The 61,615-nt window shown below is 42.8% G+C and overlaps 5 protein-coding genes across 5 annotated transcripts; 2 read left to right on the forward strand and 3 right to left on the reverse strand.

Annotated features, from left to right (window-relative positions):
• Positions 1–5,798: 5,798 nt before the first annotated feature.
• On the forward strand, positions 5,799–6,369 carry LOC128467054 (uncharacterized protein C11orf96 homolog). The gene has a single exon (XM_053448561.1). It carries the CDS (start codon positions 5,943–5,945, stop codon positions 6,315–6,317), a length of 375 nt encoding a protein of 124 aa, XP_053304536.1. The 5' UTR covers positions 5,799–5,942; the 3' UTR covers positions 6,318–6,369.
• A 4,821-nt stretch (positions 6,370–11,190) lies between these two features.
• LOC128467056 (uncharacterized protein C11orf96 homolog) lies at positions 11,191–12,138 on the forward strand. Its single transcript, XM_053448563.1, has one exon. It carries the CDS (start codon positions 11,298–11,300, stop codon positions 11,634–11,636), a length of 339 nt encoding a protein of 112 aa, XP_053304538.1. The 5' UTR covers positions 11,191–11,297; the 3' UTR covers positions 11,637–12,138.
• Positions 12,139–14,293: 2,155 nt separating this feature from the next.
• On the reverse strand, positions 14,294–15,146 carry LOC128467055 (uncharacterized protein C11orf96 homolog). Its single transcript, XM_053448562.1, has one exon. The coding sequence runs from the start codon at positions 14,853–14,855 to the stop codon at positions 14,517–14,519; it is 339 nt and encodes a 112-aa protein (XP_053304537.1). The 5' UTR covers positions 14,856–15,146; the 3' UTR covers positions 14,294–14,516.
• A 1,927-nt stretch (positions 15,147–17,073) lies between these two features.
• ALKBH3 (alkB homolog 3, alpha-ketoglutarate dependent dioxygenase) lies at positions 17,074–22,831 on the reverse strand. The gene is made up of 10 exons (XM_053448551.1): positions 22,750–22,831; positions 22,015–22,127; positions 20,851–20,942; positions 20,736–20,770; positions 20,569–20,616; positions 19,891–19,994; positions 19,435–19,523; positions 19,086–19,295; positions 17,302–17,400; positions 17,074–17,215 (listed from the first exon to the last, which is right to left on the reverse strand). Exons 2-10 carry the CDS (start codon positions 22,085–22,087, stop codon positions 17,126–17,128), a joined length of 840 nt encoding a protein of 279 aa, XP_053304526.1. The 5' UTR covers positions 22,088–22,127; positions 22,750–22,831; the 3' UTR covers positions 17,074–17,125.
• Positions 22,832–25,085: 2,254 nt separating this feature from the next.
• HSD17B12 (hydroxysteroid 17-beta dehydrogenase 12) lies at positions 25,086–53,203 on the reverse strand. The gene is made up of 11 exons (XM_053448818.1): positions 52,919–53,203; positions 39,858–39,904; positions 39,182–39,257; positions 34,884–34,994; positions 32,915–32,979; positions 31,762–31,806; positions 28,782–28,816; positions 27,761–27,842; positions 27,448–27,513; positions 26,056–26,205; positions 25,086–25,972 (listed from the first exon to the last, which is right to left on the reverse strand). The coding sequence occupies exons 1-11, from the start codon at positions 53,094–53,096 to the stop codon at positions 25,865–25,867; spliced, it is 963 nt and encodes a 320-aa protein (XP_053304793.1). The 5' UTR covers positions 53,097–53,203; the 3' UTR covers positions 25,086–25,864.
• Between the last annotated feature and the right edge of the window lie 8,412 nt (positions 53,204–61,615).

Raw genomic sequence — 61,615 nt, forward strand, 5'->3', positions numbered from 1 at the left:
GCTTCTCCAACGCACGCTTCTCCTTCTCCAACGCACGCTTCTCCTTCTCCAACGCACGCTTCTCCAACGCACGCTTCTCCTTCTCCAACGCACGCTTCTCCAACGCACGCTTCTCCTTCTCCAACGCACGCTTCTCCAACGCACGCTTCTCCAACGCACGCTTCTCCTTCTCCAACGCACGCTTCTCCAACGCACGCTTCTCCTTCTCCAACGCACGCTTCTCCAACGCACGCTTCTCCAACGCACGCTTCTCCTTCTCCAACGCACGCTTCTCCAATGCACGCTTCTCCAATGCACGCTTCTCCAATGCACGCTTCTCCAACGCACGCTTCTCCTTCTCCAACGCACGCTTCTCCAACGCACGCTTCTCCAACGCACGCTTCTCCAACGCACGCTTCTCCAACGCACGCTTCTCCAACGCACGCTTCTCCAACGCACGCTTCTTCAACGCACGCTTCTCCTTCTCCAACGCACGCTTCTCCAACACACGCTTCTCCAACGCACGCTTCTCCAACACACGCTTCTCTGGTATCCTAACCCAGAGGAGAAAAGAAACGAGGATCTCCTGACAGCCGATCCTCGTAACGTTGTGATTACCAGACTGCTCTTTTCAACGCATGGAAGAAATAACAAACATGGTGTCCGCTGTTAGGAACACGCTTCTGGTTTATTGGGTAGAGTAGAGCGGAGAGGACTAACCAGAAGACGTCTGACGGCCAAAATGATGGCTTGGACGTAAAGGTTTTACTCTACGGAGAGGGTAGTAGATGAGTGGAACAGCCTACCAGCAGAAGAGGTAGAGGGTAATACAGTGAGGGTATTAAACATGCATGGGGTAGGCATATGGCTCGTGAAGACGAGGCCAATGACGGGCGACTATGAGTTCATTTGTGTATAGATTGCAGGCCCACGCGTTCTGCTCTGGCACACCGAGGGTTAATCCGATGCACATCCAAGCTGGAACGCGAGACATTAGAACAAAAGGTTCCCTCTCTATAACGTACGCGCTCCCAGCCAGGGTTTTAATTGCTCTCCTTTATAAGTGCGTATTGTGTTGTCTCGGTGAGAGTCCGTCTTACGTCAGAGACGGCGCGCACTCCACCAAGCCATGAGAGAGGGCGCAGGTTTAACCCTTTGAGTGGCGAGGGAGCGAACCGCTGCAAGCAGCTGTCTGCTCTGCGCTCAGATCTTTAAGGGGTTAAGTTACCTCCTCTTACCGGAATACTCAATTTTTTTCGATGGTCTGATATTCTGATTTATTCCTCTGTTCTTTATCCTCCGGCTCCAACTTCCCCGTTCCTCCAAGAAGAATAATATTCTCTGTTGCAATGGAGCGTTAGAAGCTGCCAAAGACGTCACGACCTGACGCTGTAAGAACATAAGCCAAGAGACTCGCATCACAGCGCTGTACACAGTAATACCCCCCAGCGCTGTATACAGTAATATAACCCCCAGCGCTGTATACAGTAATATAACCCCCAGCACTGTATACAGTAATATAACCCCCAGCGCTGTATACAGTAATATAACCCCCAGTGCTGTATACAGTAATATAACCCCCAGCGCTGTATACAGTAATATAACCCCCAGCACTGTATACAGTAATATAACCCCCAGCGCTGTATACAGTAATATAACCCCCAGCACTGTATACAGTAATATAACCCCCAGCGCTGTATACAGTAATATAACCCCCCAGCGCTGTATACAGTAATATAACCCCCAGCGCTGTATACAGTAATATAACCCCCAGCACTGTATACAGTAATATAACCCCCAGCGCTGTATACAGTAATATAACCCCCCAGCGCTGTATACAGTAATATAACCCCCAGCGCTGTATACAGTAATATAACCCCCAGCACTGTATACAGTAATATAACCCCCAGCGCTGTATACAGTAATATAACCCCCCAGCGCTGTATACAGTAATATAACCCCCAGCACTGTATACAGTAATATAACCCACAGCGCTGTATACAGTAATATAACCCCCAGCGCTGTATACAGTAATATAACCCCCCAGCGCTGTATACAGTAATATAACCCCCAGCGCTGTATACAGTAATATAACCCCCAGCGCTGTATACAGTAATATAACCCCCAGCGCTGTATACAGTAATATAACCCCCAGCGCTGTATACAGTGATATAACCCCCAGAGCTGTATACAGTAATATAACCCCCCAGCGCTGTATACAGTAATATAACCCCCCAGCGCTGTATACAGTAATATAACCCCCAGCACTGTATACAGTAATATAACCCCCAGAGCTGTATACAGTAATATAACCCCCCAGTGCTGTATACAGTAATATAACCCCCCCAGCGCTGTATACAGTAATAACCCCCAGTGCTGTATACAGTAATATAACCCCCAGCACTGTATACAGTAATATAACCCCCAGCGCTGTATACAGTAATATAACCCCCAGCGCTGTATACAGTAATAACCCCCAGCGCTGTATACAGTAATATAACCCCCCAGCGCTGTATACAGTAATATAACCCCCAGTGCTGTATACAGTAATATAACCCCCAGCGCTGTATACAGTAATATAACCCCCAGCGCTGTATACAGTAATAACCCCCAGTGCTGTATACAGTAATATAACCCCCAGCACTGTATACAGTAATATAACCCCCAGCACTGTATACAGTAATATAACCCCAGCACTGTATACAGTAATATAACCCCCCAGCGCTGTATACAGTAATATAACCCCCCCAGCGCTGTATACAGTAATAACCCCCAGTGCTGTATACAGTAATATAACCCCCAGCGCTGTATACAGTAATATAACCCCCAGCGCTGTATACAGTAATATAACCCCCAGCACTGTATACAGTAATATAACCCCCAGAGCTGTATACAGTAATATAACCCCCCAGCGCTGTATACAGTAATATAACCCCCCCAGCGCTGTATACAGTAATAACCCCCAGTGCTGTATACAGTAATATAACCCCCAGCACTGTATACAGTAATATAACCCCCAGCGCTGTATACAGTAATATAACCCCCAGCGCTGTATACAGTAATAACCCCCAGCGCTGTATACAGTAATATAACCCCCCAGCGCTGTATACAGTAATATAACCCCCAGCACTGTATACAGTAATATAACCCCCAGCGCTGTATACAGTAATAACCCCCCCAGCGCTGTATACAGTAATATAACCCCCAGCGCTGTATACAGTAATAACCCCCAGCGCTGTATACAGTAATATAACCCCCCAGCGCTGTATACAGTAATATAACCCCCAGCGCTGTATACAGTAATATAACCCCCCAGCACTGTATACAGTAATATAACCCCCAGCACTGTATACAGTAATATAACCCCCCAGCGCTGTATACAGTAATATAACCCCCAGCACTGTATACAGTAATATAACCCCAGCACTGTATACAGTAATATAACCCCCCAGCGCTGTATACAATAATATAACCCCCAGCTCTGTATACAGTAATAACCCCCAGCACTGTATACAGCAATATAACCCCAGCACTGTATACAGTAATATAAACCCCCAGTGCTGTATACAGTAATATAACCCCCCAGCGCTGTATACAGTAATATAACCCCCAGCGCTGTATACAGTAATATAACACCCAGCGCTGTATACAGTAATATAACCCCCAGCGCTGTATACAGTAATATAACCCCCAGCGCTGTATACAGTAATATAACCCCCAGCGCTGTATACAGTAATATAACCCCCAGCGCTGTATACAGTAATATAACCCAATTCTGTTATTATGATTTATTGGTTTATATAGCGCCATCATACTCTGCGGCGCAGTACAACGGGATTTTACAGGCTGGCTTTTCGTGCATCTCTGCAGTTTGCTCCGAATGGCAACATTTGTTTTATTTTTTCTTTGCATTTAATAAACATTTCGTATTTGTCGGAATCATTTTACCGTCTCAGTCGCCGAGGCAGTTAGTTTATCAGCGAGGCTCCGGCGTTTCCCAAAAAGAATTCGAATCCCCAAATAAGCCGCTTCCCGGCAGTAAGATCCGTTCCTTTATTTAGTCCATCAGATAAGGATCGTGCGATCGGCTCTTGGCCGAGCCGCGTGGCAGACGTTGGATCTTTCTTGTTGAGAATTTTTTATCCTGGCAAGAGCGGAGAGGGAGCGTCTTGACTTTAACCCCTCGATTCCAACCTGTCTGCACGGGGCATTTTCAATGAATACCCCCTCTCGCTGGTGCCATCCCCCGCCGTGGCATACTCTATAATGGTGCTGGGTACCGGTTTGTAGGGATTTTGAGTCGCTGGCTTCATAGGAGTCTATTTACTAAAGGGAGCGCTGATAGGAGAGCTGTGTTTTAGTTCCTATACATTATGAAGGCCTATACTTAATGAGCTTCTGCTGTAGCAAGAGGTTGGATGGCCCCTCCCATTAAAGTATGCATTATGCAGGGCCAGCTCACCCATCCTAGCTGGAGAAACCAGTAATGCTGCTGGCCCTTCATAATGCATAGTGAAGTGAGAGCGTTAAACCGCAACTCTCCTGACGACTCTCCCTTTAGTGAACGGACCTCGTTAGCATACCCGGGAACCCCCCCCGAGTCTCAGGCTTTTTGCCCCATTCTCGTGTTAAAGGGCCACACAGTCTGACTCCTTCCTATTCTCTCCCCGCTGGGATCAGATATAAGGCTCCCAGTTGGTGCTTTTGCCCCCAGTATGTTATGGTTAATATCACTGCTTGAATGCAGGTGACTCATTAAGTGTATCTTTAAATAATGACAAGTCAAGGTTTCCAAGAGAGCCATTTGGGTCACACGTCCGACGAGTCGCTTCATAGAATCGTCACGATTAAAGGGTTAATGTTGCTTCTTGTGGAGGAAGCGCATAGGATCGGATGTTACATTGTTACATGTTAATACGGGGGGGCAGCAGCTCGTAGACCCAACCAAAACCCCGTCTCAGTGAACCGGCCGATGACCTGGTGGGACTCGAGACGCCTCCGAACCCCATCGCACGGCGCCTGAACACACTAGTCTTAAATTAGACAGTTACCCCTCTCTGGGGTGATATTGGGCTATAAACAGGCTCTTTTTATAAATGTGACCCCCCGGCTCGCTCTCGCTTACCTGGGAGTTTTTATCATCAGCGTCACATGCTAAGACCTGCTCCCCGGTGGGAATTATCCGAACGCTCCGAGAGAGGAACTCCTCCATGAACCGAGGTGCTTCCTAAGAGATCCCTGCACTGATTATTTCATTAACCCCCTTCCCTTTTAGCAACAAATGACACCCCTTTAGAGGGTATCGCAGGCCAAAGCTCACCTTTAGAGAAGGGTTTGGGGCAAAATCCACCCTCCTGGGTGCTTTCAATCTTTCACCGGTAAAAGGACAGAGAGAGAGAGAGACCACGACACAGACTGCTTGCGCTCAGGTGAGAGTGGGAAGGGGGGGAAGCAGGCAGTGCTTGATGGAGACATTGCATTATAATCCATGGCAAGCAACGGGTTGATCTCCAGCTCACCGGCTGGAGGAAGGCCAGAAAATCACCGTGATTTCTACCGGCACTGAAAGAGTTAAAAGCTGGGGGGGTTTTCGCTCTATGGAGGCTGCGAAGCCCCGGCCTCTGCATGGAGGTTGTTGTCATCGGAGCAGCTGGGTGTTGGTGTGGGAGGGAGCTCGGATATAAGGCAGGGGCCGGGGCAGACACGAGTCAGGAGGAGGCAGCACCAGCCCGAGTCAGCAGCAGCAGCAGCAGCAGAGAGAGGCGAGCAACCTCTGGAGCGCTGAAGTCTCCTGGGCATCGGGGCGTTTGGGCTCAGAGGGGCAACTCTATAACACCCTCTGTCCCAGAGAGACGCAATATCTACTGAAAGAACCCAACCCTCCTCCAAGACCTGAAGGCAGGAGAGGTTCTGAACACACACCGGTGATTACAGAAGTCTCATCCGGGAGGCCGGTGCCTGCAATGACTACTATGTCAGCCAAACAGGCGGAATCCCTGGGCATCTGCTCCAGTTACCAGGCAGTCATGCCGCACTTCAGCGGCGCCACCGAGGAGTTCCCTCAGCCCATCCAAGCCCGGCCGCTGAAGGGCAAAGGCAAGCTGAGGAGACCGAGACAGAGCAGGTTCAAGACCCAACCGGTCACCTTCGATGAGATTCAGGAGGTGGAGGAGGAAGGAGCGTCGCCCAGCGAGGAGGAGAAAGCCAGGAAGTCTTTCTTGCAGTCTCTGGAGTCCCTGAGGAGAAGCTCCCACACCACGAGCTTCCAGAAGGACAAACTCAACAGCTGCAAGTTAAGACACAGCTTGGACTCCAGCGACTCGGACTCGGCATTATGACTGGCCGAGGGCCGTCCCTCTGACCCCTGAGACGTCCAAAGGGTTAATGGCCTCTCTCCTGCTGACGGCAACCCCTGACCTGTGGTGGGACCAGTGGGACCGGTGCGGGGTTCAGAAGACCTCTTGTGGCAACATTGGGTTAACGAGCGATTGATAAAATGTTTGACAGGAAGGGACAGCATAACCCAACGAGGGTCACCGTTGGCAGAAGAGCTTGCAATTTTGTGCACCGCGCAGAAAGGGTTTAACCTGCCAGCCACTCAAAGTCTGAGATCTAAAGAGGTGACCAGATGAACTTCAAAGGGTTAAAAGCAAGTTCGTGGACCGCCATAACCTGAGGCAACCCCCGCATCCGGATTTTGCTCAAAGGACTGGACTCGCAGAATATTTCATTTTCATTTATTTTTTTATTTTTATTTTTTTTTGCTTAGTAGGAAAAAAAAAACCAATGGCAGATTAATCCAGCAAGGGAAGGGTTAAATTTATTTAGCAGGAAATCAGCGTACGATGAAACAGAGATATATTTATTTTTGCACTTTTCACTATTATCTGCATTTTTCTCTCGAATGCTCATTTGTATAAAGATTTTTTTTTTCCATTTAAAATATTTTAAATAAAACACATTTTCAAAGCTTTCTGTGACGGCAACGGGTGGTTTTTTTTAATGTTTTTTTTATGTCTGCGAGAACCAAGGGGGAGAAATGTTAGAAAAAGAGAGGCCGTGATCCAAAACTAGAGGGTCGGAGGCTTCAATGTGTTCTGAAGAAGTTTTACTTTACTGATAGGGTAGTACATAAGTGGAACAGCCTCCCAGCAGAAGTGGTAGAGGGTAATACAGCGAGGGGATTAAAGATGCATGGGATAGACATACGGCTCCTGAATCTAAGACGAGACCAACGACTGATTAAGGTTTGAGTCTTTACAGCAGGAGAAACGGGCAGACTAGACGGGTCTCGAGTTCTTTGATGGATCAAAAGATTTGTTATTTTAAGATTAAAAATTAGGAGTCGTTTTAAGGCATAAAATCCAATTTTATACACTAACGACACAAACGCGTTTTACCCGTAAACCACCGCTGTCCACCTTTGGGGTGATTTTGTAGACTTCAGGGCTCTTCTCCAGAGGGATCAAGAAGGGGCATCCTCCGGGTGCTCCATCCCTGTCTACACTACCACCACCACCTCTGGTCCTGAGCGCCCTCAACCACTGGTTTCTCCTGCTGTAAAGTCGTTGGTCTCGTCTTAGATTCAGGAGCCGTATGTCTATCCCATGCATGTTTAATACCCTCACTGTATTACCCTCTACCACTTCCTCTGGGAGGCTGCTCCACTTATCTACCACCTTACATTGCGTTTTAGAATAAATACCATGATTTAAGGCGGATTGGTAATTCGGAACACTTATGAATTAGGTTTTACCCTAAAACAATGTGTAACAACTCAAAATGTTACCGGGGCAATTAATGCACCAGCAGGAATGAGGTCATCATTATGACCTAAAGCCACTGGATACAATGTTACTGAATTTATTCCGCCCCGGACTGTATTCTCAACCTAACGCATTTTACTGGTTTGGTGTAAAAACAGGTCACATGATTATCCGACGACTCCAGACGGTCCGGGATTAGTCTAATTATCCCGGGGTCAGACGCTCGTTATCAGCGGGGGGACCCAATGAGAACATCCCGTGCCCATTAGCTGTGCTGTTCTTCTGGTGGACCTGGGGAGGGGGGCTACGTTCGGTACATAAGCCCTTTCGTGACCCCCGGAGCCCTCCGGAGATGATGCCTGCGTTATAGATGGATATTATTACATCTCAAGTTAAAATTAACCCTTTCCTTAGGCTCGGGGCGACATTCTGCAAGGCAGGGGAAGCCACCAACCCTGGCACAGAGACTTTATCTACCCCTGCAGCAAGGGCAAGTTAGAAGAGGGGCAACTCTGTATACAATATACACGATGTAGAGGATGTGTAATAAGGTATACTGAATACACGCTACTATATCACATTTTATTTATAGAGCTCCATACAAGGAGAAGAGGGCCCTGATCCTGTGAGCTTACAATCTACTTCTGTATTTCCCAATACCGGAATGTTCCCCCCCCCCCCCGGTAGAATACCTGTCTCTGGTCTATTTACTATTCTGTATTAAACATGTCTGAGGCTCCTTAGTTGCCCCATGACCGGTAGTGAAAATATTTACGTCTCTGACTAATCACAAGACGAAGTATAAACTCCGCTTCTTGGCACAGAAACCGAGAGGCATCTGAGAGGTGGACCTCTGAGTCCTGTCTTCAGTACGCTACTAGGTAAGAGGCATCTGAGAGGTGGACCTCAGAGTCCTGTCTTCAGTACGCTACTAGGTAAGAGGCGTCTGAGAGGTGGACCTCTGAGTCCTGTATTCAGTACAGTACTAGGTAAGAGGCGTCTGAGAAGTGGACCTCTGTGTCCTGTCTTCAATACTTCACTAGGTACTGGAACATCTCAAGGTGATGCGTTCTCACCACCTGCTTGGCCTCCAGTCAAAAGTCAACTCTCCAAGTTCATCTAGAATCCCAATGGCACCTGAACCCCTCGCTCCCCAAAGCTTCGGAGGACAGATCTCAAGATCCCGAATTACTGAACACAGAGGCGCCGAGATCCATAGATGAAGTGTCCCAGGGGCCACATGCCAAAAAAAACGACCTTCACCCGGGATGTGCATCACTTAAAGCACCCCTGCTTTTGGAGGGGCCATAAAGTGTCGCTCTCCGCATGCTGTCAAACTCCAACTCCCATGGGTCCTTCCCTGATTAATCTTTTACCCCACAACACCGGTTACCCCCTATATTTATCCCACAAAGTTTATGGTCTTTAATTTAAAAAATCCCAGTTTTATTTCTACATGTAAATTATCATTATTATTATTATTGTTACTATTATTATTATTATTATTATTATTGTTATTATTATTATTATTATTATTACTATTATTATTATTACTATTGATATTATTTTATTATTATTATTATTATTGTTATTATTATTATTTATTATTATTATTATTGTTATTATTATTATTATTTATTATTACCATGAATTATTATTATTATTTTATTATTATTATCATTTATTATTTTTATATTAGAGGCTGAATATGTTTGGTGTTCTTTGGACAAATTATTATCCAATTAGTAAAATCAACATGAGAAGCAAATCCCGTGGACGGGGCTCCCTCTGCAGGCTTTAAGCCCCACTTTCCCAAAGAAACTTCCGTTTTCCTTCCAGATTTATCCAACGAGTACAACCCCCCCAAAACACAACAGAAACATTGTGTCTGTCCACGAGTCGCGTTAGATACTCCAAATAATACATAATGATCCCCCCCCCCCGTCCGGTTCCGGTTCAAGATGAGGACCAGATACCAGACCGAGAAGAAAAACATAGTATCTGCCGGCAGGTCGGCCCCATTCGGCCCTCGTCTATTCGCCCGTTTCTCCTGCTGTAAAGACTTAAACCTTAATCAGTCGTTGGTCTTGTCTTTTGATTTAGGAGCCATATGCCTAACCCATGCATGTTTAATCCCCTCACTGTATTACCCTCTACCACCTCTGCTGGGAGGCTGTTCCATTTATCTACCTCTCTACCAGTAAAGTAAAAATCCCTTCCATTCCATCTCAGTGTCCGACCCTATGGTGTTAGATTCCGGGCTCTCGTTGTAACTTTTCTCCTCCTTTGAAATAAACTCCCCTCCTGTTCTTTGTCAAATCTCTTTGTGTATTTAAATGTCTCCCACCCCTTCTCTCTCTTCTCTCCCCCAAGCTGGATATATTGAGATCTCTCAGTCTTTCCTGGTATTTTTTATGCTTTTTATGGAGTGAATTCGAATTTTCTAGAAGGAGAAGAGGGTTATCAGGGTCACGGGTTCTATGACTACTCTAGAACCTCTTATTAATCTCAATCAAAGGGCAGAACTCTGAATACTGTCCTGAAAAGCAAAAGAGAAGCTCACCTGAGCCTTATTTTGATAACTTTTCAAAGATGAATCAAAATAATTAAGTTATTTTAAGAATATATATTATATTTTATACGGGTTACTTGGTTGGCTGAGGGTCATGGGAGTTCTGCAATGCATGCTACCTGGTTCTGTTCACATGTAGAGTTAATGAGGAAGCAGAGGGCTGAGTGGTTTGGGTATCTAGAAGAGACAGATGGCCATCCTGAGGCTGCCTACTCCTGATTGGGGGGGGGTGATAAAACCCCAATAATAAAATCTCCTTATGTGTTTGGCAGGATGCCCCTACCCCCACCTCCTGTGTGTCACAGCACAACGTCACCGGATGGCTGCCTTTACAAGGAGCTGAGAGTCATCAAAGCTCCTGGTAGGGGGGGGGGGCATGAAGATATAAAGCTGAGAGCAGGAGTAGCTTCAGACCTGACAGCACCTGACTCCCGGAGAAGCTGGTTCTGGACTTCAAGGGAGAGAAAATAAACTCTGAGCATCAGAGAGCAGAATTATCTCCAGCTTCCTCCAGCACCTCCAAAGACTTCAACATAAAGGGATCCAGCCTCCAAAGCCTGCAATATAAAGGGATCCAGCCTCCAAAGCCTGCAATATAAAGGGATCCAGCCTCCAAAGCCTGCAATATAAAGGGATCCAGCCTCCAAAGCCTGCAATATAAAGGGATCCAGCCTCCAAAGCCTGCAATATAAAGGGATCCAGCCTCCAAAGACTTCAATATAAAGGGATCCAGCCTCCAAAGCCTGCAATATAAAGGGATCCAGCCTCCAAAGCCTGCAATATAAAGGGATCCAGCCTCCAAATACTTCAATATAAAGGGATCCAGCCTCCAAACACTGATCTCTAAAGGGACTCTGTTTTATCCACTTCATCCAGACTCCAAAGCCAGCACTTACCTTTACCTTCCACCACCAACCTGCCCCTAGTACCAGTCTCATCTTCTCCAGCCAGCACAGCATCTTCTTCATTAACTCCTCGCTATGTCAGGAAACCAGGGTGAGGACCATCTGTGCAGCTATGAGGAAGCCATGAGCCAGGGAGCCTTCTTCTATGAAGGAATGTCTCAACCCTCTGCTACCAGTGGACCCCAAAAGAGGACCAGGCTGAACAGACTCAGGATCCAGCCCCTCTCCTTTGAGGAGATCAGAGAGGTGGAGGAGGAAGGGGTTTCTCCCAGTGAAGAGGAGAAGGCAAGAAAAAACTATCTCAGGTCTCTGGAGTCACTCAGGAGAGGGTCCCACCATCTCCACAGCCGTAGGGACAGGCTGAACAGCTACAGACTCAGCCTGGACTCCAGTGACTCAGATACATCCCTGTGAGGTCTTGGAAACATCAACTCACTGCATATTGTGAGGTCTTGGAAGCATGTAAGTTTTTGAGAGCTGGAGAAACAGTGCTGAACACCTATAATAAAGACTGTAATATTGTTTCAAGCCTTTTTCCTGTATTCTTCTGGATAATCTGGGTGAGGAACATGTCCACAGATGACACATTGACCTGTCTCAGTATAGGACAGGAGTGTTTAAGTATCATCACAATTTTTCTCCAAGATTCCCAAGAAATATCTTCATGAATCAGATGGCCCCATAGATCAAATCCACATAGAAACTGCAGATTCCTTTAAATGGTTATTCTGTTTGTTTTATTTTTTCAGTGGTTATTGTCTAATTTTTGGTTCTTTTTTAGATTTTGTATGTTTCTATGATCTGTGATTGTATAAAGTTTAGATATCTCGCTATTTTTACACGAAGTCCTTTTTATATCATTTGTAACAAGATCATTGTATATAAGACATGAATGTGTCCAAATAAATCGATTTCTAGAGCTTACTTGAGTGTTCTAGTCTTCTTTGAAGGTCCCTTAACAAAAAGAAGGTCTGGTGCATCTAGAATAGTGAACATATAGAAGAAACTGCCTACGTCCTATACATATCTAGGAATAGCCCTGTAGGAAAGGAGATCCACATCATACATGGTCTTTAAGCACCAAAGTAAGAGCGCTTACCCTAAACAAGATGTATCAAGGGAGACCCTATGAACATGTAGTTTTCTACAAATCCTGAAGACAATGAAAGCTGAATTTATGGAAGCCTCGGAATATATATTTTAATAAAAAAAATATGAAAATCAGACACTAAAAAAGCATTCTAGAGGTTCCTCAAAACCTGGAACCGTACCCTGTGGTGTCCTTTCAAAACATGAGCATCACTAAACACAACCAAATGTATGAAAGAAAGATTTTTTTTCAAGTTTCAAACTTTCAGGTTTTTTTGGGGAAAAGTGAGCTTTATCAGATGGGTCTGGTCTTATTTTTAGTGGATACCACAAGTTGAAACCCATATTTGTCCCAATACCGCCTTTTACATTTAAGGTTTTTAAGCCTTTTGAAAGAGAGTGGCTGAAAACTTAAAATATAAATCAAAAGTGTGTAAACCAACCCAAAACAAGCCTTTGATGGCCTATAGACCTGGCCTTCTTGGATTAAACAATCATATTAAGTGTATAGACTGTTCGGGATGTATCTTAGTCAGCGACTAATTGGATTTCAGACTTATGGAGCTTTGTTATAAACCTGATCCCACCGTCTACACTCCCACAGCTCGGAATATTCCAGAATTACCAGATCTGCCATCTAAGAACTCTTGTTTTTATAGGTGATAGAATGACGCAGAATGGCTGAAAAAATTCTAACATCAACTCAACAACCTGATCCGCATGATTTACTGACTGGTAATATAATGACATATAGCTATTCTATTTGCTAAAATACCCACAAGAGTGGACTATAGTGCCCCTCATGCCCACCAGGCCACGGGTTTAGCCATCTAGATATTGTTAATGCTGGACATCTGACGATCCAATCAGTTGATCTTGGAACACTCAGCAATATTTTAAGCTTTCAGGATCTCCTCAAGTGATCATAGGATCTGTTGCAAGAATGGAGACCCCCATGGATCTGTATTTATATGATGAGAGCATGAGGGTTTATGGGGGACATTAAACTATGCAGAGAATTAAGGATGTACCCCTTTAATCAGATGATAAAAGGCTTATTGAGCTCTCCATGGTGCTGAACTATACCATGAGCAGTCTATGTATCAGCATCAAGAACCAATGCATACATGTCTTAGAATCAGTGGAGGTCCATAACACACAAACTTTTATTTATAAAACAAATAATAATAATTAACAATAATAATAATAATAATAATATATGTGTGATGAATGTAGAAAGAACTGATCGAATTATATACAAAGACACAGCATTTGATAAAATTCAAGTTCTTTTAAGTTGCCTTCCCAGCATCATTGGGGGAGATTAAGAGAATATTATTAAAAATATTATGAAAATATTATTAAAAATAAATAGTTTTTATTATTAAAAAAAATGATTGATAATAACTGTAAACGTGTGTATTGCTGGCCCAAAATCTCTTTTTGTGAAGAGGCTAGTTTTTGTCTGTTCTCAGCAAGTTGGAGACAAAAGAGGCTGAATGATGTTTTAAGAATATATTTCCCCCCCCCCACCGGAAGGCAATAGTCACAGTGTGGCCAGGAAGCAGGGGTAACAAGACTCAGTGTTATGATAATTGCCCTAATACATGGTCTACCCTGTTTAAATCCTAATCCCACTATGATGCTATTAAGAATGCTTGCTGACAAGGCTTAAACCAGCGATCTGATGGCTCAGAGTCTAAAGCAGCTTCCAACTGGCATGTTATGCAACTCAAGTTATGAAAAACTTACTTTCAATCCATGTCAACCACACAGAAAGTACCATTTTAAGAAACAGACACATGGGGTGTTATTTAATCAGATAGTTTTATTATAAAAACAAAAGTACATTGTATATAGCTTGTGATCTGCACAATATCATTCCTAAAATATATTCATTAATATGGCTTTCATCACATCAACAAAGTAAAACACTAAGTACCCGGTTCACCCCAGAATATGCAAAAATATAATATTTTGTTTCTAGAAAATGTATTTTTTGCTGTAAACATTCCACCTTGTAAGTTGGATCCAGACTGATCCCAGAGTTGAATAAATCCACACACCGTTCTTCAGAGCCAATGTCCTCTACTGGAGGTGCTTGCAGGTGTTGGGTGTTCAAGTAGTACCCATCACTAGATCCTTTAGTTCTTTCAGGGTATGGATGTGGTGACCACAGCTGACCCCAGGCCACCTCAGGTGGTGTTACAATGATGTATCTGAGTCACTGGAGTCCAGGCTGAGTCTGTAGCTGTTCAGACTGTCCCTACGGCTGTGCAGATGGTGGGATCCTCTCCTGAGTGACTCCAGAGACTGGAGATAGGTTTTCCTTGCCTTCTCTTCTTCACTGGGAGAAACCCCTTCCTCCTCCACCTCTCTGATCTCCTCAAATGAGAGGGGCTGGATCCTGAGTCTGTTCAGCCTGGTCCTCTTTTGGGGTCCACTGGTAGCAGAGGGTTGAGACATTCCTTCATAGAAGAAGGCTCCCTGGCTCATGGCTTCCTCATAGCTGCACAGATGGTCCTCACCCTGGTTTCCAGACATAATGAGAGCAAAAATGATGCTTTCCAAAGAAAAGAAAATGAAGATAATTCTGGGTGGGGGGCAGAAGATTGCTTTCTGATCCAGACACTGGAGAGTGGGGTGTCTGTTCTCTTCTTCTGCCTCTCTGAAGCTGGCAATGCCTGTGTCTACCTCTGCTTTATAGCAATTCCTCCTCCCACACTCCAGCAGCTCTGATGACACTCAGCTCCTTGTAAAGACTGCCATCCGGTGACGTCGTGCTGTGACACATATCTGGAGGTGGCTGGGAATTGGGGGGGATCCTGCAGAGGGGTTTGGGGGCTTCCTGGACTGAGATGCATGGGGTCCTCCTGATCCTGTTGCAGAACTAAGAGCTATTCCAGTAAAGATGCTCATGAAAATTCTAAAATAAGATCCTATTAACCTGATTGATGGATCTCACTGTAAAGATCCAATGTTTCCACTCCTGACAGCTGCTGATGTCTCTCCAATGGCTTTACTGACAGATGAGGCTTATTATTCAGGAGATACATTAACAATGACACAACCAGTGTATGGATACAATTGGTTCTTTGTAACTCCTCTTGAGGATCAACTGTAAGAGGGACATGTAAAATTGTTTCAAAATTGTGCTTTTTATTATTATTATTATTATTATTATTATTATTATTATGTCTAGGTTTAACAAATTCATGTTTATTGTATGCTCATTTTTTTTTAGAAGGACAATAGTGGAGAAACTCCATTGGTTTGATTTAAAGTTGCATATTTGTCCTAAATGTACTAATCATGGAACTAAATGGGCCGTGTAAAAGCAAAACTTCACAAACCCCAGATACATCATTGGAATATTGATATTTAACCAAAATTACTAGGTTCAAATCCCTTTTCAGTCCAGCCAGTCGTTGCAGCTCTCCACGCACTTAAATGTGAACACAATAAGGTTGGGGGTACCAAGGAATTCTACCAAATTCACATTTGCCAGTACTGGGACTGATAACACTGGGGTCATAGACTGATATATACAAAACGGGGGCTTAATGGATAGATTCACACAGACTCCTGATCATAGACTAGGTCTTAGTTCCATTGCCACATCCACTGGGACATCAACCAGTCAAGGCACCTGGAGAGATCACAGAATGTTGCAACCGGAGTCACGAGGCTTGCGCTTTATCCCGGCTCCTTGCGCCCACCTTGCAAGCCTTTATTCACACCGGGTAACACAGCGTGCCCCTAACACATGGCGAGCTCTTCAGCTAATCAAATTCTTGTCCCACTTGCTCACATTTGCCCAAGAAGGAAAGCGAGAATGAACGGTCCCTGCTGGGGGGGCGACTCCTGTTCTTCTTTACACCTGTGCAGGGCAGCTGCCTTGTAAACACTGGCCGCAGACCGAAGCCCTAACTGATCGCTCGTTATTTTAAGATACGGTATTAGTTTTCACAACACACAGTATCTGCGGAGCAATGCCAGGAAGCCACCCCCAATATATACAATATAATATATATATCTTTACTAAGAGTAGCCTTTCTCTGTACAGAAGTCTTCCCTTTGGTTATTAAGGAGTAAAAAAAAATGCGTAACATGTTGCTTTTCAACGTGTTATAAAAAAACTAGGACGAGTTCCATCTGATTTAAGCCGCTCCGGTCTATTCCTGTAATAAGCAGGCTGTTAGCGGTGACGGTAAAACGATTTTTCGAGACACCCTGTAATCTGCCTCTATATACAGAGCGGTCTTCCAGGCAGGTTGCTATGGAGAGCCACGGACCATCTCTGTCTGGCAGCCCACACACGCGCAGAGTTACATAAGAATGAAAAAAAAATAAACCTCATTTATTGGTAGAACAGCGGGCGCGAAGAACCGGAAGGGGAAAAAAAAAATTCCTATTTTAGGTCTGCGGTCTTCAAATCAATAAAATACGAGCTTCAAACGAGTGGCTTTTTTTTTATTTGATCATTTATCCTCTTATTCAGAAGAACAACATAAATAATAATCACTAATAATTAATTTGACTTTTACAAGTCATTTTACAAACCTTTTACAAATTTTTGTAAACAGAATTTTTTTTTAAACAAAGGTTGGCTTTATAATTTACCAAAATAATATATTAATTGAAAATGTACATAAAGGGTTTTTAGAGTAACGGTTTCCAGCCCCACGATTGGTTATCTTCCTGGGGGGGGGGGGCGTATTTACAAACAGGTGTAGACATCAATTAAGTAGCGGCCCCCTTCTGCCGTAATAAGACCGCTAGATGTATCTTCATCTCCAGCTCCCCTCAGCCTGTTAGTTCTGGACGGACGTTTCGGGGCGCATAGTGCGGAAGGTGAGGTTTATGCGAGGTTGGCGGTCGTGATACTCCTTCGGCACGCGATGCTGTGGAGAAGCAGAAGAAGCTTAATTAGTCGCTCACGGGACACAAGGATGGTTGACTGTTGAGAAAGAACCTTTGTGAGCTTCACCTGCCAGTCTTCTTGCGTTGCTCCTTCCATGAGCAACAAAGTCCCATGATCCAGCGGTACATGCACACTTTCTACATACGTGTAGTCTCCCTTCTCTTCCTGCGGGATGACAACCAGCTTTGAGACTTAGGTAAGAGCAATGGCTACAGAACAAGCTTCACGTGATGGTGAAAGTTGGGTATTTTCCACAACAAAGCCACCGACAAACTTAACACCGTGTCATATAGACACCAAAGTACAACATTACCATAGATTCATTCGGCCCTCGTCTACTCGCTTGTTTCTCCCGCTGTAAAGACTCAAACCTTAATCAGTCGTTAGTTTCGTCTTAGATTCAGGAGCCCTAATACCCTCACTGTATTACCCTCTACCACTTCTGCTGGGAGGCTGTTCCACTTATCTACCACCCTCTCAGTAAATTGTGATGTGACGCCATGCAAACAAAGACAGCATATATAATTTCAATATTACAGTTTTTGGAAAGGCCCACATATTCACTAACAAGCATTTTCACGAGGACAGGTGAATACCTTGACTGCATTGTATATTAAGAGGGGCCGAAACCAGGGAGCCCTGTATAATGAATAGTTAAATCAGCTCGACACATATACATTCATTTTTACAATTCATTACACTGCAGCAGCTCAGCCCCTCCGGGAAGAGACCCCCACGCTACGTAGATATCCTGAAGCTGAATGTCTCTTGCCGTGTAGGAGGTAAAAGTTTTGGCTTCAGCGCAGGCTGCGTGGATCTGCGGCATTTATCCCTCCCACAGCGAGTGCCATTTATATTCCGCCGCGGCATTAAAGCTCTGGAGAGGTGCGAGGAGCCGCACCACTCAGTGTGTGGGATTCGCACTCATCTTGCATAATAGGTTTTACATAACAGCAGCTGTGTACCCGATAACGAGCGGGGCGAGAATGACGAGCGGACACAATTGCCGAGAATAACACGTCGTGCGCAGAAAGTTACAGAACCTGTCAAAAAAAACTTAATTCTCGGAGAACCTGACAATTTAATGCGGGATTATCTAAGCGCAGACGGTCTGGTACTATAGACTACATCATTATCGGGAATTGCTGGGATTCTTCTATGAGAAATGTTTATATCGTTCAAATGTTTGGGGTCACATTTTGTCCTTTAAAATAACATGAATTGGATCAGAAATCCAGCGCAGACAGGGTTAATGTTGTAAATGACTATTGTAGCTGGAAAGGGGTGATTTTGAATGGCCCTTAATCACTCCCATCACTCCTGTGTTCCAATGGCCCTTTATCACTCCCATCACTCCTGTGTTTCAATGGCCCTTTATCACTCCCATCACGCCTGTGTTCCAATGGCCCTTTATCACTCCCATCACTCCTGTGTTCCAATGGCCGTTTATCACTCCCATCACTCCTGTGACCCCAAACTTTGTGTATGAACTCTATCATGCCACATTTAATGCGGATGGATAGGGTATTTAATCCCATGTATGACTCTAAAGGGGATTAAAGGTGTCTAGCGTGTAAATCAGCTAAGCAAAGGCATTCACTGTAGGTTTATAGAGGCACCTTTTTGCTTTTACAACACGAGATGTACTTCCAAGCTAATAAAACCAGATGAGGAGGAAGACCTGCATGGATGAGGTTCTGAGACGGCCAAATTTAAGAACACTAGGATCAGACACTGGAGGATATGATACTGCAGATGTTCCTCTGCCATTAAGATAGTATGTAGGGTGGTCTACATACTGTTGTCTAGGTCTCCCCCGTCCTGGTTCTAATTACCTAGAACTTACGTACCTGCGATGGCTTTCTTCTCATCTGAAAAGTACGGGTTTCCCCCAGGCTGAGAGAGGCAATGACTGGATTACTGCCCAGGGCTGGTTCATCGTCGCTGTGCCAATCGATGCTGTCTTTGTCATGTCTGTATAAGTTGCAGAGCAAAGAGTTGAAGGTGTAGCCGGTCACCTCCTCAATGCGGTCTTTCAGCATGGTCAGCAGAGGATGCCACTGAAGATAAAAAGATAACAGTAGGATGAGGTCAAAAAGCAAAGGGACGGGATGAGCAACAAACTGACAGGTAGACAGCTATAAGAATGACCCAAATAAATTAGTAAAGTTGAGGGTCGGGAATCAATGAGATGCTCACGTGAGGATTGGCTTGCATTGTAGATCGGGAGTAGGTGTAAGGTATCTCCCCATACCAGCAGGTGAGCCGCGGCTCCTGGTAATGTCCATCTGTCAAAACCAAATGTATGACAACAAATGGTTAATCAGCTCCCTGAACCAATCAGAGCAAAGTTTTACGCATTTTAATACAATTTCAGCGTCCTGTGGGACCTATAGTTGGCCATCGCTGCTCCAGGCTCCAAGTCTTCTATGTTTAGTTTTGTAATATCACCAAATCGAGGGGATTTTGATGTCGGTCTGTTGTTCTGCACTTTATATCTACATAATACACCCCATTTTTTGGCGTGTTCACTGGGGTTTAATTTTAATTAATAATCGGAGAAGTCCGTCAGCATTTAGGTGAAGGATGCTACAATAAGGTAGACGTCGCCATCTATTGACAATCTAAGGGTAGAGCAGCGCGGTGTCCAATCACCTGGTCCTAGGTTGGTCTTCTGACGCCAGGGGATTTCTCGATGTAACTGTTCAAACATCCAGTCTGCCTCTTTGGGGTCGATGAACGAGGGGAACAGTCTAAGTCTAAAAGAGGATGTCAGGGTGGATTATTCTTCACCTCGTAAAAAAAAAGCTCATGCAATTTTGGTTTATATCATGATATGAAAAATTAAAAGGACACACAAGACATTCTATGCACACAATGCATACATTTTTGGGGTGTCATGGAGGGGGATTCTACAGAAGGTTTCTGATTTCACCGGGAACACTTCTTTGCCAATGATCGGGTTAGGGTTAGTGAATCATCTCATCACTGAGCTATGGTTGCTCCTGAAAGCAAGCACTTTATTAAAGTTTTGTAATGTAACTTTACATGCATTCGTTGATCAGGGGCAGCCTAAGACCAGGGGGTGTCCTTTTAAGTTGACCTTGTACAGACCTTCACATTCTGCTTTTAATGTTGCAAAAGAAGATCCATATTACAGTAATGTAAAACATTCTATAAAAACAAAGTTTAGTCTCTTGTTGCCTGGGTGGACATCTTAATGACATCCCAAACAATAAGATTTCCAAGGCACAGAAACTCTCAGCACCTAAGAAAAAGCAAGAGAATGTACATGTCTGCTCTAAGACACGTGTGTGGGTCTATGCGTCTTACCGGGACACTCCAGACGGAGATACGCTGATCTCATGGGTGCCAGGCGATCTGTCGAAAGAAGGAATAAAACCGATGTCTGCTTTGGGAAAGTTCTTTTTATCAATCTATACAACCGCTGATCCATCTACGAGGAAAGGGGCGAAGGTGACTTTTTCCGGAATACTCACTCGATGACTCTTGGTTCGGGGGCTTTGCGAATCACCTAGAAAGAAAAAAAAAACATTCCTTTAGACAACATAGGTCAAGGCGGGAGGCAGGTTGAATGAAACTGTATAACTTTACCTCTGAAGGCTCTTTATAGACAAAAAGCTTCTCTGTCGGAGACTCGCTGGCCCATGGCGGGGGTTTTGCTTTGAGGTTGCTGGCTTGAAGTGCTACAATTATTATCAGAACGGAGTAAAAATAATGAAAGTGGGAGACAGGAAAAAAAGGGAACAGGACGCATACATACATCAAGGTGTCCACATAATTCTGATTGGGATTGCATTTTCCGTGGTTGCGTTAAAGCCCTTGATACTCTGCTCCTTTAACACAAACAGGCTAGTGTCCAATTGAGCTCCACAAATAAAAAGGCATACAAAAGATACAAATGAAAATTATTTAAAGGGGGGCTCAGCTACCACAGGCCTGGAGTGTTTTAAGGTGATGCCGTTTAAGAATTCAAATCAACCAACATGAGCAACACTCACTAAATGCCAATGAAATGTAAAAAATCAATACTTAGTTATTGTTTCTTTTCTGTGTATTATGCTGCCCCCTAGAGGCCATTATATGTAGTACCCGACAATACTGAGCTTAATCTAGCAGCATAAACAAAGCATCAAGTTTGCTTCAGTGACCAAAAAATATTATATATACATATTCAGAAAGCGCTTTTACTGAATTCAACAATTCCCTGCCTCTGATTGCCCGCTTTAAGCAGCCAGTTGGCATTGAGCAAACAGGACCATTGAAAGGTCAGTGAGCAGCAGCTATGGTGCTTTAGCTTCTCCTTATCTTTTATTTATTTTTTATACATGTGGAAGAATTAATATTAAAGTGCATCCAAACTACCTGAATATCGATTCTTTGTTGGCGACTGTCCCTTTAATGCATTTGAATCTTGCAGCTGGGCAGCAGCGCGAATAACGATGCTACCTGTGTTATACGCACTTACCCCACATAGTCCCTCTCTCTGGTATCGATAAATATTTTTGGTGCTATTACTTCATTTCTTTTGCAGCTACTCCTATTTTACAACTCATTCTTTTAATTTCCACATGGAATATACATGCCAACATGTCTATCCGTGTTAAAAGGGCCATGCTCATGTATGTGTATTTATATATATATATATATAAATAATGTCCTGTTATAGAACGTGTATATATATGTTATTACAGAATCATGATGCTCTGTGTAGATGATAAGCATCATGTAGGGCAGTTACTCCTTACCCTACCCTACCTTGCCGGGGGGCAGGTTTGGCGGTTCCTGCCCAAGCTCCCTGTACCCGTGCTCTGCGTCTTTTGTCTTCCATGATGTTTAGCTCCTCAGCCACTTTTCATTCCAAAACGTCTCTGAAAAAAATTAAATAAAACACATCAGGCGACGACACGAAAGCTTGTAGACCTACTGCTGGTTTTATCCAGGACGTGGAAAATCAACCGCCGCACCGGGGTCTCGAAGCATCCAACTTGGAAGCTGTCAAATAACGAAGCCTGCGAGATAAAAGGAGCGACTCACCCGCAAACGCCTGGTTTAGCGAATATACCTCTGCGTATAAAGACCCCTTTCTATTTCCATCTGCTAAATAAAACTAGCCGATCCTAATCTCACTGCCTTTCCTTTATATTAATATGGAATTTGAGCTGTGGAGTTCTGTTCCATGATATTTGTATTAATGCAATAAACGTAATATTGCAATAATTAATATAATTTTTTATTTAATACAATCAACAGAGTCAGAAAATAAATTCAAGGAACAGATTAAACGTATAATTTAAAATTCTACCTTTTTTCCCCAACCTCAATAATATGGATATGGCTGCAGATGCTGCAGAACCTCTTTGAGGGGAGCTCTGTCACAAGCAGACCACAAAGTGCACTCATTTTGCCTATCTACATAATAAAAACCGTACAATTTAGCATTTAATTAATAATAATATAACTTAGATCGGTAATATTTGAAGCTGCACTCACTATGCGATAATTATGGGCTCAGAATCACTGCTTCCCGACTGCTTTCAGTACTTGCAGAAGGAACTTCCGGTGTAACACACATAGAAGTCCCCTACAGACCTCTGACAGGTGGTTCCGCCCACAGACCGGAAATCTGTTCATCTCTAACGGCAATCTGTGACACATTCATTCTTAAAGGTGTCTTAGGGATGCGGTTCCACTTACTCATCATTTAAAGCTTCTGTAGCTAAATACTGTATAAGAAACTTTATTTCGAACGTTCAAACCTTTCCCAGCATTAATTCCTTAATCATGAAAATGTTGCACATGCATAATTTTTAACGGGAAGTCATAATTATCAGGTGACCTTAAAGCAGGCACTGATAGGTTGTTGCCATAGGATCCCCCCAAAATAATGTCAGCATGCTTTCTGGAGATATTGCCGGTGGGTCCCCCCCCAAAAAATAATATATATATATATATATATATATATATATATATATTAGCAGATTTTAAAATAGTGGACACAAAAAAAATACCCTAAATAATGTACCGATCTATCCGCTTCCGACAGCAGGCTCATTTTATTGTTGAAAGAATGGGCATAAAGCTTGGCTAAAGAATTGATAAAAGTGATTCAAGGTTTGCCAGATTTGGTATAATACATACAACCATTTGCATACCTGGGAAGTCTCAGGGTTTTTGCCCCAATCTCAGGGCGAAGGGGCAGATTCTCAGGGCCACTCTCTAGAGCAGACTCCATCCTTTTCTGCACTGCTGGCATCATATCGGGCTCCCAGTATGTTATGAGTGATCTCCCTGCTTGAATGCAGGTGACTCAAGTGTATCTTTGAAGAATGAAATCAAGGTTTCCATGACGACCGGCATTAGAGCCATTTGAGTAACATGTTTGGCGAATCTTCACAGTGGGCTATTAAAGGGTTAATATTTCAAGCGTCGCAGGTCTGTCCATTTGATGTTGGTTCTTGGATGAACTTCAGGGTAATTGATTAATGAGCAGAAACAAATACAATGCTGCATCGATGGCCACGAAATCACCTGTGTGCAAGTTGGGGTTTCGGCAATGGAATTATCGTATTAAACAAATATATGGATGTGTCCAGGAGTGATGGGAGTGATAAAGGGCCATTGGAACACAGGAGTGATGGGAGTGATAAAGGGCCATTGGAACGCAGGAGTGATGGGAGTGATAAAGGGCCATTGGAACCCAGGAGTGATGGGAGTGATAAAGGGCCATTGGAACCCAGGAGTGATGGGAGTGATAAAGGACCTCTGTACGCCTATGAAGAGATTCCATTAAAAATAAGCAGTTTCCCGCTACAATAATCATTTACAGCATTAACCCCGTCTGTGCTGGATTTCTCATGAAATGCTACTATTTCTATTATATATTTACCTATTTATGTGATTAGAGAGGATTGAAGGATTGTTTTTTTTTAAGCACAAAGTAAATCAACATTTGGATTTTATTCTATTATTAGTATAAAAATTTCCATATAATGCAGTCTTTCAAATCAAAAACAGCTGCTGCAGAACTTCATTGCATATTTTAACAATCTCCAAACGGACCACGTCCAGGATAGTCATGTTCGCCGTCCAGCCTCGATACGTCGGAGTCCGTAACAACTCAAGGAGGCCGCTTACATTTTGACGTAGTCGGCGTTATCGTGAGAAGATCTGGCTTGTGTCGGATTAGATGCTTCACTTGAAATAACCGGCGTTCAGAAACCAGATATTAAAATCATCCCACGCAGTGTCTGTACACACAGTCCATATACACTACAGTTCAATATGTTTTGGACTGCAAAACAGTTTGGGGTCACTTAGAAGTTTCCTTGGTTTTGAAAGAAAAGCACATTTTGTCCATTAACATAACATGAAATGGATCAGGAATCCAGCGCAGACGGGGTTAATGTTGTAAATGACAATTTGTCCATTGTAGCTGGAAACGCCTGATTTCTAATGTAATTTCTTCATAGGTGTACAGAGGCCCTTTATCACTCCCATCACTCCTGTGTTCCAATGGCCCTTTTTCACTCCCATCACTCCTGTGTTCCAATGGCCCTTTATCACTCCCATCACTCCTGTGTTCCAATGGCCCTTTATCACTCCCATCACTCCTGTGTTCCAATGGCACGTTGTGTTCGCTGATCCAAGTTTAAAAGGCGAATTTTTAATTTGTAATTATGTTACAGCCAGAAATGTCCTTGTTCTCCATGGAAACAGCTGAGTGACCCCAAACTTTTGAACTGTAGTGTATATATACTGATATTTTAGAAAAAATAGGGAGTTTCGTTTTTTTTTATGCTTCTATTGCAATAATTTAGAAAAATCCATTATATAGAATTAGTTTGAGTTGATTATGTGTTATTTTGATGAAATCAAACACTTGGCTCCATTCTGTAACCAAGAAACTATCGGCTATTTACTATTCCTGTACGCAGCGCATCAAAAACGCAAAGAAAGAGGCTGAGAGGGACATAACAGAAGAACCAATTATTAGAACTCTGGAACAATTAAGCAGAGAGTAACGATAAGGATGCCTCGTGATAGCCGGCGGAACAGTCCTTCACCGGTCAGGGGTCCCGTCGTGACGAGAGCAGGAGATCCGTAGATCCCAGACTGGTGGGGAGAGCAGGAAATCTGTAGATCCCAGACTGGCGGAGAGAGCAGGAGATCTGTAGATCACAGACTGGCGGGGAGAGCAGGAGATCTGTAGATCACAGACTGGCGGGGAGAGCAGGAGATCTGTAGATCACAGACTGGTGGGGAGAGCAGGAGATCTGTAGATCACGGACTGGTGGGGAGAGCAGGAGATCTGTAGATCACAGACTGGTGGGGAGAGCAGGAGATCTGTAGATACCAGACTGGCGGAGAGAGCAGGAGATCTGTGGATCCCAGACTGGTGGAGAGAGCAGGAGATCTGTAGATCACAGACTGGCGGGGAGAGCAGGAGATCTGTAGATCACAGACTGGTGGGGAGAGCAGGAGATCTGTAGATCACAGACTGGTGGGGAGAGCAGAAGATCTGTAGATCACAGACTGGTGGGGAGAGCAGGAGATCTGTAGATCACAGACTGTCGCTACGGGAGGGAGCTCGTTACTGCTTCGCGTTCTAGTTTTTCTTGGACTTCTTCAGAAAACGTGCGCGGATTCCTTTGTTCGCGTTCATGGCCAGCTTGACGGTGGCGGAAATCGGAAACAGAGAGGTGGTGACCCAGCCCTGAGGAAGAGACCCAAGTTAATATCAGAGGTTGCTCGGCTTTGAGTTTAACCCCGTGCAATCTGTCCATGCGTTATCCTCACCATTAGCGCGTGAGCCAGGTAGCCATTGGTCTGAGTCTGTAAGCCCACAGTGCTCAGGGCTGATCTGACGTAGGTTTCAGGGCTTGGCTTGTCCCAGGTAGGCTTGCGGATCTTGCTCAGTTTGGTAGCCACGTAGAACGGGAGAACGCTCTATAGGCAGAAGGGAGATTACAGATTTACATCAGATGAATGATGCAATTCCTTCAATAAATTCACATTAATAACATCATTTTATTTCTAACAACACGGCCCGGCTCGCGGTCCGTTTCAGTTCATCCCGAAGGTGACCGATGGTGTTGAACACCTTTGGGGTGAATTGTGCGGCCGGCCAAGTTCTTCCACACTAAATGCATCCATTATACGGGTCACAGTCATGCTGGAATAGAAAAGGCTCTCCCCCAAACTGTTCACACAACGTTGGAAGCAGAGCATTGTCCAAAATGTCTTAAGATTTTCCTTTACGGTACATAATTTTTATTAATAATTAAGAAGTGTGTCCCAATACTTGTGTCCATATATTGGCGCACAAAGCAAGCTCCATATAGACACGGTTATATAAGTTTGGGGTGGAAGAACTTGACCGGCCGCACAAGTCATCCTGACCTCACCTCAACGAACACCTTTGGGGTGAACTGAAACGGAGATTGCGAGCTGGTCGTCTCATCCAACACCAGTGTCTGACCTCACAAACGCTCTACTGGAAATCCTTCTCAGAAGAGTGGAAGCATTTTTATAGCTGTAAAAGGGGGACCAACTACATATTAATGTCTATGTATGTAGAATGTGATGTCATCAAAGCTCCTGTTGGTGTAATGGGCAAGCGACCCAATACTTTTGTCCATCTAGTGTAGATTACATCACAGACGCTGGCTGCATTTTTATATATTGGCCACCAGATGGCGACCACCAACCACGTCTGCGAGGACCGCAGAACAGCAGCATTCCGAGGCTTAATAAAGTGACATCAGATCATTCATCAATACAGAGGATTCCGAATGAATGAAGCCAAGCTGTACCAAACACTCGTGCCGGGACAGGCCGTGAGTCCGGAGCGTCCTCTGCTAGATATCGAATAAACAGCTGGCATTGAACTCGTTTCATGCACCGGGGTGTTGGTTCCATAGGGACTCATGTCTAATAGGAGGGATAACTACCCTCCAGAATGGGTGGGCTTCACATATCATTTCAGAATAAATGATTAAAAATGGTGTCGTCAATTAAACTTTTTTTTTTAGGAGGAAAAAAAACCCATAAAAAATGTAAAATTTGGGGAGGACTAAATATCACGCTTGTGTGTGGGTGAATGCGAATTTAGTGTTGCCAAGACGGCCGTTGTTGCTATGGGAAGCACACAATAACAAGAATTCTCGTTGCAGAAGCATTTGCACTCACCTGGACAGTGATTCCCTTATTTGCGTACTCGGCATGGAGGCCACGGGAAAAAAAGTCCACAAAAGCCTAAAAAAGAGGAGAAAAGAAGGGCCGTTATGCGTCCGAAGAGGACAGCGAGCGAAACCCCAAAAAGCAAGAAATTCAAATACTAAAGAACGAGTCATGCCCCTGATCACCACGTCCAACTCCTATCACCCTCAACCTATGACGCAGATATTGGCTGGGAAGCCACGTTTGCGAGTCCCCAGCGTCACGTGCGTACTTAACGTGTCCTCGAATCCTGGTTCCCGTGATTTGGGGTCGATCTACCTACCTTGGTAGCAGAATACACGGTCAGTAGAGGCACAGGGTACATGGCGCTGCCGGAGGAGATGTTCAGTACAACGCCCTTGGACCTGAAAATGCAAAATAATGATAATATTATAAATAACCATAAATAGCCATTTTTGTCTTTTTAAGAAAAACCATTTAGCAGCACTCAGCTCCACCTGAAGGCGTTCCTCTTCATTTCCATGCCTGTGACTGGCTGCTTCAAGCAGCCAATCAGCGGCTAGAATGGTTGGACCACGGAGGAGGATGAGGACAGCAGCAGGGCTGCAGCTTCTACCTTGGTTAATCGCTTTTTTTTTTTTTTTTTTTACACTTTAATATGAATTCATATGAAATGGTTCCCACCTTTGGGGCTGACGCCGCAAATCAAAAAGTCAGTTAGCCCCAAAATAACATTCACTGCCCCCCAACCACAAGGACACCACCCGATACAAACCAATTAACACTCCTGCCCCCTGTCAGTCCCTCAACGGCCACCTTGCCTACACCTTTAACCATAAACAAAGTAGCATAGGAAATCTAGGCAGGAGGCGGGACCGGGGGGGGCGGCTCGTGACCCCATCGTCCTCAGGGCCTCGTTTAATCGATAGCCCCCTCTGGTATCGCCCCCTGACCGTTCGTACGGCGGCCGAATGAAAGCAGGTTATCCCCGAGGAGCCTCCCACCCTCCGCCGGCTGTAAATCCCCCCCTAAGAATAGAAAGCTGTTGAGTTTGGATGGATGACTCAGACTGAGTTTTTTTTTTTTTCTTTTTCGAGTAGAATTATAAAAGAAATAACCCGCAGCGGAGCGGAGAGCCGGACCGGAGGCTTCCACCAAGCCGGTGACTCATTCCTCCGTCCCCGTGAGTCACCTTCCAAACGCTCCGGCGTCACCAACATGGAGGCCGAGACGATTAGTCACCAATCTGATTTCTTCAAAGAGAGGATTCTCCCCTATAAATAATAACGAGATCCCGTCTAAACGGCGTTTAATTTGCGTGTCTGAGGCAGATAGTGACTCACCTCTCAACCATTCCAGGTAATACCAGCCGCGTCATCTACAAGAAAATATATACTGAGTATGGATGCATACACGCTAGAAATATAATAATATATAATAATATAATATATATATATACATAAATATAAAATATATAAATACACACACACATATATATATATATATAAATAATATACACATATATATGTAAATATAATACAGCCATACATTATATATATATATATATATATATATATATATATATATATATATATATATATATATATACACACACACACACTGATATATATGTAAATATAATATATATATATATATAATATACACATCCATGTATATACCGATATATTGGTATATAAATATAATATACACATATATATAATACACAGCCATACATATATATGTTAATATATACAGCCATACATACACACACACACATATAATATAGGCATATATATATGTAAATATAATATATACAGATTATATACATATATATATATATATATATCTGTATATATTATATTTACATATATATGTGTATAATATATATATATATATATATATATATATATATATATATCTGTATATATTATATTTACATATATATGTGTATATTATATATATGTACACACACACACACACACACACACACAGATATATATATAAATATAATATACACATGGCAGGATCCGGATAATTACAGATTAACAAATGTTAAAAACGTACATGAGGTGTAAAGAATCTAACCAAGAATTTATAGAAATAAAGGATATGGGGAGAAAAATACAAATCCAAGAACAAACAAAATGAAGAAAAAAAATATATAATATAATAATAAACATAACTAAAGACTTGTCCGAGCATTATGTGTAAAGTTGCTCTCCCAACCAACACACGAATACATCTAACTAAACACTCCGGTAAAGTCATATAATATTTTATTATTATTTTGTTTTTATTAATTTCAACTAGTCCACAAAACCCGGGCAGATAATTACATTTATTTCGAAAACATATTATGTGGACTACTCTCTCTCTATTTTTCGCTTGGCACGTGAACCGTAATGATCTTTACTGATCCCCGTGGAATGAACACGCTATGAAATCTGTGTTTTTGTGCCTAAAACAGAAAAATAATAATAAAAATCCCTATCTCTTAAAAAAAAATTAAAAATAAAAAAATGAAATAAAAAATGCAGTGTTTCCCCATTTGAGCGGAGAACAAGGAGAAGCGGTGTGGGAACGTTACCGGAGCCAGACGCGAGGACGGAGTGTGTAGGTGGAAAATGTGTGGGTGCGAGCGAGATGCGTAGGTGTAGGTTTCAGTCATTCCCCCCGAACAACACAGACTAACGAGGATTTCTTTTCTCAAAAATAAGTAAAAAAAAAGTAAAAAAAAAAATATATAGAAAAAAAAAAAGAAGGAGGGAGATGAGAAAAGATCTTACAGACTGGCTCAGATTAAATAAAATGCTAAATAATATGTATAAATTCCCCCAAAAAACAAGCGGCATCGTGATGATCTCAGGCAGTTAAGGCAAGATGAAAACAGGGATAGTTCAGTGGCATGACAGTAAAAAAAAACAAAAAAAAACTAACTAAACAAAAAAAAACACAGATGGTTTTCATGGTGTAAAAAAAGGAAAAAAACAAATTGACAGCTGGTGGTTTGGAAGCCTCGCAAGCCACGGAGTCGTGGTCTGCGGCCCCCGAAAGTCTTTGGCGTGAAGAGGAATCCCGGAACGCGGAAGTCAGCGGTCAAAAAGGCAAGAACAGATCATAAGCTCTTGGGAGCAGGATTCTGGTTACCGAGCGATGGCCGCGATCGCGCCCACGATGAAACCTACAAAGGTGGGATCTAGGAGGAAACCTACGCTCACCAAACGTTAACAGAAAGGGCCGGCGTCTCTACGCTTAAACGTTTGGGAAGGCTGCACGTGAAACACTAACTAGGTGTTGGGGTCTCCGCTACGCAAAAGAGTTAAATTAGGGGAGTGAGGGGGGGCAAATGGAAAATAATGGACGTCACTGGAAGGGTTTCCACGCCACGAATGGGTAACACAGAGCAATGGATCCTTGGGGGATCCTAACAAACACAGCGGCTCCTCGGGCTGCAGAGATCCTCATCTACAGGGGGCTTCCTTTCCGGATCAAAGCCTAGGACCCCTGGTCGTGCTAAACAGGAGTTTAGGGGGGAGCGTCCACTAAACGCGCTGCACTCATAGCCTTCGGCTCGGTGGCCAAATAATGGGGTCTGTGCCATGAATGTAAAGATCTGCCCCCGTCTACCCATCACCTGTACCAGCGTTACATACGCTTTTTGGGTCTATTCTTAAAACATTCGCAACTGGGGGGACGGGGACCGGGGGGGGGACCAATTAACTGGCAAACGATCTGCTATGTGAACAGTGGAAACCTGTAATTAATTAACCCTACGAGTACCAGAGCGCTGAGCCACCCTCCATAGCGAGACTCTCCCCGGCGCACCAACGGTCTTTAAGAAGCATACGATAAAACTGTCAGATAATTAGTTAACTTTAACTGCTTCATTGCCACAGAATGTATCCGTTTCAAGATGATTTGGGTAACGCGGCATTAGATATACGTCCAGAGCATCACCTACAAAGGCATCCATCTCCAAAATGTTTTTCCGCCCCACGGCTCCCAAACGCAGGACACAAAAACAGCCCTAACGATGATGTCGTTTCATTGGAGAACCAAAACCGTTTCTACCCCGATCCATGTGCCTCATAGCACCATCATATTCCTTTATAGTACCTTTAAAGCAGCACAGCCCCTAAGCCAAACAACAGGATGAAGTAATATCCATTTTTCAGCCTCCCAGCAGAGGTGGTAGAGGGTAATACAGTGAGGGGATTAAACATGCATGGGATGTGGATACGGCTCCTGAATCTAAGACGAGACCAGCGACTGATTAAGGTTTGAGTCTTTATAGCAGACGTATGAATGAATATTTCCACGCACCTGACACACGGACAGGACGTTGATGTTTATCAGCTTGTCGATCATCTGTGCGAAGAAAATAAAGAAGTGAAAGTTATCAGCGCCGGTGCAATAATAATAATAATATACAACGTGTTTAATAATACATTCCCCGGGGAACGATTCTACTAAACATCCAGAGGTTCCAGAAATTGGGGGAGAAATCATTTCTCTTATTCTGATTTAGTTACAAATTCCCAAAAAGAATCTTATCCACGCTGGCCGAGGAAACAACCAGACCGACACTCGCTGCTGTTCTGTATACACAAAAGTTTGGGGTCACTGAGCTGGTTTAATGGAAAACAAGGAAATTTCCAACTGTAACATAATTACAAAAGGGTTTTCTAACCATCGATCAGCCTTTTAAACTTAAACTTGGATCAGCGAACCCAACGTGCCATTGGAACACAGGAGTGATGGGAGTGATAAAGGGCCACTGGAACACAGGGGTGATGGGAGTGATAAAGGGCCACTGGGACACAGGAGTGATGGGAGTGATAAAGGGCCATAGGAACACAGGAGTGATGGGAGTGATAAAGGGCCATTGGAGCACAGGAGTGATGGGAGTGATAAAGGGCCATTGGAGCACAGGAGTGATGGGAGTGATAAAGGGCCATTGGAACACAGGAGTGATGGGAGTGATAAAGGGCCATAGGAACACAGGAGTGATGGGAGTGATAAAGGGCCATTGGAACCCAGGAGTGATGGGAGTGATAAAGGGCCATTGGGACACAGGAGTGATGGGAGTGATAAAGGGCCACTGGAACACAGGGGTGATGGGAGTGATAAAGGGCCACTGGGACACAGGAGTGATGGGAGTGATAAAGGGCCATAGGAACACAGGAGTGATGGGAGTGAAAGGGCCATTAGATGCGTGGTTACTTTTAGTGTTCAGATTTTCTTCTATAGTGGGGGTGTCGGGGAGTAAAATGTCCCTTTAACAAACTGTATTTGGACTTGCAATGCGAGCGGATATAGAGATGCGTGATGTGTCGGATGAGCTGGGGTATAAAATCGCCCGTATAATTAGATAAAGCACAGCCTGACGGGACCATCGGTGGCCTGTCCTGTACCCCCTTTAGCATGATGATAACACACAAGAGAAATCTCAACTTTCTACACACATTCTACTCACATTATCCAAATCCGGGATGTCGAGAAAATACTCGGGGTATTCATAAGATATCCCCACGTTGTTAACTGAAAAAGCAGAAAGGAGATGTTAAAAAAAATATGTTTTTGAATGCTGTGATTATCACTAAAAATGAAATGGACTCATATAGTATCTGCCGTCAGGTCGGCCCCATTCGGCCCCTGTCTAGTCTGCCTGTTTCTCCTGCTGTAGAGACTCAAACCTTAATCAGTCGTTGGTCTCGTTTTAGATTCAGGAGCCGTATGTCTATCCCGTGCATGTTTAATCCCCTCACAGTATTAGCCTCTACCACTTCTGCCAGGAGGCTGTTCCACTTATCTACCACCCTCTCAGTAAAGTTAAACTTCCTTACATTCTGTCCCTCTAACACTTCTCCTCCATTGTGGATAAATGACCTTAAAGAGGTCATCCATTTCCACAGAATTTTGAAAGCAATCGTAACGCGAGGATCCATTTCCGGAGGAGAGGATTTGTGCCGTTAAAATCTTAGTTTATTGGCGACAGAACTCGGTAATTGTACCCAGAGATTAGCTGGAGTAACAAAGCCTTGAAACACGTTATGCTAGATGTCTGGGTATTAAAAGGGTTAAACTGGGGGCTCTGACAAGCAAATCATTTCGTACCCCTAACTTCACGTATAGAACTTTTCTATGCCGATGGGAAGGACCAGTTTGGTCCCAAAAAGTAACTTTTCGGCGTTGATATCCTTTAATAAATGCACTTGCAGATCTGTAGCTCACGCGGTGTAATATTCCATTTACAGTAAAGAGAGCTGCGCATGCAAAGACCAGACACTAGATGGCAGTAGTGGCCAAGAATCTGAATGCCTTTTGTTTGAGCAAATTATCTAAATTTATTGGAAAATTCCCCAAAACAGACTATATAAGAAATAAAGTAAAAAGCGAACAAGTTCAATGAAACAGCCAAACATGTTTTAAGTTTCAGATTACCCTTTGTATCCTTAAACTATACACCATATAATTATGAAGCGTTACACGATTATGTTCAAAGCTGCAGCTCATTCCGCGTTTATGCTCAGGGGCGTAAAACAACCAAGGTAAACCGCCACGAGACGCGGGTAACGCCTGCAGTTAGCGGCACGGAGAGTGGTCAGCCATTCTCCCCTTGCACGCCGTCTAATCCGGCATGCAGGAAATGACATCACATTGATTTCCTGCATGCTGGATCAGTCTGCATGTAGGGAGAAGGACGCGGGCAAGCTGTTTGGGGGCTAAGATGGCACAGAGAAGCTGTTTGTGGACAAGGCTGGCACACTGGCAAGCTGTTTGGGGACAAGGTTGGCACACTGGCAAGCTGTTTGGGGTCAAGGTTGGCGCAGTGGCAAGCTGTTTGGGGACAAAGGGCACTGGCAAGCTGTTTGGGGACAAGGTTGGCACACTGGCAAGCTGTTTGGGGACAAGGTTGGCACTGTGGGACATGTATCTTGGCAACGTGGCAGCGGGGGGTTTTTGTACTGGGGCAATGTGGTTTCTAGTCAAGCCCCTGTATGTGCTTGCAAACATATCCAGATATTTTGTACTTTAAGTATTGCTGAAAGCAAGGGTTCCAATTTATTAGTATTTGGAAGGCAGTAATTCAGGCTAAAAGGCCCACTCCGGCCGCTACACACACATTTGTGCATATGATGCCGAGAGGTCCTTTTAAATGATCACGGTGTCCCCCTGCAAATGCAGGATCACCCCCCTTATGCCTTTGCCCCATTGCCGACCAACAACTCTTTTCCCTGCAGGCGACGTGGAGCAAAAAGTTAATATTTACGTACAAATATAAGCAACCCTTCTTGGGCTGCTTGAAAAACCCCAGTTTGCCTCTAAATCAGGATAAGTGGCTGAAGAATTAATTTACAAATATTCAGCCCTGAAGCGAGTTCACAGATTCCCCAAGAACTTAACAAAAACACGAATACTTCGCTCTGTATTCAGTAACTTACCCAAAACGCCAACTTCTAGGCCAGCGAGTCCTGTCTGAATTTTGTCGTAGATCACGTCAGGTTTCCCAAAATCTGCAGAAATGACTTTTGTCTCCACTTTGAATTTCTCCTCTAGGAAAAAAAAGAGGGGGATACATCTATCAGATCTATGTAAGTGAGTAGCATGGTAATTGATCTACACATTGGTTAAGCTGCTTTTACACGTACAGATCAAATATCTGTTCATAAATATAGACAAGTTAGTATAGCGACTACTCTCCCTAGAGGTGGCCACCCGGCCAAGATGACTCAAAGGACACGACGTAGGATACTCAATGAGCTAAAAAAGAACCATAGAGTAACTTCTAAAGGTTTGAAAGAATCATTGGAAGTGGTTAACATCTCTGTTCGACAGTCTACGGCATGCAGAACATTGAACAGTCATGGAGTCCATGGCAGGACACCATGGAGGAAACCGCTGCTCCCCAAACATTACGGCGCGCCTGGGAAACGGACAGATGAAACCAAGGATGGATTGTTTAAGAAGAACAGGCATTATGTATGGCGTAAAAAGGGCACCGCATACCAACATATCAGTGTTGAAGTACGGCAGAGGGGGTATCGTGATTTGGGTTGGTTTGCTTCCTCTGGGCCTTGACAGCTTCCCATCATCGAGGGGGGCCCGAGTTCATTCAAGGTATAAGGTCAGGTCCACCAGCTGAAGCCCAGTAGAAGTTGGGTGAGGCAGCAGGACAATGACCACAAACGTCAAGGTAAATCTACTATAGAATGTTTATAAATAAATAAAAAAAAGAAAAAGAAAATGTGCCTTTTGGAGTCAGAGCCCAGACCTTAACCCATTACAGATGCTGTGGAATGACCTCAAAAAAGGCATCTCAGGAATATGTCTGAGATGAAGCAGTTCTGTAAGGAAGAACATGGAGGAGGTCGGACCAGTTATTAAATCCAAGGGTTCACTTATTTACCACCAACACTGAATGCCCAACGGGTGTCTTCATTAAAGACAAGAAAGTTTATCATTGTTTGAGTGTTATTAGCTTAAGCACATAGAATTTGCGACTTAGTTGTAGATCAGTTCACATTTTATGAACAATTAATGCAGAAAACCAGGTAATTCCAGGGGGTTCATTTACCTTTTCTTGCCATTGTGTGTGTGTGTGTGTGTGTGTGTGTGTGTGTGTATACACACACACACACACACACACACACACACACACACATGGTATAGGAGGGTTTGCAGTGTGTATCTGGAGGCTGGTTCCTTGCTTTTTTTATTCTCTAGACAGTAAACCGCCCTTGACCCAGTTGGGTTGGAGAAGCCGGGTTGGATAAAAGTTGCCAAAACGTTCCAGGGAAGGTCTTTTATAACCAACGGTAGACGAGCCTGGAATCACACGAAGATCTAGCACGTTCTAGACATTCATATCCAGTCTGAGCAAGGGGGGCCGGGACCGGTGAACAGGACGCGAGTTTAAGGCATCTCATCGGAGCCAGCGACTATTCTACTCACAGCAGCAACATTTAGAGCTTGGGGTACAGCGGCATCCGATTGGACGGCACTGCTGACCGATCACACACCACTTGACCAATAATGGCAACAATGTAGCTTACGGAGGGGGGGGCGTCCATCTGATTGGACGGCACTGCTGACCGATCACACACACCACTTGACCAATAATGGCTACAATGTAGCTTAAGGGGGGGGAGTCCATCAGATTGAACAGTCCGAATAGAACATAATCGTATACCCCAAAACCAAGCTTTCTAAAGCAAATTAGACTAAGAGCATTCTAATTTTAACGCGAGGTCTGAAGGCCAAACATAAATAGAATAGAAGTTGAAGACGACGGCTGTATGGATTTCTTTTAGAATAAAGGCTATCTGAGGACAGGCAGGCTGTGTCTCCGCTGCCGAGTGACTCACGCAGCAGGCTTGTCGTGTTCTTCCCCGATCAGGCAGGTTCACCTCTTTTGAAGAATAATGCCAAGGTAATCATTCCACGGGGAAGCGTCAAGAGTTTGGCGAAGCAAGCAAAACCCTTCAGACCCAATTAACTCCCTGCAGGCCTCCAGCAGTGAAAAGGTTAAGCAGCGGTGCCCCCGGGGGCCAGCATTATTCAGGGACATTGATTCTTCCTGCGACAAAGGGGGGTGCAACCCGAGCGCCATATAGTGCCGGAGGGGTTAACCGACCGACTGCCATGGGGTAGACAATTTAATGACCGTGGGGTGGACAATTTGCAATTTGATGACGGGGGGGGCATTTTGATGTCATTAATCTAGGAAAAGACTGAATAAAATGTGGAGGAAAAGAAACACGCATTCAGTAGACACAGCGTTCCGAAAGTATTCTTTCTGAACTGTGGTGACATCACACTGGTGACATCACAGCAAACGCACGCGCCTGCATTTAGTTAAGCCGCGGGGAGAGACAAAAAGACCAATGATATTCATCTGCTGCCTGGAAACCGTCTACTCCTCTATTCTTTAGCACTAGACGTCATAGAAGTGACCTCAGCAAAATCCTAGGAGACTATGAGGTAAGGCGCGCACGTTTCCCGTTCAGATGGAGATACGTATTTGGATAATTAGAGTGCTTTAGAACGTACGCGAGTATCATCAACAAAGTAATAATCTATAGAGCGCGCAGTAATCGTACAGACGCACTCCGCACGTGGAATTATAGACCGCATACGCGCGTACAAAGCGCCGACTGACGTGCCGTAATCATACAATTAACGAGACTACAAATTATTATTACAAAGGATTCATTTGGCAGCAGGCGCCGGGAAGGGACTACGTCTTAAACGTCAGCTCCACGAACCAGGTTTCAATTCATTCATAAGAAAAAAAGAGCCAAGATCCCTTTCAATCCCGTGATGCTTCTTTCCATTCACAGAAAGGAAGCGGAAGGAGCGTCCGCGGTTTATCGCGCGGCTTATCACGCGGCCCATTCATGCAGAATCGTCAATCTGATGCGGTCTGGGATTGTTTCAGGTTTAATATCCTTAGCGGCAGATGCTGTGCCAAAAAAAAAATTACAAAAATCCCCAAATCCACTTTTCTGTGCCCGTCTTTACAGGAAGAGGTGGATTTGTAACAGTAATAAAGAAATAATCTATCCAAAGACCCCATAGTTAAGCCCCGACTCCCCCCCACACACACACACCGCCTTCCGGTAAAACAAGGTCACCGGCCACGGTGGTCACGGGGTACTGTATTTTGGGAAGAGACTGGGAATCGGTGCCATGTACAGCATCCATACGTGTTCTACTTTCACCGTTGGACCACTAGCCAGTTAGAACAATCTAGAACCTGGTGTTTTTCCCGTATGACTGAATCTGCTGAGGGCTACAACTCCCATCAATCTCAATCAACCCCTGTCAATCCCAGTTTTGTCAGATCCTTTGAATGTATGGACTGTAAGAAGCGCTGCAGGAATTATTGGTGCTATTTAAAAAAATATAATAATTATAATATTTTTTTTTTTATTCACCTCCAAAATTGTACATGTAGATTTATATAGATTGATTTCTAATAATTTAATATTTAAATATTAAATAAGCAATTAAAAAAAAAAACATAAAAAAAAAATCTAAAAAATTCTCATATTTTTAAGAAATACAAGATTTGCTGGGAAGATAAGAATTTTAAACCCCCAAGAAGGGATTTATTCCCCCAACACAGAACAAGCTCTGAAAAAAAAGCAATCCGACACACAACGATGTAAAAGCACACATACAATTTGAGTGCTTTAGGGTTTCAAAGCATTAGATTGATATGAGTTGACTCCCGCTCTGGCACCCAAGAAGTTACATTTAAAGCGGGACAACAAAATATTTTTTTCTGCAAATGCATACAATACGCAAGTTTTCTTTAAAGTGTCAAGAAATAGGGAAAAAAAACGTGAGCGTTAAGTATAAGCTATTTTTGGGGGATTTCCCATTATTTCTCTTGGTTTTAGGATCAACCTGCGCAATCGTGTATGACTCAGTACCAACTACGGAGCAGCAGCTGTGGTTCTGGAAGCCGCGTGCGGACAGGACATTGGACGAAGCCGGTTATGGCAGATTTGCAAGCCGTGCACAGACTGACCTCTCCAGAAAGCGGAGGTTTTATTAAAGTATGGAGGGCTACCAGGATTACCGAAAAATGGTAGGCTGATAATTTCTGTATTCTTAATATTTTGATCATTCTAGAAGAATATTTTTACATGTTGTCCACCGGCCTCATACATGTATTGAACATACAGAAACGGAGAACACGTAAACGTTACTATGTTACAGGAAGGAGACTCACTTATTTCTTTGGAAACCTCTTCAAGTTTTTCAGGGGATCTGCTGATAAGGACAATGCTCATGCCACGTCTTGCCAGCTGGAGAGAGAAAGAAAAAAAAGAAAAGAGAAAAAAAAAGAGGGAGAGAGAGAGAGAAAAAAAAGGAGAGAAAGAAAAACAAAAGAAAGAGAAAGAAAAAGAAAGAAAGAAAAAAGAGAGAGAAAGGAGAGAAAGAAAAACAAAAGAAAGAGAAAGAAAAAGAAAGAAAAACAAAAGAAAAAGAAAGAAAGAAAGAAAAAAGAGAGAGAAAGGAGAGAAAGAAAAACAAAAGAGAAAGAAAAAGAAAGAAAAAAGAGAGAGAGAAAGGAGAGAAAGAAAAACAAAAGAAAGAGAAAGAAAAAGAAAGAAAAACAAAAGAAAAAGAAAGAAAGAAAAAAGAGAGAGAGAAAAACGAGAAAGAAAATGAAAAGAGAAAGAAAAAGGAAAAGAGAAAGAAAAGGAAAAGAGAAAGAAAAAATAGAAAGATAGAGAGAAAGTGTGAAAGAGAAAGAAAAAAGTGAGTACATCTATTTGGATCATCCTGTGTAGACATCTTTGAATCGTTCTTTTCATGTCCCATATACCCCCCATGTGGCTATGACGTAGGACCTTAATTCCCCGTCTCATCGCTGCGCGTTTAGAGAAAGAAATTACGCTCACCTCTTCGGCGTACGCCTTCCCAATCCCGTCTGTGGCCCCCGTAACCACTGCAACGAGGAAAAGAAAATATAAGATTAGCATTCAGATTTATCCCCCCTCTTCTGATTAGTAAAGTTATGATCTAGACCCCCAGCTAACAGGTTGCGTAGCAGACACTCAGAGATTATGTCATCTATGAGACTACACAGAGAGCTAAGGCTGCTTTAAAACGAACCGTCGATAGTGACGTCTTTATGGTGAATACCTAGAAATAATCCCACTGGGTGTAAAAAAAAAATATAGAAAACTATACAAATACAACAATAGTTCCTGAAACAAACCTATGGATAAGCCAAGATTCATCACGATAGGCCTGGTTTTGACGAGCCAAAGTCAACCAAGTCCACCTTCTGGTCAATGGAGCCAAATAGGACATCATAGACCAGAGACCATCATCCTGAATCCAACTATGTGAAGTCTATAATCTGGCAGCAAACTGTAAGGGACGGGAACGTAGATGTTGAAGAACCTACGAGAAAAGTTGCCGGCGAGACTTCATACGAGGGACCATCTCCATTAGGAGGGTCATTCCTTGTGGGTCTCTCTTGAAACAATGGCCAAGTGAGTCGCGCAACTGACCAAGAGACTCAAAGTTCCAGCAGTTAACAAAGAAAACTACATAGTAAATCCCGAATAGTGATGCCAAATGGTTCTAATATCGGTTCTCACACGTCTAATCAGCCATAGAGTTCGTCATCTCAAGCGGGGACTTTACTTATACTTGAGCATGCGTGGTGGAAGGCATGGGATTTATCCAACGAAAAGGACCGCTCATGGACAATCCAAGTCCACACATCTTCCTTAGAAATCCATAAAATTAATAATTTATTATATTGATAGAACACAGACTTTCATTATTATTATTATTATTATTATTTTTTTTTTTAAATTGATAACCCTGGCACAAATATATTCTACATCAGCCACCGGACCTCTGATTTAATCAGATCAGAACTGGAAGCCCGCTGGCCTCATGTGACCTCAAATAAGCTTTTCATATCTATGTTATTGTACCTGCAAAGGCAATAGGTTCTAGATCATAATGCAGTATTTTTTTTTTTTATATCGTTTAACAGAATTAGGCCACTTCCGTATGGTATGCAGCCCAACTCATTAACAAGCCAGACGCCGCCGTAACAGATCACGTGCGGTCGGAAAACCCAAACTTCAGTCTGCGTGGGTTAAAAATAACCGCGCTCATCCGCTCCTCAACTTTATTTTTAGCCGGTACCCAATCCGCCTCATCTAAATCAAACATCAAAAACAGACCGGAAGAACACGGCGTGAGTGGGAGATTTACTGGGAGAGGTTCTGTCCAAACCCAGATGGAGCATTCGATTCAAAGCCGCTTTCCTCGTCGTGACCCATCGCTCCCCCGAACACCTGAGTACACCCGATTGATTAAAGATTAATTCTGCCGCAAAACGTGACAGCTGCCTTTCCCATCCGATCTTTTTTGGGGTAGGGAGGGAGGAAAGGAGGATGGAGGGGGGGGTACAGAAGGGGAGGAGAGATGACAGAGAGCTTGCATCAGTATTCCTCTTGGGGATCCATTGCATGGAAAGAAAATTGCTATTTCAATTCCGCTTTGTTGCTAAAAATAGAAGTCCCAATTGATTCAAGCAAACAGGGCACCGGCTTCGCAGAGCCGAATTTAGAAAGCGCTGAATTCCCTGAGACTGAATGCTAACGCAGCCCAACAGATGCCAGCTTATATTTAACGTACAACAAAAAAAGATGAGGGCTACGCAGGCTGCGAGTTAATAAGACGACGGCGACTCCCGGCATCTTTATGAAAAACAGCGGGCCGAACGCAACATGGAGGCGATGGGTAAAGGCAGACGGTAACCAGGTTATAATAAATAAATAAATTTTTTTTTACAAAAAAGAATGGTCCCCGACATAAAGAAGAGAAGGTGATCATTCACAATAAACCCAAAATGTGATACCTCCTTCCAAACATCATGTATAGCATTCAGACAGAGGTCCATGCTTACACCGGCAACGGTGACGATAGTATTAAGAATAAAAATCCTTAATTTTGGAAAAGCAGAGGGAATTCCATTCTATTATCCCCGTGGATAATAAACATAAACAAATCCATGCCAATGCTGGGTATCGATTGGATCTTTACAAGGATAATGCTTTACAAGAGGGGTTGGGGCAGTTATCTGTAAGTACAGGGCCATGGCCCGAAACATCTATGTGAGAGTTGAGGGCAATCGTTTAAGCCTGGTCTAGGCTGTCATAGAGGGGACGAGGAAAGGTGGGCTTTTTGATTGCTCATAATACTCCTTTAAATATTGTCCCAGAGGCAGTCTTAGGATCTTTAGAACCCAGAGAAGCGTATCTTCCTTATCATCAACAAATGAACTTAGCTTAGCCAACAAGTTCCCAAGTCTTACACTTTCGGGGTCTGGAGAAGCACTGGAATCTGGCCAAAGAGCTACTGATTCTGGGAAGCAGCCAACGGTGTCCCATTTAGATATAGAGAAGAAGGAAGACCAAGAGATACCAACGCTACACCTAAAAAGAGATTGTTCCCACCAACATTCCATACAAAATATTTACCAAACATCCCACTTTGATTGTTAGAAGTTCTAAGAATTCTAAGTACTGTTTTTTTAGTTTCTTATGAAGCAGCGGTGGAAAAAAGGATACATGGAGTATAACTTTTCCTAATGTAGGGGAGACAAAGATTGGAGCCACCAAGAGCTCATACATCATCTTTCCTGGTAGTGGATTCAGAAGTATGACTTCTCCACCAAGAAACACACAGCATGGCAGGAGATCACTTTGTTGACCAGGGGCATGTCCTGGCTGTCCGATACCATGACACATATCCACATAACATGGGTACATGAGTGGCAAAATGCCAAAGCTCTGGCCGTGCATCGTGGGCGCCTCTATCCATGGCACCTTGGAGCTTCCTAGTCTCTAGATTGGACATCTGCAAGATGTCTCGACATAAAGGAATTTACATTTCTATGCCGATGGTACAAAGGTGTACTAATTATGACCTATAAGATGCCAGCAGCTCCCTACCACAATGTACAGACCAACATTCCTGTTCTTTTTGGGCACCCCATTCGGACAATCAGATACTTTACTCCCCATAACCGTCACGCCAAATGCGTAACTTAAGACTTTTCCATGTTCTTCGATGGCCGTTCGAATGGGCAGAACAATATCGCAACGGAAAATTCCACCTCCTATCTAATCCTTAACGAGCCCTGAGCATTTTACTCGTGAACGGTCCACGCAGGACTCTCAATAGGAGCGGCTACGTAAGCAGAACGAGCCGCGTGACGTGAAAGGCTCGTGAAATAATCCCCTTTATTCATCTTTTTTACAGAAGGGGGGCTGCGGGCAGCGAGGGGACATCAGAGGAGGGCAAGCAGAACAAAAACGAATGCTAGAACCACAAGGGTACGGCAACAAAAAGCCAGCGGGTCCTTGGGATATTTATAATAATAAAAAAAAAACAAGGAGAAAAAAAAAACCTGCCTGTCACACAGACACTGATGAATATTTTTACAGGATAAAAATGGCAACAGAAGGTCTAAAAATAAAACACTCTCTTGCAGACCTGTCTGGTGAAGCTACGCCACCGGAATACAAACGCTCTGCGGCGTGCACATCTCTCAAGGCGGAGGAGAGGGGGGAGAGGAGAAGGGTATCGAGAAGACACGACCATTCTCCCCTTGCTGAGTTTTTAAAAGTACTTTTAGACGTCATTGAGCTCCGGTTTGCGAAAAGTCATTTACGTTGAAAAAGAATAGGAAACGTAGAATCTGCCGGCAGATCGGCCCCCCCGTCTGTAAAGACTCAAACTTTAATCAGTCTACCCCATGCATGTTTAAATCCCCTCACTGTATTACCCTCCATCACTTCCGCTGGGAGGCTGCGCCAGGTATCTACCACTCTCTCAATAAAATAAAAAAAAAGGGAAACAATGATGTTTGTAGGATTGGGAAGTCAAAGGGATTTAAATCCACGGATAACAGGAAATTAGGAACCAATATTAACGCCCCGGCAGCTTCTACGTTCTTCTTTGCATTTGGGTTCCTAAGTTCGGAAATGAGTGTCGCATGGTTCACAGCATCCATCATACTACAGGAACCCAATGGCTGAGCATGATGGGAGATGTAGTCACTCACACATATGGCTAATAACTCAGCACGGTAGAAAAGGACTAGGACTATTAAATATTACTGATAATACTCGGGTTTTGATTGGCGTTTAGTCATGCGTTATGTTTTCTTACATTGCACTTGTTTCAACGCAATGGTTGACATTTTAGGTGATCATGTGACATTTAGGATCACGCCCTGCATCCTGTCCACCGTGGGCCGGCTGCTTTACTGACAACCACGTGAAATGATGGACATTCTAAACTTTACTACAACGCAGTAAGTGAAGCTCTTTTAATCAAATTATTTAAACTGACAAAAGTGAGAAAAAAATCCAAACATTAGTTAAAACATGGCATTGTGAACAAACTTATCGATAAAAAGTAACTAAATAAGAAGCCCTTATTTCAAAGCATTTTACGTTAACGAGTGTCCGAGAGCCACCAGAGGGTGATTGAGATCCCTGACAGCTAAAAATTAAATTTTAACCGAATAAACGATATAAAAATATATTTTGCATTCATACCACGGGATTAACACACCTACTCTCAACAACAAATTATATACACACACACTACAGTTCAAAATTTGGGGTCACTTAGACCCCCACCCCGTGCAGACGGGTTAACGTAAATGACTATTGTAGCTGGAAACGGCTGATTTTAAATGGAATCTCTTCATAGGCGTACAGCGGCCCTTTATCACTCCCATCACTCCTGGGTTCCGATGGCCCTTTATCACTCCCATCACTCCTGGGTTCCGATGGCCCTTCATCACTCCCATCACTCCTGGGTTCCGATGGCCCTTTATCACTCCCATCACTCCTGTGTTCCAATGGCCCTTTATCACTCCCATGTTCTAATGGCCCTTTATCACTCCCATCACTCCCACGTTCCAATGGCCCTTTATCACTCCCATCACTCCTGTGTTCCAATGGCCCTTTATCACTCCCATCACTCCCATGTTCCAATGGCCCTTTATCACTCCCATCACTCCTGTATTCCAATGGCACGTTGTGTTCGCTGATCCAAGTTTAAGTTTAAAAGGCTTTTGCAATTATGTTACAGCCAGAAATGTCCTTGTTTTCCATGAAAACACCTAAATGACCCCAAACCTAAACATTTGACAGCTAGCGTGTATACACACACAGTATATATTTATCTATACAAGAATATAATATTACTTTTATTGTCATTTCCAAACCTAGTTCTAAAACAGAGAATTTTGGTTAAACACGGGTGGCCGTATGTGTGCTTTATATACTGAAATGATTCTGTTTTCGGTGGCGTAGAAAGTATAGCATTTCACGCCACCGTATAAAATCATGATAATTAACCATTTGATTCCCAAGGAAAGGAAGAGCAGAACAGTTAATGCATCGCCGCACGACGGCTCCTTTAACTCCAGCCGAAGAGACGCACGGTCACGACTCGGCTTCAAAAAGCCCCCCCCCCCTCTGCCTGCCGTCTCACCCCCTTATCGCTCTCTCTATTGCGTTTTATTTTTGGCTTACGCCCTAGGGACGGCGCGCTGCTTTATTCCGCTTTTGATTTAGACGTGGCGCGCTGTATGTTTCATTGATAAATCAAGGAGTTCTTTTGCACCTGTGCAAAAAAAAAAACTGCAGAAAAAAAAGAAAAAAAATTGCGAGGCCTCCATAGGACGAGGCTGTCCAATCAGCGCTGAGAATGAAGGCTGCTACTGTTGTCAAGGCAGGAGTTTCCTTCTGCCCGCTCTCCAGCACAGAACGCGCGCGCTCTCTTTTTTTTTTTCTCTCCGTCTTCTATGGGAACGAAGCGTTTACAAAATCCCGGATAACGGATCGCGCGGGAAGGGAACCTGCGCTCGCTTACATTTAAAAAAGGACACAGAATATCCTCGGAAACATCCTGGCGAACGGGAAATTTGCCCGATATTCTAACAAAAATAATATAAGAAGAAGAAAAAAAAAAAGCCGAAAATAATAAATAATAAATATCGTGATTTAATGCGAAATTACAAAATATTGTAAGACATTGCATTGTAGAGACATCCAGTCACAGCTCTTGCTAAAGGGCAACTCTCATAAGTCTCAAGCCAAGCGCTGGCTGAGGGAGATGGGCTTTATAATATGAAAGCTACCTGTTTGACCAATCAAAAAAAGGTCCTTGGTAAAAATACTATTATTTTTTTTGTTTTGTTAAGGGGCAGTCATCTTTTCTAGATCGTTTAATGTGCAATTAAGATATAAAGAGGTTTATTCATAAAGTCGTGAGTTGCTCTCATCGCATTAACTCTTAATCAGGGGCCAACGCAGCCCTTCGTTGTAGGATATATCTTTAATTGATGGGGAACGCAGTAAGACCAACGGTTTCCTATCTCCCCAACTCGCTTCTCGCCCGATAAACCCCAAAACATACAACAAAAACTCTCAGCAATCGGTCGGAATTTAGCTGGATTTGCATAAAATAAATAAACGATGGTCAAATAAAATATCACGCTGCTTCTTCACTAACGTCAATCCAAACGACACCCCCCCCGACGAGCCCAACGTTTTACGGTTCGAATGGAAACATTTAAGACGAGTTTCAACTTTGTATACTTTGGTGCTCGTTAACGGCTTCTGGACTCCTCCTGAGTATTTGGGGTATTAGCGAGAGACTGAGCCACCGCTAGGACCCCAATTCAAAGTCTGAGGTTGAATCCATAAGCCCCTCAATGAGGTCACTACCGGACTGTTGAAACATTAACCCTTTAACAGTCCATTAAGATTCTATTTACTGAATCGACGGACGTGTTAGCCAAATGGCTCTACTACTTGTCCTTGTTGAAACCTTGACCAACTGTAAGTCCCAACAGGGTAGACTGGGAAGGAGTCAGCGCCAGACTGCGTGACCCAGAGAATCTGCCCCTTCACCCTGAGATTGGGGCAAAAAAAACTGAGACTCAAGGGGCAACCCCTGAAAGTTCCCTAATGATGAGTAATTACTTAAAACGCTGGAGTCAACCAACAATCAACTCTCTAAGTGTTACAGAACTACTACTCCCATCACCCCCATGACTATAATGGGGGTTGTCAATACCAGCTAATTGTTTTTAAAACCCAACAATCTCAAATATACGATGCTGAAATTAGTATATTTTCCACAAAACAAGATGTCCTCTTAACTTCAACTTCCCTTGATACAAGTTTGTGAATGAATTTTTTACTATTAGGCTCCACAACTGATCCAACCAAGTTCTAATCATTATATCATATTATATATCATAATGTATAGCGCTATAAGTGTCGGCTATACATTTTCAGTAGCAATATTTCGCCCCCTTTTCCTGCTACAAAGCTTTTGTTGAAGCTGCCCAACCACAGTCCCTCATGCTATTAATGGCAGTCCTCGTGACTACATGGGGGCAAACCACAGTCTGGCTGGGGGTAGTGGGAGCTGCAGCATGAAAGAAGGTAAGATACCCAACGTTGCTCTCAGTGGAAAAATACAAAGATTTTTGGACGGACGATCTTCCCAGAAAGACAGGAGACGCAGTAAGAGCTGTTGGGCATTAACTGGCATTGGCGCTCTGGATTTCACAGCATCCCCCCCCCCTCGCTGCACGTGTACCACCCAATGTGACCACAGTCACATGACCACATCTCTAGGGCCTAATCACATCAACTAACTGTTCATTCACGAGGCCTAATGCTCAGTGGGGGGGGGGGACAAACATTACATTCAACCTAGTGTTCACAGAGCATGAACTGCACCCGGTCCGATTGATAGAAACAGCGGCAGCCAATTCATAAATCTACACTGTAGCACAATAATATATAATATATACATACACACACACACACACACACACACACACTAACAAGAAATACAGGAAAGGAAAGCACATTTTAGGATGTTGGACGGATTGAAAGAACCAACATTTTTAAAGTAGGCATTTAAAACAAGAATGACGACAGATCCCACCCAAGCAGGTTATTTAGGGGTTAATTCTCAATCCAAGAGTCACACTTCCAAGTTATTGGGTTTATCTGAAGGATCCCGCAGCCATCAAGTTCACCCGGCAACCTCGCTTACAGCGTAACAATGGAACATATACTTTAAATGGTATCTGCCTGGGGGAAAACTACTAAGGATGGAGGAATAACCATACACAACAGACTTAGCGACAGTGCACAATGCCAGTCAGCAGCTGCAAAGGCCAATAAGGTAATGGCATGTATAAAACTGGGTACTAATGCACAGGAGGAGGATATCATCTACCTCTTTACATGTCAGTGGTAAGACCTCGCATTTAATATGCGGTGCAATTCTGGGCACCGGTCCTTTAAAGAAGACATTACGGAACTAAAAAAAGGTACAAAGGAGAGTTAAAAAATGAAGAAGGGGGTTGGAAGGTTGTAGCTACAAAGAAAGAAAAACTGCGTCATAGAGGAGATGGTTCTCCATAGAAAATCCAATGAGGTTCAACTTTAAAGAACGTCCACGCACTTGGGTGGCCACATCCACCATTGTTTTCCATGACACATAAAGATCTCACATGTCAATGAGTGGCTGCCCCTGCTGTATGTGAAACGTATGAACTTACAGAAGAGAGTGACTGGGTTATATATCCCAAACTTATCGGTCAGCACATAGTCAGCAGAGTATATGTCATGGAAAAATGGACAGTTATGGTCACCCTACTTTACAGAAATGTGCGTGAATAAGCCTTTTTAAACGTGCTTAAACATTTACAGATACATGAGATAGACAAACGCAACCCCACTCAGGGAATCTGAATGAAGCTAAAAAGTATAAATGACAAGCGGGTCAAATATTTATAGCAACTGCATGTTGGACACATTAAATAAATAAAACACCTTTTACTCTACCTATAAGCAGCGTCCTGGGAGAAAATATACATGATGATAACATAAAAGCTTTTTTTTTTTTTTTATGAATGTATCGTATCTAAGGCAGATGCATTAACACAATGAGAATTCCCTTCATTCATCTACTTATTGGTAAAACGGTGTAGGTTCAGTAAACTGCCAGGAGATGGCGCCGGAGAGCTCTGTGCTGCGACTAACCATCCCCAACTACAAGAAGTTCTACGCTGATTGCTATTATGGAGCTGTTGTTCTCACGCACACTCTAATTGTCTGCCTGGATACATATTTACTGTCCGGGAAAACAGTGTACCAGTCACGATAAATATCCCTTTCATCAAGGAGCAATTTGCATTTAGGTTTCAGCTGTAAGATACATAAATTCCATTTGGCTAATAGTATGCTTTAAAGATGATTTGACGATGCTTTGGACTAACGCATGACTCAATCGATCTGAATAATATATATATAAATATTGCTCATTCAAGTAACTAAACCAGCGCCAAGTATAGAAGAATACTTGTTCTCTACACCAGCGTAGCTCAGCGGTAGGGGGGTAGTTTGCAGATGATGGCACAGAAGTAAGGGAGCTTCTGCATGGTAGATGACCTTCGCATTCAAGGTCTGGCCAACAGATTTGTTTAACTTAAGGGTGGACAACCTTCCTCTATATAAACCAGGAGGTGGTAGACCTCATGGTAGATCAACTTCAACACTACTGTTATGGAATCCAACTATCGAGATGGCCATAGTAGTTGCGATTGTATCTCTAACGTTCTTCAGCTCCTACACTGAAGTTTCATAAAGCCCATCTTGCCCTTAAGCCTAAAGTTACATCAAAGGGATAGAATGTAGGTGTTTTTCTGAAATAAGGGGGCACGTATATAAGCTATTTAGGTTGCCTTTTGTGGCCTAACTTTGCACTTGACATGAGGGTGAAGTCTTGTGCACCAGGCTAGGTGCCCAAACTCTGCGAGAGCCAAGTGTTTCTTGAAAGAACTTTGAAGTTTAGAGACATTGTCTCAAACGGAATCATGAGTTGGACAACTTGGAGGAGCTGCTACAATGTTGTTCTTTCACATCGGATTTAGGCAAATTGAGTTGTGTGCATGAATACGTGGGAAGTCGCTGAGCAGGTCCCGCGGACTTCATTAAGGAAACACTAGAGGTGACTTATGAACATACTTTAAACACATGGTAGCCACAATGGCTAAAAGTGCTTGTGTGGCATTATATAAACGTATAAATGTAATTTGCCTTTATATATATATATATTTTTGCAGTAGATGTGATAACACTTTGTGGTAAAAGGTTTTATGGTACAAACGTTGGCGCATGTGCATTCATGATATACGCCACTTATGTGTCATTCAGCAACCAATCCACTCTGATTTCTGTACGAAGGTTTGTTGACAAACCATTCATTCATTCACAGGTTTGAATTTGAATTATAGCGCTTATAATAAATTTATAAAACCCCAATATCCCCCAAAACGTCATCAATTCATATTCCAGTTTCAACATCCACCGAGATGAAGTTATCAACATGGAATCTCTTCAAAGGAAGAGCCATTCATTCTGAGACCTACATCACTAATTCCATGGGTCGATCTCCAGAAGACCAATTTTGGAACCAAAAATTCTTTTTTTATTTTTTTTTTTTTATAACTGGTAATGTCCCTTTATGATTCTAGTTTGGGTTCTACTCCAAGGCTCTGAAAGTCCACTCACACGTTTTTGACTGTCCTTGCCCTACACAGTTATTGCCCTACAGGAAATAAGGAGATTTTAATCTGTCTTGGAACATGGATGTAAAGTTTATTGTTTTGAATTTTCATGTTCTTTTTCATGTTCTTTATTCTGTAAACTTTCTATATCAAGAGATTTGGAGAAATTTAGAGTTTAGAAATAGTAGGCAACTTTACTTTTAGAAGCCCGAAAAGGTTTATTCCATGAAAATCAAAACAATTTAACTCAAAAATATAGGTACCAACGGCAAGGTTTTATGGCTACCTGGCTCCCTGTACCTAAACGTTTTACACAATGAGGCAACCTCTGCTGTATACAGGGGGTAATTTCTGTAGTTATCACGCACTATATTACATGGTGAACTGTGGTTCTAATAAATTAGGGCCCTGATGCTACATATCATTACAAAAAAATAAAGTAAAAACTGAGAAAATAAGCCAAAGCTGAAAATTAAATTAATCGGTTTACATTTCTCCAGTGAAGAACCCAAGATCTCCATTGGAGGGGGAGGGGGGTATTTGTAGGATCTAAAGATCGGAGGAACCTTTGGGTGGCAGCCTGATAAACGCAGTATTCAGAGAAGAGGCACGGACACAGCTTGTCACTCATCCTAATTCTTATGTTTTCAGGGAGACTCATACGTTTAGACTCTTTCTGAAGGAAAGCCTTTATCAGTCGTGGGTCTTTGTCACAGTTCAATAGCAGCGCGTTTATTGCGGTCGCGGTCAAAGTGACACGATACAGTATACTTGATCAAAAACCAACCACTTTACCCAAATACAGACCCAGTAAACGTTCCCCATTTACAGAACGTTCCCATTGGTACTGGTTCCGCGGTCAGCTAATGAATGTTAATTATGGGGGTGCAATCACCATGGCATAAGAGGACAAGGTGCTGTTTAGAATGAAGACACCATGCGGACATTAGCCAGCTATCATCAACACACACCCTACACCCTCTTCTATACTCTATATTTTATACTATACTTTATATGTATTGCCCTTTCTTCAACTCACTAAAACTTCCATTCAACTCCAAATATTCCATTCTCATGGAGGGAATTACCTCCATCGTTCAACGATCCCAAATATATCTAAACTCCCTTTTATAATCCTAGTCTGTTAAATTCTTGGGACCTGATTGGTCCCCTGTTTCAATTTATGCACAGACATATCATCAAAGCTGCATTTGTATCCATCATAAACCAGTTCTTTCACAGCGAGTTCCAAAGTCTCTAATCTTCCATACCAAAGAATCCAGAATACACCCCAGGAATCCCTCGCACGCTCTACTGTAGCCCCTCCAACTACACTCACACCATGAAGCCACCATTCATAGAAAGGACATGGGGGGGGGGCCAGATGGGTCTTATCTGCAGCTTACATTGGTGGTACAGCATCTGCCCCTACCTGGCACTCTGCATACATGGCTTCTCTTCTAGTTATACCCTTATTCTGTAAGCCTTCGGTATATGAAGCTCTTTTCGACACCCTTTGGTGTCTGCTACAGACATCCTCATCCCTGCTGCATACAAAACCACCCATCTCTTTCCTTCCATATAGCCCTCCATCATTCATGCAACCCCCGCTCTCCTCCATTCTCATCCTTTTATTGAATGTCTTTGCACTTGACACCGGGGGGGTTCCTCCACTTCATCTCCTATTACCCTCCTGCGTATACCTTTTCCCTCCAATTTCCATTCAGGGGGCTCATTTGGACCTTTTATTTGACCTCTCCATTTCATTTACCCCTCTCTCCGTATGCCCCTGTCTTCCTACATTTTGCTTGGGGGGGGGGTTTGCAGCTGTTCCTTGACCTCCCCATTTCACCCGCACACTCTAACCCTGCAACAATCCTTACAGATGCCCCATCTCTCGTATTTTTTTCTACTCTAGGGGGCACTTTTCTGCATACATATTCAACCCCTCCATCTATTTTTTGTTCATGGGGCTCCTTTGCATGTCTCACTTTTGCCCCACACCCTGTTACCTCCCCATTCCTGTTTTGCTCTCTCACCCCACATCCTGTTACCTGTCCCTCTCCTAATTCCTGTTTTGCCGTCTTCTATTTACCTCTCAACCAGTTACCCCCATTCATGTTTGCCTTTTGCCCTCTCCCTTTCACCCACATGCTCACACCTTCTCACCCCTCTGCATGTAGCCCCGCCCCCATTCATGCCTCATGTTCCTCCATTATACCTGACCCCAGCAGCTTTCACTCTCACCCCTCCATCCATCCGACTCCATTCCCGCTCTCTCTCTCGGGGAGGTGACCCGGACGCACTCACCTGCCCATCTCCCGATGCTCGGCCCCACCTGCGCTCCACTCCCCAGCACCCAGACCCGGACAGCGCTCAGCAGGCGCCAGGCGGCCCTCAGGCCCCACCAGGAAGCCGCTACCACACCCAGGTACCAGAAGAGGCCGGCGCAGGGCACCGGGGCCTCCACCAACGCCTCAGCGGCCATGTCCTGGGGGGAGATCGGTGTGACAGAGCTAAAGAGAACGGGACCCGGAAGAGTCGCAGCTGACTATGTGTAAGGACAAGAACAAGACTCCTGTCACCCGTCACCACACCCACTCAGACTACAACTCAACGCTCTATTGGCCGCAGCATCGGTCAGTCTTCTTCATCCCGCCTTCTTATTAATGCTGTCTCCGCTGATTGGACAAAGCATACGATCGTTTTATTGGCTTGATTCACAGTCAATCGAAATGACCCTCCTTTTTTCTCCTCTCTTAGATCTGATTGGTTTAACGTTGCCATGGCTCCTCAGCCTCAGTGCCCTTGTGCCCACGCGTGACCCCCCCTTTCCAACTGTCTAAATTCTATTGGTGAATGTAATCCGGTTGCCTGGAAACCCACCCCCGCCTCCCCCGCAAATCTGCGATTCCATTCACAAAAGGACTGAGTCGCCGAGGCATGTGATTGGCGCAGAAGCTCTTGTTACTATGAATGGACTCTGCTGTGATTGGTGGATTGGATGACACCAGATTCAGATTTGGGAGGGGGGTGGATAGGTGGCCTTTCTGTACACGTGCAAAGTTTGCAAACCTGGGGTAAAATACAGTGCGCTTGGGGCAATAGGTATGCAGACCTGGGATAGGAAGCATTTTCTTGGGGCTGTATAAGGCAGCGCACATGGGGCAATACACATGCAAGCTTGGGGTAATAAGCAGTTTCTTGGGCCGTGCATATTGTACCCTCAAGACATGGGGGAAGGACAGACACCTAGGGGCAATAAACAGACTACAAACCTAAGGGGGGAGTAAAGGGCACCAAATATGTTTATTATTAAAATAAAATTTCATAAAATGAAATGGATCGGAAATCCACAGTGTTAATGACTAAACTAACTGGAAATGGCTGGTTTTTAATGGAATCTCTTCATAGGCGTGCAGAGGCCCTTTATCACTCCCATCACTCCTGTGTGCCGATGGCCCTTTATCACTCCCATCACTCCCGTGTTCCAATGGCCCTTTATCACTCCCATCACTCCTGTGCTCCAATGGCCCTTTATCACTCCCATCACTCCTGTCTTCCAGTGGCCCTTTATCACTCCCATCACTCCTGTGCTCCAATGGCCCTTTATCACTCCCATCACTCCTGTGTTCCATTGGCTCTTTATCACTCCCATCACTCCTGTGTTCCAATGGCCCTTTATCACTCCCATCACTCCTGTGTTCCAATGGCCCTTTATCACTCCCATCACTCCTGTGTTCCAATGGCCCTTTATCACTCCCATCACTCCTGTCTTCCAATGGCACGTTGGATTCGCTGATCCAAGTTTAAGTTTAAAAGGCTAATTGATAATTAGAAAACCCTTTTGCAATCACACCCCGGGTAAAGAGTGATCTCTTCCTCCAGACACAGTCCACGTTACCTTTTTTTTTAGTAGCTTCTCTCTCTTTTTTCCTACTCTTTATCATCTTCTATAAGGCTTGATTTACCATTTAATGTATAGTTTGTATGCGTGTCTATGTGTGTATATATATATATATATAGTATTATATTCCTAATTTTCACCCTCTCCTATTGTAATAGCTGTACGGAACCTTCCAGCGCTCTGTTAATAAAATGTATAGAATGTTTTTGCTACAAGCCCAAAGTTTCACCAAAGAACCATTTTTTTTAGGTAAATTAATAGAAATCTGTAGGAAAAAAAGAGTTGGTCGCGCAATCTGGATAAATGGAGTCAGATATCTTTTTTTTACTAATTTATTGTCGTCTGCATAGATTTAGCTTCATTTTAGTTTCCTGCAATGTCTATTTCCTTTTTTCCAATTTCCCCCCCCCCGGTTTTCTTCTATATAATTACATTAGATATTGTTTGTTTAAAAATGAAGGACTATTTTCCTTTACTGATGAATATAGAGTATCACATGAGGAAAGAGCCCATAACTAATCCACAGTCTACCTTCTTCTTACTCCTCCTTCCAAGGCTTTCAGAGCCAATAAGCTTCCTCCAAGCTGGTTCTTGACACGCCCCACTCCCTGCCTATTTCCCCTATAAATGGGGGGTGTTTCCCACGATGCGAGCTGGAACGGCCACTGATGTCGGCGGGAAGACATTGGCGAGGCTGCCCACCGATGTCAGTGGGCAGTCATAGCTGGAGCCCACAAGTTCAGGTACAGCTGAACTCCCTAAGGAGGGGCAGATATGCAGCCCCTACCTTCGGTCCCTGGCCGAAACCAAGGGAGGACTGGAACTTCTAAAAAAGGTACCCACCAAAGTCTTAAAGTGGTGGCCCAAAGGTGCAGTCCAACCCCACCAAAAGCTTAGTCTTGATGCAGCTTGGTCTTCAGGAACGAAACTGCCCCATGGTGATGTCAGTGTAACCCGTGTCAATGCACAAGAACAACTTCAAAAGTGCTTGTGAAATGATATCGTGTGTGTGTATAGTAAATTATGTAATCGTGGTGCCTACGGTCATCTTGTAGAAGACAACCTCCCCAACAAGGTCAGTGATGGGAAGCTGATCTTCAGGCTACTGGTGAACCAACTTGGGTGCTGCTGAACAGACCCCATAAAGTTTGCACTAGGGGTATACATGGCGCCCGCCGCTCACCGGTATTGAGACGAGCGGCAGTGATTTTTTTTGCTTTGCTTTTATCCCATTCAAAGTGATTTCATTCTGAGTGCAGAGTACAGAGTTCTGTCCGTCACGTTTTCTCAGTCCAAGTTTGATAAACCCTGTTATCTGTTAACAAAAGATACCAAAGTCCACGAACTGTGAATGTTTTTTTTTTCAATTTATTAGGAAATCTCTCTCCTTTTATACATTTTATTATCATCCAACAGAAAAAAAATAGAAGAAAGAAACAAACGCAGTGTAACAAAAATCAGATATTTATTCAATAATAAAAAAAAAACACAACAACTTAGCTCAAGAAAAACCTTAAAAAGGTTGGATTTTTTAGCAGAAATTCAAACATTTCAGTATTTTACGACTAGCAAGCAAGAAACGTACCTACCTTATTTAAGCAATCTGGCCATCGCATAGATAGAAACAAAACACACAAAAAAGATTTTAATCAACAGATCTAAAACGCAATATAACAAAAAATATCTATGGCCGTGATTATATTCGGAAAATAATTTGAAAATAATTTACAAAGTTTTTCATGATGCAAAAAAAAAAAAAATACCAGGTTCTTCATGGAAAATACGTTTCCAGCACAAATAAAATATAAGATATCTGCTATTAAATACTTTCTGAGCCCTTTAAAATGTTCATTCAGCATAATGTGCTCAGTTTATTTATTATTATTATTATTATTATTATTATTATTAAGTTTCCAGGTATGATTATTTATCCTGTGGTTAAGGAGATTAAATTAAATTACAAAATTGAGCCTCCAAACTTTTTTTATTAAAGTAAAAAAAAAAAACAAAAGGATATCTCATTAATATTATCTGCTTTTTCCTATGATGTCATAACTATCACTTTTTATAACATAAGCCTAGAGATGGCTTTTTACTTTTCACTCCCTGTTTACAACAGCCTCCTGTCTCTACTACAAAAAAAGGCTGTTATTATTATTAGAATTATTTATTAATATATAATAAAAATAATAAAGTAAAAGATTTTTCGTATGTAGATTCTATAGATTGTAAGCCTGCGAGCCGAGCCCTCTGTACCTAATGTATGGGTTCATCGTAGTCTGTCAGTTCTAGTTTGATCGGACCATTTGAATGTAGGGACTGGAAGAACTGCTGCGGGAATTGTTATTTATATGGCAGAATTGGTCACACAACAAAAAAGTTTTTTTGGGGGGGAATTTAAATCCAGAAACAAACAAAAACATTTCTTTAAAAAAAATACATATCATGCGTTACTTTATTGGCGAGAAAAATTATTATTTCCTGCTCGGTCCCGAAAACTGAAGCCCGCGGTCCAGAGATGACGTTTTTCTTCTTTTGATGTTACGGAGGAGGATCTGCAGGAACAAGCAGTCGAAAGATATGTTAACTGTTTTACCCGGATAAACCCTATACAATAAACAACGCATGAAATCTTTCACTGGATACATTTTGATTTTATTCGATTTTATTTAATAAAAAAAAATATTGTTTTTTGATGTTTTTTCAAGACCTTGAAAGTTAGGGACTATTTTACATTGAGAGGTAAGGACAATTCTGCCCCAACAAATCTGACTATGCCATGTGCATAAGAGTAGGGCCCCCAGGGGCATTAAGCCAAGGAATATATACAGTATATATACATATATATATATATATATATATATATATATATATATACATATATATAGAGAGAGAGAGAGAGAGAGGACCCTGAAAATCACATAAAAAGTAACAATTTCCTATTCATTTTTTTTGTGCCCCTTTCAGCCCCATTCGTCATCATTATATGCAGAGTTAGGGTTTTATATTCTAATGTAATACCAAAACATTATGGTATAGTCGGCTATAATACACAGGGTCATACAGAGTCACAAATCCATCACACATACCGGTGACCAGCTCACCTTTGATCAGGGTCACACTGACGAGGTGGCCCTAGCGCTTTAAGGCCAGCAGCCACCTGATGACTTAAGTGGGGCTAGCCTCTCTCTCTCTCTATATATATATATATGTGGCCACCTGCTACGTTTTTAGGCTCACACAGTCCGCAGCCGGGTATATCCAAGCCGTGGCCGGACACTACACCACCGTGGGGTGTAAGCGTGTGGTGCTGTAGGCTAGCATTTGCCCGGGGGGGGGGGGGGGCAGATGTCCAGACAAGCCTGCCTTCGATAAAGTAAAAATCCAGCTACTTCTTGAAACATTTCAACATCATTATGAATTATGAAGGCACCCCGGAGAGCCTCATAGGGGTTAACCCTTTATAATGGATGGTGAAGTCAAGAGGCTGAAATGTGACATTTTGGTACATTTGTAGTATTTCAGGACTGGCGTCCAAAGCTCGAGACTTATAGAAGGAGATCAATGCAGGATCACATATGCGTCACTTATGGCTAATTTATGTCACCCATTGGCTTCAGCGCATGTTTACACGGTTAATAGGCCGATGCACAGGAATATACCACGTCAAATATTAGATACTTATTAAAATGCATATTTTTACCGGGTAACAAGGAAAAAGTATAGAAATATTCCAAAAAGTTTCCTACACACAGCACAATCAATCACATCACAAAAAACAGTCTGAACATAAACCGGATGCAAATATCGACTGCAGAATATGATTGCAAGCCGTCGGACAATCGGTACATTTGTCATATGAGATCATTTGGGTTCTGAAAATGAGATAAAAGTTATAAAACGTACCATGTGTTGCAAGGAAAAAAAAACATTTATCGTAAAAATAAAAAAATATATATTTTTCCTTATTTTCTTATGTTTGTCAACAATGGCTAACATGAAAGGGCTCGCAGAGGAGATACTACAGGAAAAATAAGGGAAAAAAATAAATACAGGCGCAGAACCTCACCCAGGAATCTGAATGGGAGAAAGGAGAATTACGCAGCTGCAGAGATTTCCCCATCGGTTCCAGAAATAGAAGAGTTGGCTGCTCTTTATAGCTCATTTGGTCCTTTTTCTTGCCCCTCGTCTCCCCGGACAGAATAACGGACCGTCCAGACGGACGAAGAGCCGGCGACAATGTCCTCTACTCTCTCTTAAAGCTGGCAAAAGATCAGCAGAGCTTCTAAGAGGCCTGAACAAGAAGGAGAGGAGGAGATACAGAAAGGAATACATCCCAAAATTCCTAGCGCCTGCAGATCCCAGCATGCATGTGGATCACCAGATTTTAACCCTTTCCTATTTCTAGTTACCCTTTACATCCATCACATTGCCTATGAATAGGACTTGGCTACGTCAAAAAAAATGCAAGCAAAAAAGAATCATCCCCTCTATAATCTGTTTGAGATTCTCTATTGTTTGCTGAAAACAAAATCTGATCTTTCTATCCATTTCCATCGTTACAATGTAACCATACATAGGGGTAATATTATACGCTGCTCCACAACATGGACGGATGACTCAATTCTTCACGACGTGTACAGGGATTCCTAAGCTACACACATACGGGAGTGTGACATCATACGTGACACTAATGTAACATTGTTGCATTAAAAGGACAAAGAATGTCTCTCCGCCTCATATATGACCATGTGACGCGTTTACAAAATATTCCCATTAGTGTCACAGATAAAAGGGGGTTAATTGTTTAAAAATCACTTTAAAAATGAAGGCTCATGCTACCTACACCCACCCCATGTAATAATTATAATAAATATATAAATATATATAATATATATATATTATAATTCCATTACATTGAGAAATACCACTATTTATTGGTAATTATGACTACGTGCCTACTTTATTCTTAAACAAAATTGTCAAAATATTAACCCATGGGGGGGAGGTATGATCCCCTCTAAAAAAGTGGAGTTTGCACAAGCGTTTGCATTTTACCCAAACGTCAAATCAAATCGTGCATTTAAATAAATATATTATGAAGAATAGCAGCCAAAATAATATCCTAAATAAACATTTTTCCATGCCACTAGCCACGTCTCATTCAATAAATCACGGTCATGTGAATTTACCTGTAAACAAGGTAAGCCCACGTAACAGCCTACGTAATATTACAGTATATAAATATATATATATAATTCCTATACATTAGAGAAAATTATATACAAATAATAATCATTTTCCATTTTTCTTACATTAACATGTAAAAGCCATGAATTTAGGAGTTTTTAATGTACGTGGCTAGTGTCTGTGATATATAACAGATATAATAAACATTATAGTGGGGGGAGGTGTTCAAAAGCAACAATTTTCTATTTAATGAATAAAAAAAAGGTACATACAGGTATTTCACGGAGCATAATACGTATCTCTGAAAAAATATTCAAATATTTGTATTTTATTTTTCAGAAACATTCATATATTTCCCATAATTACAGATTTGAACCTCTCGTTTTCTTTACAAAAATTCCTGATGCATTTTATATTATATAACTAGAAATTATATATATATCAAAGCAGCATATGACATCATTTTATATCACTGGGACATTTTGCCATGATCGGTGATATTTTGGGGGGGGGACATTTTTAGGCTAAAAATAAAAATGTGACTGCCCATACTATAAACAGACTATAAAGAATTATAATATAATAAATAAACTTATTTATATAAAAATGGAAGTGTTTATTAAAGACGGGCACATAAATAAAAAAAAGACAAAGATGCATCGTCCGGTTAGGCCATAAAAAGCCATCAAAAGTTTAATTTTGGGGTTAATTTGGCAGAGGTAATTTTGTACAATTTTTGTTTTACTCACGGGGATTTTAAAAATAGCTCACAAGTGCGTTCTAAACCTCCTAATATACTCCGTTATATAACGGCACGTGGGTCACGCACGTTCATATTAACCCAACTACCATCCGACTTCGAAACAATCGGCACCATAGCCCGGGTCTGCTTAACAGACCTCTTTACGTGAGACAAACACACAAAAAAAAAACAGCACCGGGGTAATAATTATCATTTTTGGAAACGCGACAAGGCCAAAAATCCGCTGGGATAATTTTCATTGAGCAAGACGGACGCAAAACAGCACCAGATTTACCAAAAACATCAACCAAAATCCACAGAACCTACTGACAGAGGCTTCACAGCCAAGCAAACAGAGAGAAACAACACAGGATTTTTTATTATTTAAAAAAAAATATTTATTTTTTAAAATACACACAGAAAATAGCCTTTTGTTTATTTTAAAAAAATAATAAAAATATACTGTAGTCAACGGGGCCTATAAAATATACATTTTTCCTAATCGAATAACAAAACAAGCACAATTTTTTATAAAAATATGTTTTTAAAAATGGAATTTCAACGCACTCACAAAAAACAGCAACAGAACTTTTAATGAGCACAACAATGTCTATAAAAATGCTCAAATTGTCCAAAACAGGATGGCCTATTTATATCTATCAAAAAATTGGCTAAAATCATAAGGTTTGGACAAGCAAAGCCCCCCCCCCATTCAAATATACAACACTAGATTCATCAAAATGGGCCGAGGCGCTGACTAACCGGGGGTCGCTCGGTAAAAAATACATAGAAGACAGAAAATTAATTAAAAAAAAATATATTTTTAAATCACTAGTGTTAAGGACGAGGGGGGGGGGGTTCTAAGACTTGGCCTTCCGGTTCGAGCCGGAAACAGAACGTGATTTACTGTACGGAATGGATTCACTTAGGGGAAAATACCTAAATTGGGTTTTTAAAAGTACCCCAAAATTAACAAAAATAGCAATTTTATCTGTCAAAGGGCCATCAACATTCCCATATTGTTAATATTTACCACTATATAGAACAACCCACAAAAATCTTTGTAAATATCATGCCCGAAATGAGAAAATTTCAGCAACCAAGATTAAAATTATATATAATCTATATTTCTTATACATTTTTTACAAAAAATAAATAAAAAAAACAC

Source organism: Spea bombifrons, chromosome 10, assembly GCF_027358695.1.
Source record: "Spea bombifrons isolate aSpeBom1 chromosome 10, aSpeBom1.2.pri, whole genome shotgun sequence".
Classification (NCBI taxonomy): domain Eukaryota; kingdom Metazoa; phylum Chordata; class Amphibia; order Anura; family Pelobatidae; genus Spea; species Spea bombifrons.

Coding starts and splice junctions, on each gene's coding strand:
- LOC128467054 (XM_053448561.1), top strand. CDS start 5,943: ATGACTACTATGTCAGCCAAACAGGCGGAATCCCTGGGCATCTGCTCC.
- ALKBH3 (XM_053448551.1), bottom strand. CDS start 22,087: ATGGAAGACAAAAGACGCAGAGCACGGGTACAGGGAGCTTGGGCAGGA. Junction 20,617..20,735: donor CCCGAACCAAGAGTCATCGA/GTGAGTATTCCG, acceptor TTCTTTCGACAG/ATCGCCTGGCACCCATGAGA. Junction 19,524..19,890: donor GAAGACCAACCTAGGACCAG/GTGATTGGACAC, acceptor TGGTTTTGACAG/ATGGACATTACCAGGAGCCG.
- LOC128467055 (XM_053448562.1), bottom strand. CDS start 14,855: ATGTCTGGAAACCAGGGTGAGGACCATCTGTGCAGCTATGAGGAAGCC.
- HSD17B12 (XM_053448818.1), bottom strand. CDS start 53,096: ATGGCCGCTGAGGCGTTGGTGGAGGCCCCGGTGCCCTGCGCCGGCCTC. Junction 39,258..39,857: donor GGAAGGCGTACGCCGAAGAG/GTGAGCGTAATT, acceptor TTCTCTCTCCAG/CTGGCAAGACGTGGCATGAG. Junction 27,514..27,760: donor CCGTGTATTCTGCTACCAAG/GTAGGTAGATCG, acceptor CCTCTTTTTTAG/GCTTTTGTGGACTTTTTTTC.
- LOC128467056 (XM_053448563.1), top strand. CDS start 11,298: ATGTCAGGAAACCAGGGTGAGGACCATCTGTGCAGCTATGAGGAAGCC.